The sequence below is a fragment of the Myotis daubentonii genome, chromosome X, assembly GCF_963259705.1.
Source record: "Myotis daubentonii chromosome X, mMyoDau2.1, whole genome shotgun sequence".
In the NCBI taxonomy this organism is placed as follows: Eukaryota; Metazoa; Chordata; class Mammalia; order Chiroptera; family Vespertilionidae; genus Myotis; species Myotis daubentonii.
In genome coordinates, this window is record NC_081861.1 from 31,137,662 (window position 1) to 31,202,839 (window position 65,178).

The window sequence follows — 65,178 nt, forward strand, 5'->3', positions numbered from 1 at the left end:
TGATCGGCTGCCTCCTGCAAGCCCCCTACTAGGGACTGAGCACACAACCTGCATTTTTTGTTTTTATTATTGCAATAAATAATTTCATTTTCTTATAAAACCTCACGTGACAAATTATCTTCAGAGCTTAGAATGAGATAACACTTTTTCTCTAGTATAACAAAATAAATAAATAAATAAATAGATAAATAAATAAATAAATAAATAAATATTTAGTAAGTATTCTTGATCTACACAGCAATCTCAAGGAAGTAGGTAAATATTTCCAACTGTATAAATGCTGAAAGGGATGCAATGCAAAGTGATTTACTCAAAGTCACAATGCTCATACCTTCCAAGTTGTCACCCATAGTGTCAGTGGCAAAACTGATAACAGAATAGAGATCTTAGAGTGTCTCCCATTTCAGTTCTTTATAGTACCCCACCAACATGCATGCCATCACTCTAACACAGACATTTTCTAACATCTGGAAAGTACTCCAAAGTAGCTCCTGTAGAGCTAACACTTAAACATGATGAAGTGAGTCCTCATGATAAGATGTGCAACTAATACACTATTGCAATGATTGGGATAGTTCACTCAGGTTCCTTAGGATATTTTAAGAATTACAAACACTGCTATTATAATTTTAGGGTCACCAAAATTACTTTCTAAAATAACTTTTGAAACTAAAACAAATTACTAGGAAAATTACTTTCACACAGACAAAGGGACAAACTTCTGAAAGAGAAGCGAAAGAAGTTCAATAGCTCTTATCTATTTCATTCCCTGAAAAAACATGTTGAGTATTAACTTCACAAGGTGAATATAACAAATGAAAAAGGGGAAGAAATAGAAACCCATCCAATTCTTGAATCATGGATTGAGTTTTGGAAGACAGTTTGATCTTCTACTCCAGAGGTCCTCAAACTTTTTAAACAGGGGGCTGCCAGTTCACTGTCCCGCAGACATTCCACACATGCGCACTGTGGGCCCTGAATCAGTTGGCTGCTAAGCAGGACAGGCAGCGGCGGTAAAAACACCCGGCGGGCCAGATAAATGTTTTCGCGGGCCGCATGTGGCCCGCGGGCTGTAGTTTGAGGACGCCTGTTCTACTCTGTTTTGCTGATTCTCTCTTGGCATTTCCTATCTTCTGATTAACTGTATTGTACCTTCCCATTTCCACTGGAATCTCTTTCCTTCTCTGGAATTCATCCATATGTTGTCTTCTAGGAATTTCGTATAAGTGAGAGACCTGAAATAGGCTATTAAGGTATTTTTGGCGTTCATCCTTGACCTTTTTGTAAGCCCTTTCTTCTTGTTCCGCTTTAACTGAATAGTACTTCACTTGATTTTCAAGACGCCTTTTCTCTTGGAGTAGCATTCTAAGTAATTTCACTAAATATCTTGTTGACAATTCCATGTAGACTTCAATAGTACCTTGTATATCTGAAGGATCTCCACTGAGTTTTCCCAATTTCTCTTTCAGAGTAACTATTTGCTCTCTCAGTTGATAATTCACTTCAAGTTGTGTCTCATAAAGCATTTTCCATTCAATGTTTTTAATGAAGTTGGCTTTCTGTTCCGCTATGTTACGTGTTAGTTCATTTATTGAGAGTTTTACGAGTCTTTCTTATGGATTTCTTCCAATAACTCCAGTTTCAGTTGTTCAATGCTCATACCTTCAAAGTTGTCACCCATAGTGTCAGGTCAGAGACCTCTCCACGCCCTTCTCATCAGCACATCTTAGAGCAGAAGACCTGAAGGCTCACCCAAAGCTGAGAAGAAAGTGTTGTCGTGAGCTGTTACCATGGTGAACTGAATTCTAGAATTCTTGGCTGCAGTCCCCCCAGCCCAGCACCTTGCACATGTCATAACACTGCCTTCTTGTCTCCATTGATTCTTTCTTTCTTAACTTTTTTTTAAAAAAAATACATTTTTATTGATTTCAGAGAGATAGGGAGAGTGAAAGAGAATCATTGATTGGCTGCTTCCTGCACACCCCCACTGGGGATTGAGCCCGCAACCTGGGCATGTGCGCAGTACATAGTTATTACAATATTATTGACTATATTCCCTATGCTATGCTTTACATTCCTGTGATTATTTTGCAACTATCAACTTGGACTTCTTAATCCTTTCACCTTTTTTACTCAGTCCTCAATCCCCCTCCCCTCTGACAACCATCAGTCTGTTTTCTGTATCTCTGAGTTTGTTTCTGTTTTGTTTGTTTTTTTTAAAAATATATTTTATTGATTTTTTACAGAGAGAAAGGGAGAGAGATAGAGAGTCAGAAACATCGATGAGAGAGAAACATCGATCAGCTGCCTCCTGCACATCTCCCACTGGGGATGTGCCCGCAACCCAGGTACATGCCCTTGACCGGAATCGAACCTGGGACCTTTCAGTCCGCAGGCCGACGCTCTATCCACTGAGCCAAACCGGTTTCGGCTTGTTTGTTTGTTTATATTGTTATTTATATTCCAAATATAAGTGAAATCATATGGTATTTGTCTTTCTTTGACTGGCTTATTTACTGATCAGAATGTCCTCTAGGTCCAACCATGCTGTCCCGAATGGTAAGATTTTATTCTTTTCTATGGCCAGTAATATTCCACTGTACTTATGTACCACAAGTTTTTTGATCCACTCATCTATTGATGGGCACCTGTTGCTTCCTTTTGTCTCCATTGTTTCTGATGACAAGGCAGCTGTTAATATTATTGTGGTTCCTTTGCATATATATAATTTTTCTCCTGCTGTTTTCAAGTTTTTCTCTTTGGCTTTGAACAACTTGATTAATATCTATCTAGCTGTGAATATCTTTGTGTTTGTCCTACTTGGAATTCATTGAGCTTCTTGGATGTGTAGCTTAAAGTTTTCCATCAAATTTGAGAAATTTTACCCATTATTTCTTCAAATACTTATGTCATTGCCCGCCCCCCCCCCCTTTCTGGAAATCCCATTAAGCATATGTGGTGTGTTTGATGGTGTCTCACAGGCCTTTGAGATTATTCAGTTTTCTTCATTCTTTTTTACTGTTGAGCCCCTTGAGTAAATTTTTTTCATTTGCTATACCCTTTACAGAATTTCCATTTTTTTCTATAATTTATATCTTTTTATTAATATTCTCTATGTGATGAGTCATTGTCATTATACATTTCTTTAATTCTTTTTTTTAAAATTCTTTATTGTTAAAAGTTTTACATATGCCTCTTTTTTTCTCCCCATTGACCTCTCCCTGCCTGCTCCCACTGCCCCCGCTTTAATTCTTTAAACATGGTGTCCTTTAGTTTTTCAAACATATTTATAATAGCTTATTTGAAATCTTTACTAGGCCCTCCCAGAAACAATGTATATAAGCTGCTTTTTCCTCTGTATGGACTATGTCTTGTTTCTTTGTTTTTAAATATTTATTTTAATCAGGGGTCCTCAAACTACGGCCCGTGGGCCACATGCAAATACAAACATTGTATTTGTTCCCGTTTTGTTTTTTTACTTCAAAATAAGATATGTGCAGTGTGCATAGGAATTTGTTCATAGTTTTTTTTTTTTAAACTATAGTCTGGCCCTTCAACGATCTGAGGGACAGTGAACTGGCCCCCTATTTAAAAAGTTTGAGGACCCCTGATTTTAATGATGTGCTTGGACTAATTATGTAGTGTCTATTTAACCCGCAGTGTGTGACAACTGGAATCTCTGCTCAGTTTTTTTTTTTAAGTTCTTGTTGTTAAACTTAAGCCTAGTTACCTAGGTTCAGCCTTGGGTCATCATAGCAGGCACCATACATAGTTATTACAATATTATTGACTGTATTCCCTATGCTGTACATTTATTTCTCCTTTGAACCCTGGGTTATTTGGAGTATATTATATAATTTTCAAGTAGAGATTTCCTGTTACATTTTTTTGTTATTGATTTCTAGCTTAATTCTACTGTGGTCAGATAATATGATTTCAGTCCTTTGAAATTTAAGACTTGCTTTAGAGACCATAGAATGATACATGTTGATGAATGTTTCATTTGCATTTGAGTAGACTATGTATTGTTCAATTGTTGTGTATAATGTTCTATATTTATCAGGCCAACTTTGTTGTCCTTCAAGTCTTCTATATGCTTAATGGTTTTCTATCTGCCTTTTCTACCAATTACTGGGAGACATGTATAGAAATCTATCAACTTGATTGTAACTTCTTAAAAATTTATTGATGAAAGACAAAGAGAGACAGAGAAAGTGTTGTTCCACTTATTTTTGCATTAATTGGTTGACTCTTATATGTGCTCTGACTGGAGATCAAACCTGCAACCTTGACCTATCAGGACAGTGCTCTAACCAAGTGAGCTACCCGGTCAGGGTGATTGTAAATTTCTTTATTCTCTTACTTTTGTCACTTTTTATGTGTATATTTTCTATGATATCAGGTATTTGCAATTTTAAGATTGTTATAATTTCCTGTTGAATCAAATCTTTTATAATTGTGAAAAGGCCCTGTGCATCTCTATACTGAAGATTCCCTTAAAGTCTATTCTGTCTGATATTATATAGTTATCCTGATTTACTTTGGTTATTGTTTGCATGATATGTCATTTTTGCCATTTGTTTATTTTTAACCATTTTATATCCTTACATTTAAAATGTCTCGCCCGACTGGTGTAGCTCAGTGGTTGAGCGTTGACCTATGAACCAGGAGGTCACGGTTCGATTCCAGGTCAGGTCACATGCCTGGGTTTTGGGCTTAATCCCCAATGTGGGGCCTGCAAGATTGATGTTTCTCTCTCTCTCTCCCTCTCCCTTCCTCTCTGAAATAATAAAGTAAAATAAAGTGTGTCTTTTCCATCTTTGTTAAAGTAGACAGGTTGTCAGGAATTATCAACTTCCAGAGTCCTGAGGATCCAAATAATTTATTAAATGACTGGTCTCAGAAATTGAACTCATTGATGTCTCTAGGTAACAAAACTGCACATCTCATAGCCAAAGAGGAGATGGTACATAATCTACAATATGGCTCTCGATGTCCTTAATGCTTTCAGAAAAGAGTTAAAAATGGAAGTAATTAATAAAAGGACTTATGGTGTATGTCAGAGCCAGCAGGAGCACTGCTGCTCTGAGTTGTTCTGAATTCTTCCTGACTACGCCAGGGCTGGTTCCTGCTTGAACCCTACCCATTGCATTGTTGGGAGCTTAGTCCAAGTTCCTCCTTTATCCCCTGCTCACTAGTTACAGGTGTAGGGTCTGAGTCCCCCTGCCTGGGGTGGAACTCATTGGACGCCGGGTCTCAGACGGAAAAGCCATGAGAAGCTGTGGGTGTATAAGAATGAGTCTTTACTGCAGAAGCCAGTGGCCATATAGCCATCAGACAAGATAATTCTTCACAGCAAAATCCATACAGGCAGGCAGCCGGACACCGTCTGGTGAATACATATCTTTTCTACAAAGCAGCATTAGTCTGTACCCACAGCTATTATCTGAGCAGCCGCATGCTGCCCCCTAGACTCACCGCCTCACATAGCAGTATCTAAGCTTCTGTCTCCCCTGCCCAGCACACACTGGCTGGTCTCTGTAGCCTCATACAGTGAGATTCATTCCCCCCCCACCCCCCCCACACTGGCTGGTTAACATGGTAGCCACATCTGAGCTCTCCGATTGGTCTTAGTCTTACATTGTAGCAGCTCTCAGCTCCATCTGAGCTTTCCTCTCTCCTGCACACATAGAGGCTACATTCTCTGTGTCTACTGCCTCTGCTTCTCTGAGCTCTCTCTGCCCAGCTGCTCTCTCATCAGTAACCTGTATATTACGCCAGGGATAAAGAAGGCTAGTTGCCAACAGTGACATCAATTCTTTGGGTTACAGAAGGGCACAAGGTACCATGTATCCTTGCACCCGCTCATGGTATCTTGGCCTTGGGCACTCCAATTAGGCTCATGCTCAGAGTGGCCTTGGCCATTCTGGTGTATTGACAACAAGGCCTCTGTGCTCCCATTGGCCTTGACTATCCAGGGACCCTGGCGTGGTTCCCACAGTGTAGATGTTGGTATTTTTCCTATTCTCAGCTAATTTTTCTAAAATTTAAAAGATAGTGAATGTGTTTGGGGCCCCTTTCGACCTTTTAATTCCTTGATTTCATTGTTAACTTTTTATTTGCAATTTTTATAAAAATGTAATACCTGTCTATTGCCTGAGTACTCAAAAAATTGTGTCAAAATTTACCCAAATGTTTTTCTATCATTTGAAACTTTTTTTTAGCTATTGTTTGCTTTCATTCAGCTAACAACCACAATTATAATAAAAGCAGTATATTCACCTTTTAAAAAATGTGTCTCTTGCAAGCAGTATATAGTTTATTTTTTTCATATAGTTGGACTGTTTCATTAACTGAAAAATTAATTCAGTTATGGTTTTTTTAAAATATATTTTATTGATTTTTTACAGAGAGGAAGGAAGAGGGATAGAGTTAGAAACATCGATGAGAGAGAAACATCGATCAGCTGCCTCCTGCACGCCCCCCACTGGTGATGTGCCCGCAACCAAGGTACATGCCCTTGATCGGAATCGAACCTGGGACCCTTCAGTCCGCAGGCCGATGCTCTATCCACTGAGTCAAACCTGTTAGGGCTAATTCAGTTATGTTTAATGTAATTATTGACACATGTATGTTTATATGTGCCATCTTTTTGTTTGTTTCCTATTTGTCATATCTATTCTTCATTTTCCTTTTCCCCTTTGTTGTCTAATTTTGGATTTATGAAGTTTGTTTTATTTTTTAATGGAATATTATGAACACAAGTGAAGCTACAGCTCCTGACCTGACCTGGCAGGTCCCTGTGATATGTTCTGTGATATGACAAATAGCAGAGAAACGTATAGAATAACAATCCCATCCTCCCCCTTTCTGTGTATAAATCATGGTAATGCATGCGATGATGTGTAAGGCTTGGATGTGTAAGGACAGTCAAGCTGACTGCTCCATAGGATACCTGGGCAGGTAGTTAAAACAACACAACAACCTGGCCGGCGTGGCTCAGTGATTGAGTGTCGACCTATGAACCAGGAAGTCACGGTTTGATTCCCTGTCAGGGCACATGCCCGGGTTGTGGGCTCTATACCCAGTGAGGGGCGTGCAGGAGGCAGCTGATCAATGGTTCTCTCTCATCATTGATGTTTCTCTCTCTCTCTCCCTCTCCGTTCCTCTCTGAAATCAATAAAAATATGTTTTAAAATAACAAAAAACAGCAACACAACAGCAAAATGCAAATGTACACCTGAAACTAATACAAAAAAAAATTGAATGTAAACTTTAATTGAAAGAAATTATAAATGCAAATGTGCTTGTGGTCTATTGTGAAGTGAAACAGCATATTTTTTTCCTCTAATATTCCTACAAATATGTGAAAATTGTCTTTCTTTTTAAAAATTTTATCTTTCAAGCACAGTTTACATTCAATATTATTTTGTATTAGTTTAAGGTGTACAACATAGTGGTTAGACAATCTCATATTTTACAAAATGGTTTTCCCAATATTTCAAGTACCCATCTGGCACCTTACATAGTAATTACAATATTATTGACTATATTTCCTATGTTGTACTTAATGTTTTTCAGTTTATTTTTATTGTTGACAGTATTACAGATATCCCCTATTTTGCCCCTCTTCCCCCCCTCCACCCAGCCCCCACCCCAACCCAAGCCTTCACCACACTATTGTCTGTGTCCATGGGCCATGCATATATGAATAGAAGCTCTTTGGTTAATCTCTTCCCATTCCCCTCCCCCCTCCCCTCTAAGATCTGTCAGACTGTTCCATGCATCCATGTCTCTGGACCTATTTTGTTTGTCAGTTTATTTTGTTCACTAGATTGCACATATGAGTGAGATCATGTGATATCTGTATTTTTCTGACTGGCTTATTTCACCTAGCATAATGGTCTCCAGGTCCATCCATGCTGTTGCAAAGGGTCAGACATCCCTGGAACTGTTTTGTGGCTGCCATTTTGTAGTTCTTAATCCCTTCACTTTTTTACCCAGCCTCCCAACCCCCCGCTCCTCTGGTAACCATACATCTGCTCACTTTATCTATGAGTCCCTTATGAAGTTTGTTTTAAATAAGCTTTTTATTTTGGAATATTGTTAGATTTACGGAAAAGTTTCAAAGATCAAACAGAGAGTTTCCATATACCCAGTTTCAATTTCCCTTAATTTCACTTTACTTTAATGCTATTAGTTGTTGACATTAAGCAACCAGCATTGCCACATCATTATTAACTAAACTTCAGATTTTATTCAGGTGTCACTAGTTTTTCCATTAATGTTCTTTTTCTGCTTCAGGATCCAATCTACAGTACCACATTGCATTTAATTGTCCTGTCTCCTTATAATCCTCTGATTTGTCCCATTTCCTGTCTTTGACTTTAACAGTTTTGAGCACAGTTTGACAGGTATTTTGTAGAATGTCCTTCAATTTGAGTTTATTTGCTGTTTTCCTCATGATTAGATTAGGTTAATGGGTTTTGAGAAATAATACCACAGAGATGAAGTGCTTTTCTCAACTCATCATTTTAGAGGTTTCATGCTATAAACATGACTTATTACTGGTCATATAAACCTTGATTAAGGTGATGTTTTCCAGTTTACTCCACTGTAAAGTTGCTTTTTTTCCCTTCCCAAGCTTTATTCTTTGGAAGTGAGTTACTAAATATGATGCACTTTTTATTATTCTATTTTCCATTTTTTAGTTTACTAGTTAACATATTCTTTTATTATTCTTTTAGTTGTTAACCTAAAAACTACCACCTCTTTTCTTGACTAAAACCTACCTGCAATTAATACTTTTACTACTTCTTAATGTAAGGATCTATCAACACTTTAACTCAATTTATTCCCTTGTAAATTGAGCTGTTGCCATGTGCAGTTAATGTCATGAATTTTAATTCATCATGTTTTTAAACCCCATGAGACATTTTAAAAAATCTTTAAAGAATCTCAAACCTACAGAAATGTTTAAGTACAATACAAAGAACTTTTTCCTGAACCTTTTATGAATAAGTCACTGATGTGATGCCCTATCATTTTAAAACATTTTCATGTCTATTTCCTAAAAAAAGCAAAGGGAATTCTCTTGCAAAACTACAATATAGCCCTAACCGGTTTGGCACAGTGGATAGAGCGTCGGCCTGTGGATTGAAAGGTCCCAGGTTCAATTCCGGTCAAGGGCATGTACCTTGGTTGCGGGCAACATCCCCAATAGGAGGTGTGCAGGAGGCAGCTGATCAATGTTTCTCTCTCATCAATGTTTCTAACTCTCTATCCCTCTCCCTTCCTCTCTGTAAAAAAATCAATAAAATATATTTTAAAAAAACCAAAACTGCAATATAACCATCAAATCATAACATTAACATCGGTAAGTTGCTATTATCCAATACTCAGATTCCATTCAAATTTTGTCCATTTTGCCAATAATGTCCTTTACAGCCAAATAATTAAATTCAGAACCAAGTACTGCATTTGTTTGTCATGTCTATTTAGTGTCCTCCAATATGCAATCGTTTCTCTGTTTTTTATTGACTTCCATGATTTTGACACTTGAAGATTATAATCTAGTTTTTTTTTTAAATAAAATGTCCTACAACTTAGGTTTACTTGATGTTTCCTCACAATTATATTCAGTTTATAAGCTTTTGGCAGGATGGCAACAGAAGTGATGCTTTGTTCTTTTATTGAATTAAGGTGGTGTCTTCTAGGCTTCTTCACTGTAAGGTTATTCTTTTTCCCTTTGCAATTAATAAGTATTTTGTGAGGAGGTATATCTGAATACGTACTTTGTGGAGAGATATATTTGAAACTCTATCATCTATCTATCTATCTATCTATCTATCTATCTATCTATCTATCTATCTATCATCTATCTATCTCTATCCCCAGTTTCTCATCAAACTTCTCATTCATTCATGTCAGTATGGACTCATGACTTCCTACTGTATTTAATGAGTGTTAAGCTATTACTATCATTTACTGTGATGCTAAAATTTAGCTAGTGGGAGCTCTTTGACGCTGGCTTCTGTGTTCTTTTGACATTTCCCCATTATTCTTTGAGCCTTTCTTTACTTGTCAGGACAAAAAGAAATTTCAAACTCAGTTTATACTTTCTTTGCCCCAGTCCCAGAATTAGCCTTTTATCCAAGGAGCTCTGGTTCCTTTTAGTGGAGAATAGTATTTTAGAAACCAAGATGTGGGTGCTAGACATGTTCAATGTCAATAGGGTTGTTATGGACTGAATGTTTGTGTCCCCACAAAATTCATAGGTGAAAGCCCTACTCTCCAATGTGATGTTATTTGGAAATGAGGTATTTGGGAGATAATTAGATTTAGATGAGGACATGAAGATGGGGCCCCCATTATGGGATGAGTGCCCTTATAAGAAGAGGAAAAGACTAGAGCTCTCTCCACTATATGAGGATACAGTGAGAAGGTAGTTATCTGTAAATCAGAAAGAGATCTCTTATCAAACCTAACCATGCTGGCACCTTGATCTAAGATTCCTAGCCTTCAGAACCAGGAGAAAAAATTTCTGTGGTTTAAGCCACCCACTCTATGGCATTTTGTTGTAGCCGCCTGAGCTAAGTCAAGGGTATTGCTGTTTCCAGGCCCTCTAAATGGATTAACAGTGAGAAACCTGGCTCCCATTTTTCTTAATATAATCCTCTTATATGTAAACTTCTGTAGTTGTAATTTTCCATTATGTCATTTAATTTTAAACACATATTATGATTATTTTTTAAAGAACTTTTAAAAAAATGCTGTGCATTTAGATATTTTTATTGATTTTAGAGAGGAAGGAAGAGGGAGAAAGATGAGAGAGAATCATTGATCAGCTGCCTCCTGCATGCCCCCTACTGGGGACTGAACCCCGACATGTGACCTTGACCGGAATTGAACCTGGGACCCTTCAGTCAGCAGGCCAACTCTTTAGCCACTAAGCCAAACCAGTTAGAGCTAATTACGATTATTTTAAAGACTATATCTTAGAGCTCTAATATCTGGATCTTCTGTGGGTCTATATCTATTGCCTATTTTTCTCTTGATTTCTAGTCAATGGTTGTCATTTTGCATGCATCATTATTAGTGTTGGATGCCATATAAAAGATGAAGAGATAATTTGAGATATTTGTTGATGATATCTTCCTCCAGGGAGAATTTATTATTATCTTTTTTTTTTTTTTTTACTCTTGACAAGCACTCAAGATAAGAATAGATCACCTTAATCTGATTAGAAATTGAGACTGGCTTCATTATTTTTGTTTTGTTTTGTTAATCCTCACCCCGAGGATATTTTTTCCATTGATTTTTCTTTTTCTTTTTGTTATCCTCACGCAATTGTTCTTTTTCCATTGATTTTTAGATACAGTGGAAGGGATCTGAGACACAGCGATTGGCTGCCTCCTGCACAGGCCCCAACCAGGGCCAGGGATTGAGCCTACAACCAAGTTACATCCCCTTGACTGGAATCTAACCTAGGACCATTCAGTCCATGGGCCAATGCTCCAGCCACTGAGCAAAACCGGCTAGGACTGGGCTTTATTCTTTATGAGATCTAGTCTGTTTCCCATTCTCTCTTCTTCTAGGTTATGGCCCTTCAGACGAAATTCTGTGGTTTTTACCAGGGCTCCTCTTCCTTTGTGGACACTCAACATCATTTCCCCCCTCTCAGTTCCATGAGATTTCTGAAAGCTCGACTTAGTTTCTCAGCCACTATTTTCTGCTCAGGTTCCTAGCTTCTTGATCAACAGCTTTCAAACTGGCAAATGCCTTAAAAGCAAAATGGCTGCCAGATGTCTGCTTTAGCTCTCTCTAGATTCTCCACAATCTTTGCCTCTCAATTTCTTCCTACTTAAGTGGCCCTTCAATGAGACAAAAACATTTTACAAATATTTCTATTGATTTTAGAGAGAGAGGATGGGAGAGGGAGAGAGCGATAGAAACATGGATGAGAGAGAAACATCCATTTGGCTGCCTTATGCACAGCCCCTATTGGGGATTGAGCCCACAACCCGGGCATGTGCCCTGACTGGGAATGGAACCAGTGACCTCTTGGTGCATGGGACAACTCTCAACCAACTGAGCCACATCTGCCGGACTAAACTTTTTTTTTTTAATGTGTTGATCAGCTTGTATACTTGTTCTCAATGGAATGGTTACTCTGAATGAAGGTTGTCTGCCATTGACAGAAGCAGAAATTGATACATATGCATAAGAGATTACTTTGGCTATTGTGTGGAGAGTTAAGAGGGGGCAAGAATTGAAATAGAGAGACAAGATAGGAAGCTTGATAAGATGATGGTTTGCATAAGTCTGAAAATAGAGATGTGGAGAAAAGAATATAGGTTGGGAGGTGGGGTGAGAAGAGGTAGAGGAAAATATAGGACTCTAATTCCTCCATCTTACAAGGTGGGCAGTTAGGTGAAACTATCCATGGTTGATCAAACAGGAAATATAAGTTTGTTAATATTATTTAAAATGAAAAAGATAACCAGTAGAAAAAATAAAAATAATGTTAAAACTATATTGGAAGGTTGGCTTGCACGAGGCCCTGGGTTCATTCCCCAGCACCTCCACAAAAAAACAGAAATAAAAACAAAAACAAACAAACAAGAAAACTATATTGGAAAGGATGAATGGGAGGCAGGAGTGGTGGAAGTGAACTTAATCATCATCTCTCATGGTATTATTTAATAGATAATGTCAAAGAAGAAATATAGAATAGGGAACAATTTGAAGAGTTTTAGGAGCTAAAGTTTGCAGCACTTGAAGATTCATTTAATTTAGTGAATAAGGGAGAAGGATGAGGTGAAGCTGATTTGCGGATTTCTAGCTTGAGTGATTGGGTAGATGTGGTATTACAACTGAGGTAAAGAATATGGAAGAGTATCTAGTTCAAGAGAGAAAATGTTAGATTCATTTTTAGTTATATATAGTACATTGTGGTTGAGATGTATAGTAGGTACGCACATGTAGGCAAAGCTTCTTACCACAATAACATAATAAAAGACATCAAAAAAATAGAACCATAGGGGGAAATGTGGCCATTTGAAAATTTAAAATGAGCTATTTAAGAACTCTAGGGTTGTCCAACTGGCATGGTTCAGAGCTTGAGCATTGACCTATGAACCAGGAGGTCACAGTTCAATTCCCAGTCAGGCACATGCCCTGGTTGCAAGCTCATGTGATGTGCAGGACGAGGCAGCCAACCAATGCTTCTCCCTCACCATTGATGTTTCTATCTCTTCCTCTCTAAAATTAATAAAAACATATATTTTAAAAAATAAAAAAAACCTCGGGTTAAAATGGAAATGAAACAAATTACAAATTGTTTATAAATAAACTAGAGGCAGAGGAAAACCAAGATGGCGGCATAGGTAAACACCGGAAATTGCTGCCTCGCACAACCACTTCAAAAATACAACAAAAAGACAAAACGAACATCATCCAGAACCACAGGAAGGCTGGCTGAGTGGAAATTATACAACTAGAAGGAAAGAGAAAAGCACACTGAGACTCAGAGGAGGTGCAGAAGTAAAGTGCAGAAGTACGGAGGTGCACGCAGAAAGGGCTGGCAACTGAAGACTCGGTTGTCTTTTTCAATCGGGAGGGAGTCTCAAGCTCCTGACTGCTCTGAACTCCAGCTCTGGACGAGTCTCTGGGGATCCAGACTCATACGGGGAGAAACTGGACTGTCTGGCATCAGACAGAACTCGAGGGCGGCTTTCTCTCAGAGGTGCTTGCAGCGATTACCACGGGACACTGAGACCCTGGACCTCTTAGGGCAGGGCTGAGGATCAGCCATAGCTGTTGCTCTGCCCTGTTGATTCCCTGAGACCCGTCCCACCCAAGCTGTGAGCAGAGGCTTTTGCATACGAATGGCCTGGCCCTTTGCAATCTGAAATTACCTAACAATCTGCAGCTGGGTCAGAGAGACCCAGAACTTCCAAAAGAAGGCCCAAGGCCCCACAGCAGCTTGCATTGCTTCACAGCTGAGCCTCACCTAGGCACCTCCAAACCCAAAACAAAGAAAAGGAATCTGCAGATCTCTCCATAGCTCCTTCTGGGTAACCTCAGACAGAGGCTACATTAGCACCTCCTTAGAGATCCAAGAGCCAGTGTACCCAGTGGTCAGAGTGGGACCATCCAGATTACAACTCCTCAGATCCATAAGGGACACACTCAGGGGGCAGACTCAGTGAGCACCAAAGCCCCACTGAAGCAAGTCTTGCCCCAGAAGGGTGTCTCCAGCACAGAAGTTCTCCCACCGTAGACACAGCTGATTCTCACAGCCAATTGGCCTGAAGGTCAATTCCTCCCAGTGATACCTACAACAATCAAGGCTTAACTATAACAAGACTGTGCACAAAGCCCAGAAAGGAGTGCACCAAGAATGTCTACCTCAGGTAATTGAGGAGGCTGAGCCACAAGGCCCTATAGGACACCTAGCACAGAAAGCCACTCTATCAACACAGGGAAGCATAAAAAATGTGGAGACAAAGAAACAGGTCACAAATGACAGAAATGGAGGAAAGCAAACTACAGGATACAGAGTTCAAAACCACACTTATAAGGTTTTTCAAGAATTTTCTAGAAACTGCCAATAAACTCAGTGAGACCCTCAAGAAATCTAGTGAGATCCTCGAGGATATGAAAAAGGACCAACTAGAAATTAAGCATACACCAACTGAAATAAAGAATATTATACAGAGTTCCATCAGCAGACTAGAGGATAGCAAGAATCAAGTCAAAGATTTGAAATACGAAGAAGCAAAAAACACCAAACCGGAAAAGAAAAAAGAATCCAAAAATATGAAGATAGTGTAAGCAGTCTCTGGGACAACTTCAAGTGTACCAACATCTGAATTATAGGGGTGCCAGAAGAAGAGAGAGAGCAAGATATTGAAAACCTATTTGAAGAAATAATGACAGAAAACTTCCCCTACCTGGTGAAAGAAATAGACTTACAAGTCCAGGAAGTGCAGAGAACCCCAAACAAAAGGAATCCAAAGAGGACCACACCAAGACACATCATAATTAAAATGCCAAGAGCAAAAGACAAGAGAGAATCTTAAAAGCAGCAAGAGAAAAACAGTCAGTTACCTACAAGGGAGTACCCATACAACTGTCAGCTGATTTCTCAACAGAAACTATGCAGGCCAGAAGGGAGTGGCAAGAAATATTCAAAGTGATGAATACCAAGAACCTACAACCAAGATTAGTCTACCCAGCAAAGCTATCATTCAGAATGGAAGGTCAGATAAAGAGCTTCACAGATAAGAAAAAGCTAAAGGAGTTCATCACCACCAAACCAGTATTATATGAAATGTTGAAAGGTATCCTTTAAGAAGAAGAAAAAGGTAAAGATACAAATTATGAAAAACAAATACACATCTATCAACAAGTGAATCTAAAAATCAAGTGAATAAATAATCTGATGAACAGAATAAACTGGTGATTATAATAGAATCAGGGGCATAGAAAGGGAATGGACTGACTATTATCAGGGGAGGGGGGAAGGGGTGTGGGGGGTGCGGGAAGAGTCTGGACAAAAATCGTACACCTATGGATGAGGACGGGGGGGGGGGTAAGGGCAGAGGGTAGGGTGGGAACCAGGTGGAGGGGAGAAAAAGAGGAGCAACTGCAATAATCGGAACAGTAAGGATTTAATTAAAAAATATATTAAAAAAACTAGAGGCCCGGTGTACAAAAGTTTGTGCACTTGGGTGGGTGGGGGGGTCCCTCAGCCCAGCCTGTGCCCTCTCGCAGTCTGGGACCCCTCGGGGGATGACCACTTTCTGGCTTAGGCCCACTTTCCGGGGGATTGGGCTTTAGATGGCAGTCAGACATCCCTCTGGCAGCCCGGGAGCCCTCGGGGGATGTCCACTGCCAGCAGGGAGCAGACTTAAGCTGCAGTTGGACATCCTTAGTGCTGCTGAGGAAGCAGGAGAGGCTCCCACCACCACAGCTGTACTAGCAGCAGTCAGCCTGGCTTGTGCCTGAGCAGAGCTCCCCCTGTGGGAGTGCATTGACCACCAGGGGGCAACTCCTGAATTGAGTGTCTGCCCCCTGGTGGTCAGTGTGTGTCATAGTGACCAGTCATTCCTAGTCATTCTGCTGTTAGGGTCAGTTTGCGTATGACCCTTTAATTATATAGAATAGAGGCCTGGTGCATGGGTGGGGGCTGGCTGGTTTGCCCTGAAGGGTGTCCAGGATCAGGGTGGGGGTCCCACTGGGGTGCCTGGCCAGTCTGGGTGAGGGGCTGAGGGCCGTTTTCAAGCTGGCCAAGCCCCACCAGTGACGGAAGCTCCCAGCCTCTCCTTTTTTCTTTCTTTCTTTCTTTCTTTTTTTTATTCTGGGCTTTATTTACCTTCTATAATTGAAACTTTGTAGCCTTGAGTGGAGCTCAGAGCCAGCCAGGGTGGGCAGGAGGGAAGCCTCCTGCTCACTCCAGCTCCGTGGCCACGGCCAACTGAAAGCATGTATCTGGGGTTTATTATCTTCTATAATTGAGACTTTGTTGCTCTGAGTGGAGCTCAGAGCCGGCTGTGGCAGGTGGGAAGCTTGGCTTCCTCCATCATTGGGACAACCAAGCCTCCTGCCTGCTCCAGCTGCCATCTTGGTTGGGTTAATTTGCATATAGTCACTCTGATTGAATGGTGGGCATGGCTTAAGGCATAGAAAAGGTACTGTCAGTTTGCATGTTTATCTTTTATTAGTGTAGATAATAATTAAAGCAATAAATGGAAAAAAACCTATGTTGATGTTGTTATATATAAATATCTTCACTTAGTAAACATCTGTTATAGACTGAATGAATGTTTGTGTCCCCCACAAATTTGTATGCTGAATCCTAACCCCCAAGGTTATGATGTTAGTCAATGTTTCTTTGGAAGGTTCTTAGATTATGAGGGTGAAGCCTTCATGAATAAGATTAGTGCCTTTATAAAAGAGACTCCAGATAATTCCCTTGCTCTTTCTGCCATGTGAGGACACATTGAAAAGATGTTAGCTATCTAGGAAGCAGTTTCTCTCCAGACACCAAGTATGGTGGCACCATGATCTTGGGCTTCCCAGCTCCCAGACCTGTGAGAAATAAATGTTTATTGTTTATAAGCCTCTAGTTTATGGTATTTTGTTATAGCAGCATGAACTGATTAAGATAGCCTCATTGATAACTATAGTTAGAATTCTGGTGCATGGAGTGAGCAAATGAAAAGAACCTTAACCCTTCTGTGGTGCTAAGTGAGGCCTGTGTTTGTCTACCAGTGCCATACATTTCATTTTGACAATTCACTTACAACCCCCAGCAACACTCCCTTCACTAATACTCTGATATAAATTGGCTTCATCATAAATTGGTATAAGAGAACTTGGAAATGTTGATATGTTCAAACTATGGTATCCCAATGTTTCCATAGTAACTAATGTACACCCAGGGTAGAAAGATGGAGAATAAATGAGAATAGCATTTTAACAAAATAAGTGAGGTGTGAAGAGACTTTAGACATGTGATTATCTCTTGTTTAGGAGTATGAAGATATTCATCTACTTAATGATGGGGTTATAAAAGTTGTTACAATGAAACTTGTCAGTAGCCATTTATATTCCATTTTCTCTATAATCATCACCATCAAAAGCATTTATTTTTTAAATATGTTTTTATTGATTTTAGAGAGAGAGGAAGGGAGAAGTATAGAGAGATAGAAACATCAATGAGAGAGAAACATGGATTGGCTGCCTCCTGCATGCCCCTACTGGGGATTAAGCCAAAACCTGGGCATGTGCCCTCAATAGGAATCAAACTGGTGACCTCTTGGTTCATGGGTCAATGCTCAGCCACTGGCCGGGCACCATCAAAATCATTTAAATGCTTCTTTGGCCAATACTACTGTAGAATGAGTTAAAGGGACATAGTTGCCATGCTCCTGTAAGCCTGCAATCAGGATGGGACAGGTTAGGCCAATGCTCATATTCTAGCCTGCCAGGCAGAGCAAATCACTTTGCCCTAATGATTATTGGGAGGAGTTAGAATTCAAAGAAGCTTACTCAATCCCGTGCAATTTGTTTGCTTTGATGCAAGACTTTACTAGAAACTGAACACTCTGCTTGTTAAAGACAGCCAGTATAGGGTGCTGCTTCTCCTCCTTTCTTATTCCATCAGCCTATTTCCCCCATTCCTCCATAACATTCTATTCTTCCTCCTCCAAATGCATTCTGTGCCCCATCCCCACCAATTCCAAAACAACCTGTTCACTTCACCTCTTGGCTAGTTTTAAAGGTATGTATATATTTGTAGGTAGATACATGCTCCCCACCTATATCTCTGATAACATGCTAATTTACCAAAATACAAAACAGTCTATTTTAGTTTTGAACCAGTTGTTATAGACTAAGTTGTGCCCCCTAATTCATATGTTGAAGCCCTGACCCCCCATTGTGACTGTACTTGGAGATAAGGCCTATTTGGAGGTAATAAAGGTAAAGTGAGGTCATAAGAGTGGTGCCCTAATCTGTTAGGATTGGTATCCTTAAAAGAAGAAGAAGAGACACTAGAGATCTTACTCTCTGTATGTTATGTGAGGATGCAGCAAGAAGGCAGTTGTTTGCAAGTAAGGAAGAGAGCTTGTACCAGGAACAGATTTGCCCACACCTTGAACTGGAACTTCTAGCTTCCAGAACTGTGAGAAAACACATTTTTTGTTGTTTAAGCCACTCAGTCTATGGTATTTTGTTATGGCAGCTAGAGTAGATGAATATATCAGTGTATATGCATAACCAATTAAGCTGTTATGAGTTAGGAACAGATTTCGGGGGGGGGGATGGGGAGATGACTTTTTATTTTAGAATAAGAGTTTAAATTTCTACAAAAAATATAATAGCCAATAGGATATTATTTAATCCAAAACAGAAACACAAGAGGAACAGAGGTATACCGATTAGCTCTAGGTTGGTAGATAGCCTCGTTTAGCTGATTCAGCTTAGTCTGATTCCTTTCTCATTTAGAAAAGGGGTTAAGAAACACTTAAAAAAACCACACAAATCACCTTTTGAAAATTAGTCTTCAGTTTACCTTCTGTGCAAATGAATTCAGGGATTAGAAGCAAGATGTGATGGGAGGTGCCAGCAGAGTGAGGTTCATCAGTGGGAATGAAAGTCAATTCTCTGGAGTTGCCAGGGGAAGGTGCATTAGAATGTTGACCATCTACCTTGGATGGCTAGGTCTGGTAGACATGATCAAGTTTAGAAAGGCCTTAGAGGTCAGATAAAAAAGGAGTATATCTTCACCCTAGCTGGTTTGGTTCAGTGGATAGAGCATCTGCCTATGAACTGAAGGGTCCTGGGTTTGATTCTGGTCAAGGGCACATGCCCGGGTCATGGCCTCCATCCCCAGTAGGGGGCGTGCAGGAGGCAGATGATCAATAATTCTCTCTCATCATTGATGCTTCTCTCTCTCCCTCTCCCTTCCTCTCTGAAATCAATAAAAAATATTTTTTAAAAAGGAGTATATCTTCATACTAGAGGCTCAGTTTGGACAAGGGACATTTCCATGTTTTGTTTTGTTTTTTATTTGTGATATTCAGTATTATAGTCACTGGGGTAATAGGGAAATTTTGTGGAAATGGAGTTCTCAATAAAGCATTCTTTTATCACAAGAGATTTAGTCTCCATTATTGTTATTACATACAAATTCAAACAATGCAGGGAACTATTTATTCCTCGGTAGAATAATCTTCTTTTGTCATCTATAACAAAGAAAGCTTAAACCTCCTGGTCAATTAATTATATATCTTATTAAAATGTAGCTAAAATTTTGTCACTGCATATTTCAGACCTCCAGTTACCCTTAAAATTGTTGTGCATTGAGGTACAGTGGGGCCTTGACTTACGAGTGTCCCGACTAATGAGTTTTGCTGGGGTCCAGCCCCGGGGGTCCAGAGGTTCCCAAAGGTGTGGACAGAGTCGGGAAGAATGTTTTACACGGAGATAGCGTTCTTTAGTCTCCGTGGACCTTCCTGTGCCTGGCTCAGGCCACAGAGAAAGATCCCGAGGCAAGCTGAGCCTTTATTTTTATAATCAGAGGTAAGCAAGGTGGTGGTTACCAAAGTTACACTGTTCTTGTGAGTTTCACTTGTTTTTGCTCTTGTTGCACTTCCCTCAGCCCATTAGCTTCCCAGATAAGATCTAGGGAGTGTCATAAGGTCAAGCCTAATTATGCTTAAGAGGACTGTGCCTTCTAAGTTGGGACTTGTTTGAGACTTTGCCAACAGGTCAGTCCGAGGCTTAACCCTATAGAGACTCCCCACAGAGTTTTTCAAGATACGTCTCTCAGCCGTTTTTTTTTTTTCTCAGTGTGGGATTCAGAGGCTAACAGATTGCCAGAATAACTGAGTTTTGAACTTATGAAACATGATAATTTTACGTTCATTTGTAGCTGAGTAGAAGTTTGGCTTGAGATGTAAATACAGTAGTTTTGTACTGATATAAAACTTAATATTTTTTTGTGTAGCTAATATATTCACATGGAGCAAAATTCCAGATATAAAAGGGTATACACTAAAAATTAGGTCTCTCCCACTCCCTTATCTCCAAGTTCTCCACTTACCACCCCTGAAGGCAAGCACTATTATCAGTCTCTTGTGTTTCCTTATAGATATATTCCACAGTGAATTGATTCTGGAATAGGATCTTCTCCCCTTCCCTAGCAGGCTCTCAGTATCTGGCAGCATCAAAATATTGTTCTGTGAGGCAAAACTAGTGCTCTGAGCAGTAACATGGAGCAGTGACAACCCTTGCTCCTTCTCACACCCCTCCTTGGAAACCATATTCCCCAAATTGATCACCAGATACTTGTCCAAAACTTCTAACTGGACATAACACTAACATAGACACATTTACCATGCATACACAACAACCGAAACACCTAACAGATGCAATCATTAAATATTTACTTAGTTGTGCCCTGCTGCTGTGGCTCAGTGGTTGGCATCAACCCAGGAATCAGGAGGTCATGCATTCAATTTCTGGTCAGTGCACATGCCCAGGTTGAGGAATTGACCCCCAGTAGGGGGTATGCATGAGACAGCCAATCAATGATTCTCTCTCATCATTGATGTTTCTATCTCTCCCTCTCCCTGCCACTCTAAAATCAATACAAATGTATAAAAATATACTTAGTTGTGTATGTAAAAAAGTAGGTGCTTTTGGTAGGTTGTAAAGCAAGGAGGGGGTTCTGTTTCTATGTTAGATGGAATCAGTGAGAAATTGTTTTCTCTTTTCCAAGGAGTTGGCGATTTAATCAGAGAGGTGCTGTGTAAATGATTGAAGGGAGAAACCCTGGCTCGAAGGTGCAGAAAAGGCATTGCAGGCCTCTCTTCCTTGGTTTGCAGATGGCCACCCTCTTGCTGTCTCTCCACGTGATTGTCCCACTGTGTATAAGCACCCCTAACATCTCTTCATCTTCTTAGGACACAGGTCATACTGGATTGGGGCCCCATCCCAAAGGCCTAATTTTAACTTAATCACCTCCTTTAAAGGCCTTATCTCCAAATTTGGTTACATTCTGAGGTACTGGCAGTTGGGACTTCAACATATGAATTTTTTGGGAAAAGCAATTCATCCCAAAATGAACACATACTGTTGTCAGTCACTGGGGATACAGCAGTGAACAAAACATGAAAATCCCCTTTGTTATTGACTTTACATTCTAGTGGGGAGAGCAATAATAGCATGGTAATTAGCTCAGCCGGCATGGCTCAGTGGTTGAGCGTTGACCTATGAGAACCTGGAGGTCATGGTTCGATTCCTGATCAGGGCACATGCCCAGGTTGTGAGCTCAGTCCCCAGTGGGGGGTGTGCAGGAGGCAGCTGGTCAATGATTCTCTCTCATCACTGATGTTTCTATCTCTCTTTCCCTTCCTCTCTGAAATCAATAAAAATATATTTTAACAAATAATTAAAATATATAGTATGTTAAAAGACAGTAAGTGTTATGGAGAAAAATAAAGTAGAGAAAGGAGAAAGGAAGTTCTGGTTGGGGGCTTGCAATTTCAAATAGTGTAGCCAGGGCAAACTTCTCTGAGAAGAGGACTTTTGAATAAGGACCTGAACGAGGTGTTAGCAAGCGGTGCAGATATCTAGGGAGAGAGAGATCATTCTAGGCAGAAAGAATAGTTGGTACAAAGAGCTTGTGGGAGAACATGTCCAGTTTGTTCCAGGAACAGCAAGGAGACCCCTGTGGCTCATGCAGAGTGAGCGTGAGGATGGGGTAGCAGTGGTGAGGGGGTAATTAGCTATTAGAATATGGAATGAGGGGGTAGTGGGGTGGATGATTGTATCAGGTCTAGTAAGTCATTGTAATGACTTTGGCTTTTGTTCTGAGTGAGATGGTGTGTTAGAAAAAGCTCATTCTTCCCTGTTGTGTTTCTCTTTTCCTCTCCCACAACTACCACACTCACAACATTTTTGATACCAGATGTGTGAGGAATTTTCTCTACAATAAGCGGTTTTCTGTGACACCAACTGAGTGTCCTACACTTTCACTCAATTCTGACACTATCAGCCTGGAGATAGCATCAGTCCCAACAGATTAAGAGCTCATCTCACCAGTCTGCTCTTACCCCACTTTAGATGCCAATGGAAAATCCAGGCTGTCATTTGTGCTTCTGACTGATCGGCTATAAATCTGAGCTTCCCATGACCCCCTCCTCGGCTTTGATTAAGTTTATAGAGCGGCTCACAGAACTCAGGGAGCCCTTTCTGGTTTGGTTCAGTGGATAGCGTGTCGGCCCATGGACAGAGGGGTCCCGGGTTTGATACCAGTCAAGGGCACATGCGCTGGTTCCAGGCTTGATCCCCAGTAGGGGGCATGCAGGGGGCAGCCTTTCAATGATTCTCATCACTGATGGTTCTATCTCTCACTCTCTCTCCCTTCCTCTCTGAAATAAATAAAAAATATTTTTTGGGGGGGGGCATTTAAAAAAATAAGTTTTTATTGATTTCAGAGAGGAAGGGAGAGAGAGAGAGATAGAAACATCAGTGATGAGAGGGGCCTCCTGCATGCCCCCTACTTGGGATTGAGCCCAAAACCCGGGCATATGCCCAGACCAGAATTGAACTGCCATCTCCTGGTTTAGGGGCTGATGCAAAAAAAAAAAAAAAAAAAAAAAAAAAAAAAAAAAAGGACACATATGTAAAATCCTTTGTAATAAAAAATATTTTTTAAAAAAACACACTTGCTTTAAAAAAAAAATCAGTCAAACAAACAAACAGAAATCTCAGAGAAACATTTACTTACTTAGGTTTACCAATTTATTAAACGTTATGATAAAGGATACAGATGAACAGCCAGATGAAGGGATACAGATACATAGGGTGAGATCTGAAGCTTCTGTCCCTGTGGTGTTGGGATGTGTCACCCACCAGGTACATGGTGTATTCTGCAATCTAAAAGCTCCTTGAACACCATACTTTTGGGATTTTTATGGAAGCTTCATCACCTAGGCATGATCAATTATTAACTCTATTTACAGTCCTCCCTTTTCAAGAGAATGGGGGTGGTGGTGGAAATTTCAGCTTCTAATTCCATGACTTGGTTTTTCAGGTGAACAGCCCTCATCCAGGAGCCACACAGAGTCGCCTCATTAGAATAAAAGATGCTCCACCCAACCAGTATGACTCAGTGGTTGAGCATTAACCTATGGACCAGGAGGTCACGGTTCGATTACCACTCAGGACACATGCCCAGGTTTCAGGCTCCATCCCCAATGGGGGGCATGCAGGAGGCAGCTGATCAGTGAGTCTCATCATTGATGTTTCTCTCTCTCTCTCTCTCTCTCTCTCTCTCTCTCTCTCTCTCTCTTCATCTCTGAAATCAATAAAAATATATTTAAAAAATAAATAAAAGATGCTCTTATCACACAGGGGACTTACAAGGGTTTCAGGAACCCTGTGTCAGGAACTGGGTCAAAGAAAAAGTATTAGAAAAAACGATGCTCCTATTGTTCTTATCATTTAGAAATTTACAAGGGTTTTAGAAACTCTGCTCCAGGAACTGTGGGCAGAGATATATTATTTCACAGATGGGAAGCCATTGGACAAGTCATGGGTGGCAAGGTGTGAGTTAACATTTAAAATAATCTTTCTAACTGCCGTGTTAATAGACCAAATGGGGCAAAAGTGGGAGCAGGGAGACCAGTACGGGGAGTGTTGTAATACTCCACTTTCTCTAAATGATATGCCTATACTGCACTTCCTCAGTTTACCAGCTCTAGACATTTTCTAGTGACTTCCCACTCTAATAGATGGGGATTTAGCTCACTTACACTGCATCACCATTCTCTTTATTTCCCATTATTTAGTTCCCCTCCCCATAGATAACCATTTCTATCTGTATCCTTTTGTTCTTATGTATTTTTTATTATCTTCTTGACTTTTATTATCTTTGTTCTTATGCCTTGGTAGAGGAAGGTAGAAGGAGAGATAGAAGCATCAATGATGAGAGAATCATTGATTGGCTGGCTCCTGCATGCCCCATACCAGGGACCACCGACCCCACAACCTGAGCATGTGCCCTGACTAGAAATTGAACTGTAACCTCTTGGTTCATAGCTCGACCCATGCCAACTGGGCATCGAGCATTTTTAAACAAGCTCACCAGAATGTATGCCATCACACTGTGGAAGCTTGTACCTTTATTCCAGGGGTGTTTCTAATGCTCACTGAGGCTGTGCCTCCCCTTGAAAGAAGCCAACCCTAATTTGGATGCATAAAGTCTGGAGTTTTATTGAAAAGAGAGGAGAAAACAGAAAAGAAACTCAATTTATAGTCACAATTTAGTTGTATGTGTATTCATACTTTTGGGATTATATAAAGTGATGTAATTACATAGAAGGAAGTCTTATGGAATGCTTGTCCATAGAAATTTTCCTTATTTTTCTTTTAGTGGTGAACACAAATAACAGATTGTATTAAAACAAGCCTGACCTACACAGCCACTTAATCCCAGAGGGAATGTGACCTAGAACAGGGAGGAACACAGCTCAGGAATGTGTTGCCATGACACATCGATTCCAAGATCCCCTAGGCTTCACCTGCACCTGAGATATGGACAAAGTATGTCTGGGTTTATTTTTGACTGCTCCACAGTCAGGAGGATGGCAGCTGGGCTGACCATGGGCGTCTGGAGTACACAGGCTCAGGAATCCAGGGCTGTGGGAGTTCCTCTCCCTTCCATACCAAGTGTGTACAATATCAGCACCTTCCAGGATTCAAAGGGGGGAGAATTGGAGACAATGGCACCCATCACATGGTTTATCAGAAAGAAACTGATGGCCCAGCTGGTGTGGCTCAGTAGTTGAGCGTTGACCTATGAACCAGGAGGTTATGGTTCAATTTCCGGTCGGGGCACATGCCTGGGTTGCAGGCTTGACTCTTTCATCATTGATGCTTCTATCTCTCTCTCCCTCTCTCATATATATATATATATATGTATATATGTATATGTATATGTATATGTATATATATGTGTATATATGTATATAATCATATATATATATATATCTATCTATATATATATATATATATATATATATATATATATATATATATATAACTCTAACCAGCATGAATGCTAAGGAACAATAGAAGCTTTATAAAAACATACTTTCTCCTACAAATTAATTATAACACATTTCTGTCATAAAAAATTACCTAGTGATTTTTTAATCCTTTTAAATGTTTCTTGGAAGGGTGTATGAAAGTGGTAAATGTAATTATCATTAGGTAGCTTTTTGCTTCATATCATGTGGGAAACAAATAGTGTAAAGGAGAAATAGTTCTTGACATGGTTCTTCAACTAACACAAAAAACTGCTTTGGGAAGACCTTTGGCAGTGTCTTCCGTATTAATTACAAACACCCTCACCCTAGAGAAACTTTATTCAAGCTCAGGTAAGGAGAGGCCACCTTCAGCCCTTTCTCATATTTCACCTTATATTTGGAAGCCCAGAGCCATACTAGTGGAAACAGACCAGTGCTTCTTAAAGTCCCTCGTATAATATCAATGCTATGATTCTGGACTGTTTCCCCCACTCCAATCTTGAACTTCTAAAGGATGTGATTCACTGGGATCAGTAGCAGTGACTCATTGTGGCAATAACTGCAGAGGAAGGGGCAGAAAAAAAGAATGAATGTGTTTGATGGGTGGGGATTCTGCCTTGGATCCTGGCTTCCCCCTCTCCAATTATCATGAACTCTCCAAAACGAGTAGTAATTTCCAACCTTTTTGACAATCTTTACTTCATTACCTACCTATGCTCTTGTCAGTTGATTTTCTCTAACTTCCGTGCAGTCAATTATATGTAGTAGGTACTGCAAAAATAATTCTATGTTCTTGAGGACAGTTATCTCTTTCAAGTTCCTTTTTATATTTGTTTGCTTTATACCGCAAGAGTAAAATGCCAGTCGCGGTTGCTTTCGTGCAAGTAGGACAGCAGAGGCCCAGTTTGGGTTGAGCACCCGGATCTGAGAGCCAGTGCTGCTTCAGCGTCTCACGGTGTGTGTGGGGGAGGCTGGTCCCCAGTCCTCCCTTGTCCTATCCCAACTATCCTTCACCTCCGTCTCTGTGTAACTATATTAATCGAAGGCGACACTTGACGTACAGGCGATTGGACCCCAAAAGGAAGCTTGCAGCGCTTGGCTGGTGGGCACGAAGCCAGGAGATGGGTGGGGAAGTGGGGCGGAGACACTGTTGAGTGGCGTTCGGGGTAGCCAATAGTATTTCGGGGCAGCAGTGGCAGGGGCGGAGACACTGAGGTCTATCAGCCAATGGAGGGCGAGCAACTACTGGAGCGACCTGGTGACGTGAGGAGCGTTCCATTCGGCCAGCAGTAGGCGGCTGCCACAGCTGTTTTAGGGCCCCCATCATAGGGGCTCCTTGTCTGGAGGAGGCAGCCTCCGGGCTTGGGAGGAGAAGTCGCTGCCATCTCGGGCGGCCGACGCGGTCCCCTGGGACAGTCCACTTCCTGCCCTCAGTCTCGGGCCGAGTTTGGGCTCCCAGGTTCAGGTAACAAGGGGTGGGGGTTGGGGTCTCCTGGGCTTGGCCGCATGGTGGGCTGCCAACCCCTCCGCTGCGTCGGGACGCGCGGACCTGGGCATTGCCCGGCTCAGGGTGCCAGCGGTGGAGCCTCCAGCCGAGGTGACTGCACGTGGCGGAGCGTGTGTGAGTGTGTACTAGCGTGTGGAGGTGGCGCGCGTCCTGAGCTGCCAGGGGCGGTGGTCCGCTGCGTGGCGGAGGCAGGGCGGGCCTCCCGAGGCCGCGCCCGCTGCGTGTCCCGGACTCGGGCCTTGGCCCCGGGCGGGTGGGCGGTCGCTGGTTCTGGACGGATTTTGATCTTTGTTCTCCCTGGCCTGGCTCCCTTTCCTGGTCTCTTCTCCTGCTGGGCCGGGCTATTGGGAGATTGTTTTCCAGGTTAGTTTTACACAAAGGAAGTGTTTCTGCACCTTAGTGCTCCCTCCCCTTTCCCAAGCCCTCTACCTTCTGATTGCCAGGCATATCGCCTAGTCTCTGTTTGGACCCTTGCCCTCTCCAGCTGGGGGATGATTTCAAGTTGGCTGTTTCTCATCAGTCAGTCGGGCTGCAGGCTTCCGCCTCAGTCGTGCCAGCGTGGGGCATGTGGTGTCAGTAAGTAGAGGCCACAGCACCACACCTGAGAGGATGAGAAGGGTGGCAGTGGCTGAGAAAGGTTGGGCTTGGGGATTCCGGATGCTAAGTACTTATGAAATATCCCAGAAAACACCTTTATGACATTTTAATTGCTGCCTTCTTCCTCCCCCTCCAACCCTTTCAAGACCTCTCCTGTTTTAGTCAGCCTTCCACCTATAGATGTGTGATGTGGTTTCATTAAGATTCCCACAAATGTTAGGCTTGACCCCCCAACATTGGTTCATTTCCCGAACTCAGGAAGTTACCAAGGGTTTGATTAGGGGAAATCTGTTTTGAGTAAGTACCTGGATGTGTGTCCAGAGTGTCCAGAACCTCCTAGCTCTGCCAGAGGATGACTTGTTCCCTGGTGTGATTCATATTTGAGTGGCTAATTGAAGAAAGAAGGTGAAGAAGTGGAGGAGGAGAGGGAATTGCTCCTTAAGGAAATAAACTATTATTTTTAGTCCTTTTAATGATGGCTATAGAACAATGTGGTGTAGTGGAAAGTGCCCTGGATTAAAAGTCTGCGGACAAGTATTTTTACTTAGCTTTGCAGTTGTGTGACTCTGGATAAGTTATTTTCTCTATGTGGTTTTTACTTTACTCATTTTAAACCAATTAATTGGAGCTATCACCTATAAAAACCTTTCTAGCTCCAAGGTTCTATGATGGACAAACCACCAGTATTATATTTTGGAACCATGGGGTTTCTTTAAGAAGATATACTAGCCCTCTTCTTCTTTTTGTCTGGAGAACCTGTAAACTTTTCTCCATTTAGAGGACAAACATAGATTGGAAATAAACTTTTCCCACTTCCTCACCCCCACCCTTTCAGGCTTGTCTTCTGCTTCTGGGGAAGGAGGATTGAACTGCATTTTCATGTTCCTGCCTCATTTTTTTTTTTTTGGTCTTTTTTCTTAGGGTTAGAAGTTGGACTTTTGATGATGTTTGACCCAGCGGCAGCAATAGCAGGCAACGCGATTTTAAAGTTGAGCTCAGCTTCTGTTTTTTCCATCTTGTAATCACAAAAAGCATCTGGACCAGGAATTCCAATCATGTCTGTGATGGTGGTGAGAAAGAAGGTGACACGGAAGTGGGAGAAACTCCCAGGCAGGAACACCTTCTGCTGCGATGGCCGTGTCATGATGGCCCGGCAAAAGGGCATCTTCTACTTGACCCTTTTCCTCATCCTGGGGACATGTACACTCTTCTTTGCCTTCGAGTAAGTTTCCATTGAGTAGAGTCACCTGACAATGATTACTTTGAATTTAGGGGAAGAACCTTCTTTCTGGGAAGTTTGTGGGTGGTCCTTGGATGGTTGTCACTGTCCTCTTGAGCAGTGTCTATAGATCATGTCAACTGAATTCATTGCTTTATGCTCATAGCAGAGTATGTGTTGTGTAAAAAGACCCAGACCTTTGATACCAATATTATAGCACTGACTTGGGGCTACTCCTGACACCCTTGGGAAATAAAATAACTTGTTTTTAATACTTACCTCCCCTTTTCAGTGGTCTCCTTAGGTTCTTAGCGACAGGCTGCCTCTTCCCCACTCCTCCCAAGCCCAGGGGCACCCCTTGTGGTCATAACTCCACCCCACCATAGTCACCTATTCTGTTATTCTGGGTCCTATGTACTTTAGGGATTAGCGCTCAGCTAGCTATTAAATTGAAAAGGCAACTGAATTGGGAACCTGCAGATTGGTTCCAGCCTCATCTATGCTACAGACTAGCTGTGTGTGTGGCACATATGTGCTTATTAACTGTGAGCTGTTCTTTTATTCACTTAAAATCATGCAACATAACCCTCTATTTTGTGTGTGCTTGATACCAGTCCTGGAGTTATTTTTTTTCTGTGATATAATAGCCAATCCTAGAGCCACTGTTCTGTGTAGGGCACCTGCTAGGGAGGTGGCTAGTTGAATTCTAGGATGCTGTGACATCGCTGTTGGTTGTTCTGAGAATGCTATGCACTCTGGGGATGGGAGCAATGCTAATTGGTCTGGGGTTATTATGAGGAGAGCCTTGAGGAGCCAAGAAGTGTGTGTAGATTGTGAGCCACACCTAACTTGAGCCTGCACTCATGTACATGTAGTTCATGTACATGAGTGACCTGGAACTGGAGTTTTCAAGCTGCAGCATAGCCATGGCAGGGAAGAGAGGGCTCTTTGGCCAGCTTTTGTGGGTAATTAAAATGAGCTTTGGTCTCTTGGGGCTCATTTTTGTCTTTCTTCTGTAAGAGCTTCAGGCTTTTCCAGTGCATCAAGAGTGATTTTTTTTGAGCTGCTTTGCTAAACTTCTTGATGGTTGCAGCTGGCTTGAGTAACAGCAGGGGGAGGAAGGGGACCCAGTTTATAACAGGGCTAGGAAAGTAAGGTCAGAAGAGCTCTTTGTCAAAGGCACTTTTGCTGCTGTTGCTGTGGACTTTGTGAAGTATTTGGCAGAGTCAGGCAGTTTGGTCATGGCTTCTTAGCTGCTTTCCAGTCTGAGTCTCATAGCTGAGTGTGTGTGTGTGTGTGTGTGTGTGTGTGTGTGTATGTGTGTGTGTACTTGTGTGAGGTACAAGTGAGTATGTGCAGTCAGGCAGGCATATGCATAACGTCAAAATAATCCCCCCCAACCCCCGCCTCTCTTGACCCATCTCTTCAAGTTTTCTTTCTTTCTTTTTTTTTTTGTTAATCCTCACCCAAGGATATTTTTTCCATTGATTTTTAGAGAGTGGAAAGGGGGAGTAGAGACAGAGAGAGGAACATTGATGTGAGAGAGACACATCTATTGTTTGCCTCCCGCATGGCCCTAGTCGGGGCCAGGGATAGAGCCTGCAACTGAGGTACGTGCTCTTGAGCAGAATCGAACCCGAGACATTTCAGTCCATGGGTCGACGCTCTATCCACTGAGCCAAACCGGCCAGGGCTCTCCAAGTTTTCTTTGCTTTATTCCTGCCTTGCTTCTTTCTGGAAGTGCAGAGCTGAACTCTGGTCTCTATTATCCTCCCTGTCTTGTGCTTCATCCCTGTGAAATCATTAGCTCTTTTTGCCCCTACTCCCACCCCCTTTGCCTTGGGGTTAATTTGTTGTGATTGAAACCATGAGATTTGTTTCCTGACCTTGAGTGAGCTGATAATTCTGGGCTCAGAAACCTCTGGTTTGACTGGCTGGGGGGATTTGAAATTTGGAGCTATTGGTGTTTGGTCCTTTTTGTATCTGGGATCCAGACAGAGTCTGATTTGGGTCTGTACCACTTAGACCCAAAGGCTTCTGAAGAAAACTGCCTGTTGGATAATTAGCCAAGTTACAGTTTGACAGAGGCAGGTTGTATTTTCTGCCAAATGACTTTTCCCCCCAAATTATTTCTCACACTTTGTCCTCAGATATGAAGGGTGAGGTTGTTTGTAAACTGCTCAGAGTTCCAGATGTCTGTGCAATAGAGTAAATATTTTTTAGGGCAGGGCTGGGGAAGGGAGAAGGGGGGAGGAGAAGGAAGTAAATATATTAGCTGAGGAATGGAATGGGGAAGTATAACTCTGACCAAAGGGGAGAGGAGGACCCTGGTGATGAATCCTTTTCACTGAGAATGGTGGAATCTGTGTTTGTGAATGTGTGTGTGTGTGTGTGTGTGTGTGTGTGTGTGTGTGTGTGTGTGATATATATAGACATACAGACACGCAGATACTCTACATGCTGACTGCTTGTGCCTTGCCAATGACAGACTATACAAAGGAAACCAGCATGCCTCTGAATAATGGAGTCACTTTCTGGTCAACCTTTTTCTTTGAAGTCTGTAATTTACTACCAAGCACACAGTGGGGGATAGGGTCTGGGGGGTAACATATGGGCTCCTTCGATAGTATTAGAACTTAGGGAGACCTCAGAAAGTCAGCTGATCAAGCTAGGTGAGGGTGACAAAGGGCTGGTTATTTTCATCAGTTTGTCCAGAAGCATAGACATCACTTCCTCTGGCTGCTGCATTTTTGCCTTGGGGAAGAGAGCCCAGATCCTGATGTGTATCTGGATCTGCATTTTAGTAATAGGGTCTTGCTTGCAGCAGGTGCTTAGGAACAAGTGTGAGTTGATTTATAGCTGCCTGTGGCACAGCCCTGGGTCAGCCAGATGGCTTGAGAAATCTGGTCAGGCATATGTGTGCCCCTTGATGAAAAACGTGCAGTGCTAGTAGTGCCAATGGAAATAGTTTTATTTTTGGATTTTGCCTTTACATGTTTAGACTTCTCAAAGGAGGGACCTGTACTTTTTAGTGGACAGACATTAGGTTGAAGACATAGAATGAAAAGAGATTGTTCATTCAGTAGCTAGTTAGCTTTGTATTGTTCAGAGTGTTTCTAAAGAAGCCAGGTGATCATCTCTCAGGGCTGCTGTCACAGAGTGGGTTTTTGCCCGGAATGGGAAATTGGGCTAGATTGTCTATAAGCCTCTCGCAACTCTGAGAATCTGAAATTCTGTAGAACTTTTGTGTCTGTCTGTAAGAGTCAAATATAGAAAAGGAGAGGCTAGAAGATTACAGGTAGGTAGTGTATTTAAATATGTTTATGTATTCAAGTATAATTGTATCCATGGTAAATGTATTTGAATTTAAAGCAGAATGAAAATTGTACAGCGCTTAAAAAAAGGATTTCCTGATTTATTCTCAGGGTGAGCTATCTAGGCAATGTGAGTGAGTCTGCCAGTTTCAGCTTTGAGCACATGAACCCTTCTCCGTCCTTTCTGCCCAAACTCTGTCTCTCTTGTGTGATGAACACATAGCCACTAACATGGCTAGGAATGTCAGAACGCTATAGCAGAATGACACTGACAACCTGTGAGCTTTCCAGCTACTGAAAGGCGATTGTGGTATTTAGTTAATCTCCATTTCATGATAAAGCTTGGAGAAAGGACTGAGTGCACTGTTTTTTGGGATTGGCTTCCTAACTGCCTTTTAAAAAAATATTTTAATTGATTTCAGAGATGAAAGGAGAGGGAGAGAGAGATAGAAACATCAATGATGAGAGAGAATCATTGATCGCTGCTTCCTGCACACCCCACACTAGGGATCAAGCCTGAAACCCGGGCATGTGCCCTGACCAGGAATTGAACTGTGACCTCCTGGTTCATAGGTCGACGCTCAACAACTGAGCCACACCAGCTGGTCCCTAGCTGCCTCTTTTAACTTTGTAACCAGATTGCTAGTGGGGTCAAGGTCCCAAGACGTCTCTTGTGGCAAGAATAATTGTATGACTCTTGACCACTGAAGTAGAAGCAGTTTGCTGCTATGATTAGTGCGTATGCCTCACTTTGCTATAAATTAGCGGTTCTCAACCTGTGGGTCGAGACCCCTTTGGGGGTCGAACGACCCTTTCACAGGGGTCGCCTAAGACCATCGGAAAACACATATATAATTACATATTGTTTTTGTGATTAATCACTATGCTTTATTTATTTATTTTTTAAATATATTTTATTGATTTTTCACAGAGAGGAAGGGAGAGAGAGAGAGAGTTAGAAACATCGACGAGAGAGAAACATCGATCAGCTGCCTCCTGCACATCCCCCACCAGGGATGTGCCCGCAACCCAGGTACATGCCCTTGACCGGAATCGAACCCGGGACCTCTCAGTCCGCAGGCTGACGCTCTATCCACTGAGCCAAACCGGTTTCGGCAACTATGCTTTAATTATGTTCAATTTGTAACAATGAAATTGGGGGTCACCACAACACGAGGAACTGTATTAAAGGGTTGCAGCATTAGGAAGGTTGAGAACCACTGCTGTAAATGGAAGAAATCATATCAAGGCTATCAAATCTTATTGGACTGATCCACATGGGTGCTTGTGATATATAGAGGAGTCACTGAATTGGATGAACTGAAAAATGCTTTGTAGCACTGCCTAGTCCCACTTTTAGCCTCTTACAACTCTACCTCTCTTTCAAGTCTTTGAATCTTCCTTTATGAAATCTTTCTAGTAATTTCTGCAATCATGGGACTAATTGTACATGCCACTCATTTAACACATAATCATATGACATTTCTTACATTTCTGATTTCTATGGTCATTGCACTTTGAGCTCTTTCAATGTCAGGGACTATTTCCGGTGTCTTTGTGGCCCCGACAGTGTCGGTGGTCAATAAATGTTGCAGAATGAATACATCCTGGATGCAATGTACCAGTCTTAACTTACAGAATCCTATATAATAAAACCCTAATATGCAAATTGACCTAACAGCAGAATGACGGTTGCACTGACCACCAGGGGGCAGATGCTCAATGCAGGAGCTGCCCCTGGTGGTCAGTGTGCTCCCACAGGGGGAGCGCTGCTTAGCCAGAAGCCAGGCTCATGGCTAGCGAGCGCAGCAGCAGTGGCAGTGGTGGGAGCCTCTTCTGCTCCACTGCAGGCAGGCAGTAAGGAGTGAGGGATCCTGGACTGAGAGAGTCCTGGACTGCGGGAGGGATGTCCGCCTGCCGGCTTAGGCCAGATCCCCCCGAGGGGTCCCAGACTGCGAGAGGGTGCAGGCCGGGCTGAGGGACCCCCCTCCCAGTGCACAAATCTTGTGCACCGGGGCTCTAGTCATAGAATAATAGAGCTGGAAAGGACTTTGGAGACTATGCCCATTCTTTTGCAGGTGAGGAAACAAGGCCCACAGAAGTGAGATTTCTTCATCAAGATCGGTTGGCCAGCCACTGCCTTTATATAACATTACCTTTCATCTCATTGTTAGCTTTTGAATATGGAGTCCTGAAGATGTTCAGATTGCTAAAGCTGTACATAGGGCCGAATGCTAGACCAGCATATTCTGGGTTCTTGGTAGCTAATGTTTGTTACCTAGTGGCATCAAGGCTATTTGGGCTTCCCCAGCTCATGCTCCTAGAAAATGAAGGCATCTTTGTGGAACACTGATAGCATGCTGGCATGGTATTCTGATAGACTTGCAAGAAGAACAGGGAAGCCCATCTCTAAGGTGAACCTAGAAAGTAAGTTTAGTGAGTTATGAGGGATTATCACCTCTGTGGCCAGGATGAGGAGGGCTCAGAGCAAAATTCATACTTTGCTACTCTGTGGGTGAACCTGATAAAAGGGGCACCATGTCCTTGAGGGCAGATGGAAGAGAAAAGGCAAAAACACAAAGGTACCAGGTTTGAGGAGACACAGCACTATGCAGACTAAAGCCAAACCCTCATGTGACAGAATATGTGTGCTTATAGTGCAAGGTCTGGGTTCCTGAAGTTCATTAGGTAAGATTGTGAAGAGGAAAGAGTGACTGCTTCATGATCTCTAACCAACATAGCCTTCTATAGAGAATTGTGCTGTAGGGGTTCAGTCTTGTGCTTCATCTAGCCCAAGATTCTGTCTGTGACTTGGCCAATCAAATGAAAGTTTTAGAAAGGAGTAGTTGCCTCTTGATACCAATCTGTTGCAGTACTTAGCTAAGCTCAACTTTCCTATTGAGCACATTCCTGGAGAAGGATTGAGTTATGTTTCCTGAACAATTCTTTGTGGTTCTATCATTCAGAATTTTTCTGAATATTTCAGCCTCAATTACCTTTAGTGGTAATGAGTTTCATGTTATCAATCTTTATTGTATGCATCTCCCATCTTTTCAGAATGAGTCTTTAAAACATTTTTTATTTATTGATTTTAGAGAGAGAAAGAAACATTGATTTGTTGTTCTACTTATTTTTGCATTCATTGGTTGATTCTTGTATGTGCCCTGACCGGGGATCAAACCTGCAACTTTGGCATACAGGGATGACTAACCAACTGAGCTACCTGGCCAGGGCAGAATGAGTCTTAATTGAGTTTAGTGAACTTCTGTTTTGGGGAAAGCAAGCACAAAGCACAGGGATATCCCCCATGATGCTGACATCGGTTGAGGTGTTTATTGAAGGAGAGAGAAGACCTCCTAAATCTTTCTCCTCAAAAGTATTGTGCTTAAGGAGGCACCTTATGCTTCTTGCAAGAAGCTAGGATATTCAGGGGTAATTAGCGGGATACTTCTAGAATGGAGCAATGAGAAGACAAGTACCTCATAATGGTGATTAGATAAGGCTAGTTGATGAAGGGTCTCGGAATACTGGCCTGTGGAGTTTGGGCTTAATGTAATAGGCAGCAGGAAATTGTTCTAAGTTCTTGAGCAGGAGTATGTTATAATTGAATTTTGTTATGTGTTATATTTAAAATTTGTTATAATTGAAATGTGAAATTTTTTATAACTGAAATTTGGCAACTTCTTAGCAGGTTTGGATAGAAACTTTGGTCCTCCTTAAGTTAGAGGTTGGTTCATTACCTTAAAAATGAAAATGTTGCCCTCGCTGGTTTGGCTCAGTAGACAGAGCGTCTGCCTGCAGATTTAAAGGTCCCGGATTTGATTCTGGTCATGGGTATGTACCTTGTTTGCAGGCTCCTCCCAGGCCGTGGCCCTGGTCAGGGGTGTGTAGGAGGCAACCAATCGATGTGTTTCTCTCACATCGATATTTCTCTCTGTCTTTCCCTCTCTCTTCCATTCTCTCTACAAATCAACGGAAAAATATCCTAGAGGATTTAAAAGGAAGAAAGAGAAGAAAAAAGAAAAGAAGAGAAAAAAGAAAAGAAAGAAAATGTCCCTGTTTGGTTCATTTTCACCATTGCTACTGGAGCAAAACAGTGTTATGCATTTTCCTCTGACTTTTACATAGCAGTAAATCTGGAGGCTGGTTTTAAATTGTGTTTTTAGTATCTAAGGAAACTTTTTCCTCTCAGTAGACTCTGTCATCAGAAGAAACTTGAACCAGTCTTATGGGTGTTTCTACATGTTTATTGTGTTTAAGAGGACAGACAGCCATCCATATCAGAGAAGCTTATAGCAAAGGCTTATTTCTATTAGGTGGGACCAAGGGCCATTGTGGGACTCTCTCTAATCTTTGAGTGCTTCCTGCTGTTGCCAGCACAGCTCTTCCTTAAAGCCACCCTTAACAGCTGTTATGGGAGCAGTTTCAAGCAGCTATTCTTAACACATCATCATTGGTCTTATCTTATTCTTTAGCTGTTTCATATGTTAGTTATGTTTTCTCCAACAAAATAACTCCTATTTCTCTTGTTCTTCATTTGTTAGACCCATAAAAACTTGTTGGTTGACTGAGTGTACTGATCAAAGAACAACAACAAAAAACATAGCAAGAAAGTTATTGGGCAGACTTGGAAGCAGAGTATTATATAGAAAATCAGTCCACATTACCAGTCTGTAAGGCAGAGCCTTGCCATGGAATCTGTCTGGTTTTTTACTAGCTCCACTCATGAACCTCTTTTGAGTTTCCTCAAATGAATTGAAGTCTGTGTCATTATCATTGTCCCTCCAATGAACTAGCATGCTAGGAATGGGGGATGGTACATGATACACCAGCCCAGCCTGGCACTGCTGGCTATTGCTGGTCAGTACCACCATGTGGTCTGTGGGACATGTCGGAGTCCAGTCATCTAAACCAGCTATGGAAGCCTGAGGCCAGTTAAGAATTTGGTAGAGGAGGACCTATCATAACGATGCCTCTTCAGGTGGCAGAAATGAAGACTTAGTGGGGACAGGGTTGTATATATGAAATTTACAAGGGAGAAAAGCAACTTCCAACTCCCTGGGAAGGGGATGGCCTCTTGGTATTTTGAAGACAAAGGGGAGTTCTGTTTGCAGGAGTGTATGGATATCATTATTCCAAGATACAATATCAATGGAAACTACTAGGGAGTTTTAAAAACAGTTAGCTTATGTGAATGACAGATCCAGTCTTTCATTAAGATAAATTAGCGATATATGAGGATACTCTTGACTTTTGAGGTTGATATTGGGAATTACTCCCAAATCTTCCCATAGCTTATTCCTGTCAGAGACAGACCTCCAGTTTACTGCAATGATGGGACTAACCGGGGGGATATTTTGTATCATAACTATTAAAGACAGGCACGATGGGTTGTAGTTCACAAGATTCTTAGCTGCTGGCTCTCTAAGCTTCCCCTTACTCAGAGTAGAAAGGCCTGCTAGTCCCACATCTGCCTTCCCAGCCACACCCACTCACTAGTGACAACGAGCTGCCAGTAGCCTCATCTCTGGAGAACAATACAATGGGCCTGTTGTGTACTTGTTGACATACAGAGTGGATTGTTTTAGCAGGTGCAGAAGATAGGCTGTGTGGAGATTACAGAGACCTTTATCTGTGATGGTGTAGCGTAATTCAAATCTAAGTTGTTCTTTGTCTGATTGACAAGCAGGTGTTGGAAGGGGACTTAGTTCAGCTTGGGCGAGTCCTTCTGTGCATGGATGCAACATTAATTTGTGTGTGCGTGCATGTGTGTGTGTATCTGTATATGTGTGTTTGTTCTACTCTCTCCGTATTTTTTCCTTATAATAAAGCAATTTATATTCCCTTTGGTGTCCAATGAGATGGCTCTGATTTTTTCTAAGGCTTTTGATTGGAGACTATACACCAAGGCAGTGCGAGTCCTGGAGACATTACTTCTGTTACTTACTGTTTCAATAATGATCTTAGGAAGATGGCTGATTTCTGTTAGCGTGGTGATTTCACTTGGTTTGTTCATGAACTGGAGTTTTGTGTTTTTACTGTGGCCTTTGGGTCTCTGATAAGTAGAGGGGACTTTCATTTCTGAATTTACTTCTTGATTATCTGTGACAGTGAAGGGGAACAATGAAGAAGAGGGTACTTAATTACCCTGAACTCAGTTAGCCATATCCTTCATTTCTCTAAACATTTTCCCCTACCCTTGGCCTTTAGGAGAAGGAAGTCAACCATACAATAGCAAACTATGACCAAGGATTTTCTTAAAAAAAACAAATAAGCAGGCAAGCATACAAAAAGCCACACAAATCATTTTGCAAGTTCACTATATGTGTTCAGCTTCATGACAAACAGCTCAGCCTACAGTATAGTTGGCTTGCACACCCATGGAGTCATGTGTGCGGCAAGAAAGCAGGGAGGATCTCCTGGGGACTGTTCCAAAACTGTGGTGAATGTACAACCCGGGGTTAAACATTTAGAGTGGACAGCAGCTTACTTGATCCCCATGCCAATGAAGTAAGCCTTTTTCCTTAGCTTACTTTCTCCACTCTCCCTCTGGCCCTTGCTTATTCAGTCATAGTCTGCCTCCAAGAGAAGATCTCTGTGTTGAAGGAGAAAATGTGCCAGGAGGAGGAGAATAAAAATAGGTCAGTGGTAACTCTCATCACACATTCCCATTTATTTGGTTGGAAATTTACTTTGACTCAACAAGTATTTGTTGATAGCTTCTTTATTCACATACTTGGATTAGGCTCTGGGAGATATAGAACTGTGATGATAATGTTAATAGCTGGCATTTACTTAGCATTTACTGTGTGTCAAGTGCAGTTCTAAGCACTTTATTTATATTCATGCATCTGATCCACACAATGACCCCATGAAGTTCTATTATTATCTTCATTTCACAGATAAAGAGACTGAAAGAAACTAAGACACCCAGCTAGGACCTGGTAGAGCCAGAATTCAAACCCAAGCATTCCTGTTCCAAAAAGAGAAGATTCTTGCTCCTATGAAGTTCAGTTGGGGGAGATGAGGTCAACATAGTAAAAAACAGAAAACAGTACAAGGCTCTGGCAGTGAGGATGACGTGGACAGATTAGTGCAGCTTCGGTTAAGCCTTTTGGAGGAGACAAGACCTTTTTACATCCCAAATTCTTCATTTATCAAATGGGTATAATGGACTCTACCTCATAGATTTAGTGTGAGAATTGGATGATATCATGCATATAAAGAGCTTAGTGCCATGCCTGGCATATGGTGAGTGCTCAGTAAATTATGATTGTGATGATGACAATGATGGCATTGATGTCTCTGGGACCTGACAGATGAGTAGGGTTGAGATATCCAGAGAGGAAGAGGTATGGCCTTCTAGGTGAATTATGAAGAAAGTGGGAAGCAAACATGATGTTGGGAAGGGGTGCTCAGGAGAAATAATTTTCTTATTTCCTTATGGTCACTAGTTACCTACTAGCTGAGCTAATTGAGGAGAGAAGAGGAATGGATGTTGCAAAGTCAGTCAGCAGCCCTGAAGCTTTAAAAAAATATTTTCATTGATTTCAGAGAGGAAGGGAAAGGGAGAGAGAAATGGAAACATCAATGATAGGAGAGAATCATTGATTGGCTGCCTCCTGCATGCCCCACACTGGGGATTGGGCCCACAACCGGGGCACGTGCCCTGATCAGGAATTGAACCATGACCTCCTGGTTCATAAGTTGATGCTCAACCACCGAGCCATGCTGAAGCTTTTTATTGGCCTTGAAGCATGCTGAACATGCTCTGTGTCTGACACTTGGACCTTTCTTCATGACTAGTCCTGATCTTTCTTCCTCTTCCTGGAGTTTAGGCCTAATGCCATATGGGTGCATAGGAAAAGCTCAAGACATTCCCAGAGTGAGAGCAACCTGTGATGCTTGCAGTTCCAGGCTCGGTGGCTTCCCTGATCTTAACAGTTGTGAGCCTTCCCTAAGGCACAGAGGAAATGTGACTCCCAGCAGGCTGACAAGGAGGGCCTGGGCTTGGGGGTAGGAGAGGTCCCTTGAGACTGTCTTCTGTATGTTATAGATGGCATCAATCAGTTAAGTATTTGTTGAGCTCCCGTTATGTACGGAACCACTGTTAGGAGTTTTGGGTGTTTCAAGTGAAGTAAAAAGCATGGTCCCTGCCCTCAAGGTATTGCTTGTTTTGTTGACATACTGGTAACAATCCGTGGTCCATATAGGATTAGGTATAACTAAATGTTCAATTGCGTGCTTTCTCCAGATGCCGTTACTTGGCTGTCCAGCTATCTCCTGCCATCCCTGTGTTTGCTGCCATGCTCTTCCTTTTCTCCATGGCTACACTGTTGAGGACCAGCTTCAGTGACCCTGGAGTGATCCCTCGAGCCCTACCAGATGAAGCAGCTTTCATAGAAATGGAGATAGGTGGGTTTTCTAACCAGCTGGCAAGATGCTGTGCTTTAATTAGTAAGGGAATGGCATCAGAATAGTGGTTGCAGATTAACAATCATTTCTAGGCTTTTCCCTCTGAGATCATGCCCACCCTGTGCATTTGCTAAGGCAGCTGAAGCAAGGTTTGAAAGTCATGCTTCCTTTTTTATTCTTGTGTTGGGTTGCTTTTCGGGAGGGATTTGTTACCAAGGTCTGCTGCACTGTTCCCAAGAGGATGGTTATTTATTTATTTTTTTACTCTTTGGGCATCATCAACTCATTTGATTTTTTCATGAAAGCTATAAACCTTCTCTTAGTAAAAATATCCTTACATACATGCACATACATACAATTTTGTATGTAATTTCAAGGATTCATAGAACTTTTGAAGCACATTCATGGGTCCATGACCAAGAATTCCTGCTTTAGGAGAACACACAAGGTGAGAGGGGTCAACTATGGTGCCAGGAACCATTGAGAATCCTAGAAATGATAAGGAAGCAGTTACAGTTTCATTACAGAGCAGTCTGCAGCTAAGGGTAGGACTCTCTGGGATAGAGATAGAGTATTACACTACCTAGGAGCCAGGGTGGCTTCAGGAATTGAAGCAGGACATCCCAGGGCTAGAGAGGATAGATATTCTGGGAACTCACACTGGGAAAGAAGGCCACGATGCCAGTACTAGAGGAACTGGGAGCCCACCAGACCCAACAGCAGTGCCTGCCTAAATTGTTCTCAATTCCAGTACCCAAGTAGCTTGAGTCAGCATACAAGCCAAATAGAGTAGAAGAAAGGGACCCCGGACTTAAAAGACTAAAAGCTACATCAGTTGAGCACCAGTCTGTGATTAGCCTTTAGTTCTTTTAGGGTGTGTGTTTGCTTGTTTTTTTTTTTTAATTTTAACATTATTTTATTTAATTCAAAACACAAACCTGTCGGGGTTCTAATAGGTATTACATTTATTTATTTATTTATTTATTTATTTATTTATATTGATTTCAGAGAGGAAGGGAGAGAGTGAGAGATAGAAATATCAGTGATGAGAGAGAATCATTGATCGGCTCCTCCTGCACGCCTGCTACCAGGGATCGAGGTCGCAACTTGGGCATGTGCCCTTTACTGAATTGAACCTGGGACCCTTCAGTCCATAGGCCGATGCTCCATCCACTGAGCCAAACCTGTTAGGGCTACAGTTATGTATTATTTTTGAGTGAATTTACATTAAAAATATATTTGTATTGATTTTGAAGAGGGAGAGGGAGAGGGAGAGAGAGATGGAATATCAATGATGAGAGAATCATTGATCGGCTGCTTCCTGCACGCCCCCTACTGGGGATGGAGCCCATAACCTGGGCATGTGCCCTTGACTGGAATCGAACCTGGAACCCTTCAGTCCGCAGGCTCTTTCCACTGAGACAAACTGGCTAGGGCAGCTGTGGGCAAACTATGGCCCGCGGGCCGGATCCGGCCCATTTGAAATGAATAAAACTAAAAAAAAAAAAAAAAAGACCGTACCCTTTTATGTAATGATGTTTACTTTGAATTTATATTAGTTCACACAAACACTCCATCCATGCTTTTGTTCCGGCCCTCCGGTCCAGTTTAAGAACCCATTGTGGCCCTCGAGTCAAAAAGTTTGCCCACCCCTGGGCTAGGGTGAGAATTTACATTTTTATATTATCTGCTTATCCAAAAAATAGTGTCTTTTATATTTTCAGATTGAATTTTATGTCCATTAATAATTACATATATATAAAATTAATTTCAGAGAGGAAGGGAGAGGAAAAGAGAGATAGAAACATTAATGATGAGAGAGAATCATTGATCTGCTGCCTCCTGCATGCCCCACACTGGGAATTGAGCCCGCAACCTGGGCATGTGTCCCAACTGGGAATCAGACTATGATCTCCTGGTTCATAGGTTGACCCTCCACCCCTGAGCCATGCTGGCCGGGCTAAAAAAATTATTGACTTGTCTTTGTGCATGTCACCACAGGTTCCTTAGCAAGGTTAGCTCTGTTTTGCCAGATCACTGGGTTTGGGGGCCAAGCACGAGACATCATATTTGTGACCTCTGCATTTAACATGCTTCTCTCGATGGAAGAGTGCATTCTTGAGTTCATACCCATGGATATGTTTATTTTTATGCTAACAAGTTTTTGTCAACTTACATTCAGTTTTCAGCCCTGTACAGCAGGTCCTTGAATAACATAGTTTCATTATAACATGGATGAGATACCGTAGGAACTTAACTCTTGTTTATATTAATTAGCCTATGGTAAAATTGGTTTCATTATATGTCATTTCATTTAAAGTCACAGAACCTATCGAAGATGCTAAGTGAGAACTTACTGTACTGGGTATGCTATGGGTGAGGAGAAACGAGAGAAGAAGGCGGGTGATTCCCTTGCATCATAGCACTTCATAGGGAGGATGAGCCATGAACTCTGTCTTCCAGGTGCCTTCATGTAAAGCACATACAAAGGAATATTAAGGTGGCAGGTGCCATGCTGGTACTCATATCCTCTAATGAACAGCCATCCCCATCCTTGTAAGACTTGTGAAACACTGTTATTGTTTGATTTCACAGCATCCACCCCACTCTGCAAAAAAGGGAAAAATGTTCCATATGGCAGATATTTTTAAAATCAAAGTGAATTAAAAAATATTATGTTTTTAGAATTACCCTGCATAGGGAGAGTGCAATAAGACAGGCACTCTCATATGCTGCAGATGGGCGGCGTGCAAATCTATCAATTTGGGAAGCAGTTTGGCAATAGTAATATGGGCTTTAAGGGTTCATACCCTTTGACCAGTAATTCCACTTCTGTCCGGGTTTAGCTAAAGGAAATAGACAGATTTACACAAATTACTGTAGAAGGATTTTTAGGGCATCATTTTTCGTTTTCTTTTTTCTTTTTCATCTTAATATGGCACTAGCTATTTTAATGCTGGCAACTTCATATATTACTGCTCAGACTTCAACATGCTTTTCTTTTTTCTTTATGTTTTAGAAATTAATTTTAACACATGAATGTATTCTTGAGGAAGGATGGAGGGGGTTGGGATCAGAGTGTGGTGTTCAAGGGGATTTAGCTTTATTTGTAATATTATAACTTTGAATGTAGCATAATTTTTTAAAATTTATCCTTATTGTTGAAAGTATTACAGATGTCCCCCTTCCCCCCCATTGACCCCATCTTGCCCCTTCTTCCCCCCTGCCCCACTCCAGTCCCCTTCCCAGGCCTTCATCGCACTATTGTCTGTGTCCACGGGTGATGCATATATGCATATAAGTTCTTTGGTTAATCTCTTCCCACCCTCCTCTCCCCTTCCCTCTGAAATACACATCTATTTGCATGCAGCAGAATTTAAATAGTAAAAAACCAGAGGCAACTTAAATGCCCAACAATATGGAATGAGTAAATAAATAATAGTACATGAATATGATGGAATATTATATTGCCAATAATAATGTTTTCAGAAAAAAATAATAATAGAAAAATGTTTATTGTATAATCTTAAGTGAAAAACACAGGGTCTAACATTGCATTTATAACATGATCTCAAATTTTAAAAAAATCATAAATGTTTATCTGCTAAGGGAAGATAAAGGGAAAAACACTAAAATGCATGAATATCCTTGAGCTGCAAAAATATCTTTATTGTTTTATATTTTCTATTTTTCCAAAATTTTTACAATAAACATGTATTACTCTTATTTTAAAATAATTGTTTTTCTAAGTATTAGCCTTTTTTCCTGCATATATTTTATTTTTGCAAGATATTGTGAATTTTTTCCTGTCATCATTTGCTTGTCTACACCATTTTAAAAGGCTGCATAATATTCCATCCTATGCATGTATCATAATTTACTTAACCAACCTCCTATTATGACATTGAAGTTATTTCAGATTTTCACTATAAAAGGGACTCCATGACAAATATCCTTATGTCAATATCTTTTATACAACTCTTTGTAATTTTGATAAGTTCCTAGAAGTAGAATTCCTGGGTCAAAAATAAACACATTTAAAATTTTGATAGCCACTGCTACATTATTTACTTGTAATGCATAAAAATACCTTTTCCCCATCCTTGCCAACACTAAGTATTTTTTAATCCTCACCCAAGGATATTTTTCCATTGATTTTTAGGGAGAGAGAGCGGGGAGAGAAAGAGAGAGCGACAAACATTGATGTGAGAGAAACACATCAATTGGTTGCCTCCTGCACGTGCTCTGAGGGGTCTGGGAATCGAACCTGCAATTCAGGTACATGCCCTTGACTAGGAATCTAACCCATGACACTTCAGTGTGACGGCGGACACTCGCAGAACTTAGAAACATCGGCCAGGGCATCACTAGGCATTTTAAAAATATATATATTTTTATTGATTTCAGAGAGGAAGGGAGAGGGGGTGGGCGATAGAAATATCAATGATGAGAATCATTGATTGGCTGCCTCCTGCACACCCCACACTGGGGATTAAGGCTACAACCCAGGCATGTGCCCTTAACTGGAATTGAACCTGGTACCCAGTCCACAGGCCGATGCTCTATCCATTGAGCTAAACCAGCTAGGGCTCACTAGGTATTTTTATTCTTTTAAATATGTGTTAATATAGTAGGTGGAAGTGGTATCTTTGTTAATTCTTATTTCTTTGATTATGAGCGAAGTTGGATGTTTTCATTTCCTGTTTTTAGCCATTTTATTTCTTCTTTTATGAATATTTTTCTTTGTAATCAGCCAAAAACTTGAAAACACAATTTTTCACATGCACACAAAAGAATTGCATGGCACTCAGTGGAATCTGATGTTGAGAATCTACTCTGGAAATGTTAGTATGAAGAAGACAGTGGGCCTAAGGAACCTTTGAATACTCACTCCCATTGCTTTTAGACAACTAGTGAGACCTTTGGGTTCAAACAATGGCTGGCAGTGATGTTAACAGTCTTTACTGATCTACAGAAGCTACCAATGGTGCGGTGCCCCAGGGCCAACGACCACCCCCTCGTATCAAGAATTTCCAGATTAACAACCAGATTGTAAAGCTGAAATACTGTTATACGTGCAAGATCTTCCGGCCTCCCCGGGCCTCCCATTGCAGCATCTGTGACAACTGTGTGGGTGAGTAAAATCATTAGGGCATTGTCTGGGGGGGGGAAGGTTGAGTTGAAGAAGAAGGTCAGGGTATTTTTTCTTGAAAAAATTAGTAGGGGTAGATGGGAAAGCTAGAATTAGATAGGAAACAAGCATCTGAACAACTGTAAATCAACTGTACTTCTGTAGATCAAATTGGAATTTAAATATCTGCCAGTCTAAAAAAAAACAAAACAACCTTTTTGGTAAATGGGGAAATAAATGACCCGTTGGGTTTTTGTTTTATTAATCCTCACCCAAGGATATTTTTTCCATTGATTTTTAGATAGAGTGGAAGGGATGGGGAGAGACAGGGAGAGAGAAACATTGATGTGAGAAAGACACATCAATTGATTGGCTTCTGCACATGCCCTGAACGTGCTGAGGATTGAGCCTGCAACCGAGGTACACGCCTTTGACCGTCATCCAACCCGGGACCCTTCAGTCTTGGGCCGACACTCTATCCACTGAGCCAAACCGGCTAAGGCAAATGACCTGTTTTTCAAATCTATATTTTCTTTACTGGATCTGTTTCAAGTGGAACCCACCTTGCATAGGGTTCGAGGAGAGTCTACTGGAGGGCAGCATTGGGGAAGGAAGGACTTTGTAAGAAGTAGTATTCCCAAGAAGAAAGTTGTTAGCATTTATTGAGTTCCTACTATATACTAGGCCCTAGTAACTAGGCTCTATGTGAAGTGTTTTCCCTTTCTCTCATTTAAGGCTTGTAAGAATCCCAGGAGATAGGTATTATCCCCATTTTACAGATGAGGAAATAGGTGAAGCACCTTTATGTGGGTTCATATAATTAGTAAGAGATGAAGCTGGAACAGGTATGATTCCCAAACTCTCATTTTTTTTCTTTCTCTGCTGCTGTTACAAGGGTTTTGGGTGTATGTGTGTGCATAATGTATCTGTGCTTTTAGCCACATGTATGTGGTTTAGTTGTAATCACTGCCTACTGTGTACTGAGCCCTGGGAAAGATCAGAAACAGTCAGTAAATGTGTCTATCAATAGGCATATATGATCAATTCCTTATATTATTACTAGGCTTACTTCCCGCGTTCTTTATATATGCCATAGAATAGGCCTGGGTACATTGTTTTCTTCTTATTAGCCAGTTCTTTAGACAAAGCTTGAAAATATATCTTACTTTATAGGGTAAAAAGCTACATGTAGGTAGGATTTTTAGAAATTTGAACCCATTTTAGTTTATTTATTTATTTTTTAAAAAATATATTTTTATTGATTTCAGAGAGGAAGGGAGAGGGAGAGATAGAAACATCAATTATGAGAATCATCAGTCAGCACACTCCACACTGGAGACCAAGCTGCAATTTGGTCCTGTACCTTGACCAGGAATCAAACCATGACTTCCTGGTTCATAGGTTGAGGCTCAACCACTGGGCCACACTGGCCAAGCAAATTGAAACCCATTTTAAATGGGCCAGGAAACTTAATGTTTCATGAATGTCTGATGTGAAGGTTTTCATAAAGAATTCCCTCTCCTTATTAATATTATTTTTTTAAATATATTTTATTGATTTTTTACAGAGAGGAAGGGAGAGGGATAGAGAGTTAGAATCATCAATGAGAGAGAAACACCGATCAGCTGCCTCCTGCACACCCCCCACTGGGGATGTGCCCGCAACCAAGGTACATGCTCTTTACTGGAATCGAACCTGGGACCCTTTAGTCCACAGGCCGATGCTCTATCCACTGAGTCAAACCGGTCAGGGTAATATTCTTAAATATAAAGAACTCATACAAATTGATTTTTTAAAATCCTCATCTGAGGATATTTTTTCCATTGATATTTTTAGAGAGAGTGGAAGGGAGAGAGAGAGAAACATCAACGTGAGAGTGATACATAGATTGATTGCCCCCTGCACATGCTGACCGGGACTGGGGATCAAACCGCAACTGAGGTATGTGCCCTTGACCAGGGATCAAACCCGAGACCATTCGGAATGTGTGCTGATGCTCTAACCACTGAACAAACAGTCCAGGGCACAAATTGATTTTTAAAAAAGAACCACTAACATTTCAGTAGAAATATGGACAGTTTACAAAACAAAAGATACAATTAGCTAGTTAACATGAAAAAAATTATCCCTACTAAATATCAAAGAAATAAAAATTAAAGCAGGACCTTTTAAAATCTAGATAATAAGCAAGGAAAACCTGATAATGTTTAGTGCTGCATTCATAGGAGTGTAAATTGGAACAAACTTTTTGGAAAGCAACCTAATAAGATTGATAAAAACCTTAAGACATTTATACCCTTTGATGTCAATGATTACCTTTGTAGAAATTCCTAAGAAAATAATCAAGAATGTGGTAAAAGATTTAGGTGTGGAAATATGTACCTCAGGATTAATATAATAATGAAAATTTGAATTTTCAACCAGTAAATAACCAGTAGATAAATGGTTGAATAAATTGTGGAACATTCATATAGGGGACTTTTATGGGAAAACTTTATGCCAGAAAGTGAAATGAAATAAAACAGAAGACAGGCTATATGTATCAGTTAGACATTTAAAAAATATGAATATGTGTAAAGAGATATGAAAGGAAATACTCCAGAATGCTCTTAGTTTGTTATCTATAGGTTGTGGGATTATGAGTGATGATGTTTCCTTGTATTGCTTATATTATAAGAAAAAAAGTGATTTAAAGTACAGTAAAAATATATCTGTATAAACCTGCATTTCCAGTGTTTTTATATGATAGGTTTGTTTAGACTGCAGTGGTTCTCAACCTTCTGGCCCTTTAAATACAGTTCCTCATGTTGTGACCCAACCATAAAATTATTTTCGTTGCTACTTCATAACTGTAATGTTGCTACTGTTATGAATCGTAATGATATGCAGGATGGTCTTAGGCGACCCCTGTGAAAGGGTCATTCGACTGCCAAAGGGGTCGCGACCCACAGGTTGAGAACCGCTGGTTTAGAGTCAGACTTGAACATGTCATTCTTTTCTACATTTTTCTTCTCTTTTCTGAAAAGATATATTGTAGCCCTTTAACTGGGAGAGGTATCATTCTTACAGTCTTACTATTTTTGTCAGTATACAGTTCATTGTCCTTTAAAAATGATATGTATTATTCTTTGTGCCTTTTTGGTTCATTAAATAATACATGTTCATTGTAGAAAATACAGGGAGTACAGAAAGTGTAAATAAAATCTAATCCCAAACTCACTCTCCATTTTGCTGTATTTCTTTCCAGCCTCACTCTTGTTTGTGAAATTAGATCACACATGATTGAGTTTTTATTCCTACCTTTGTCATTTAACATTATATCTTAAGCATTTTTTACATCTTTAGTACATGTCTTTTGAATATTTTAGTTTAATGACTGTATATAATCCATCACATGGCTATAGTCTAGTTTTTTAAGGCAGTTTCTTATCATTAGATATTATTCATGATTCCATTTTATTCATTATTGTAATATTGTAATCAAAATTATTTAATATACAGATATGGTACAGTTAGAACCTTCATACATTTTTGGTGGGAATGTAAAATGGTTCACCCACTGTGGAAAAGTTTGCCAGTTCCTCAAAAAGTTAAGATATGGTCCAGCAATTCCACTCTTGGGTATATACTTGCATTAGTCTGCTTGGGCTGCCATAACAAAATACACAGGCTGGGTGACTTAAATAACAGAAATTAATTCTGACATTTAGAAGTCCAAGATCAAGGTATTGGCAGGGTTGATTTCTGGTGAGGTTTCCCTATCTGTCTTACAGGTGGTCACCTTCTTTTTTAAAAGTAATTTTTTAAAAAAATATGTTTTTTATTGATTTTAGAGAGGAAGGGAAAGGGGGAAAGAGGAGAGAAACATCATATGAGAGAGAATCACTGATTGGCTGTCTCCTGCAAGCCCCACACTGAGGATTGAGCCTGCAACTCAGGCATGTGCCCTGACTGGCAATCTAACTGATGACTTCTTGGCGCATGGGACGTTGCTGAGGTCACTTTGTTTTTACATTTAACTCTTTAATTCATCTGGAATTCATTTTGATAAATAGTGTGAAGGGGAAAATTTTAAGTTTTCCACCAAATAGCCAATTGTCTCAGTGTTTTTTATGGAAAAGTACTTCCGTTCACCACTGATTTTGTAATGTTGCTTTTATTAGACAGTAAATTCTTACACATTCTAGAGTCTGTTTCTGGCTATGCCACACCATTTTAAGTATTATAATTTTATAGTCTTTTACTAACTGGAGGTTAAGAAAAACCACACTACTCATTTTTCAAAAATTGCTTAGCTATTTTCACCTATTTATTCTTCCTAACTTAGAAGGCCCACCTACTAAGATTTTTCTTTGGAAAAGCAAAGTCTCTGCTGTTAACTGGCAGTGGGACTTAACCTCTCAGTTCCTTAGTTTTCTCTGCAGTAAAATGGGGAAAAGAATATCTTCTTTTGCTCAACTTCTAGGGCCGGGGTAGGCAACGCCTGGCACGCGTGCCAAACATGGCATGCCAGTAACTTTTGCTGGCACGCGAAACCCTTTCTTATAATCTTCCATTTACAATTTTTTTCTTAATATCGACTTTTTTATTTTTCAGATAAATTTAGTGTAGGTGCATCTTAGATAAATAAATAATTTTACATAACAAGTTATCTTAAAGACCATAGACATGGATTGACGAGAGAGGGGAAGAGCAATTTCTATGCCTCTGCCTTAACTCTCCCTGCCTTCCTAGATCCGACCAGTGTTTTGGTTTCAGCCTCAGATGCAACAGGTTTTCATTGACAAGACAACCGCCTCACCTACTTATTTAAAATTTCACTCTATAAAAATGAAACCTTCTCTCTCGCTTTGCCCACCAGTACTAACGAAAGGGGAATAAATTTCTGTTTCTCTTGGCAGCAAAGTCCCACTGATAATATCAAATGGAGTGATAAAGTTTTCTGTCGGACTATCAGTGTACATGTATACATTAAAAAATAAATGTATTTTTCATCATCATATACTGAGTTTTTGTCGCTCGAATGAATTTTATTATTTCTTCAAGGTTCTTCACATACATACACCTTAAGAGGTATCAAGTAGGCGTAACATGTTCTCAAAAAATTAGGGTTGGCACGCAGAAGAATTTTGAGTCAGAGATTTTGCTGGTTTTGGCATGCACTCACAAAAAGGTTGCCCACCCCTGTTCTAGGGTGATTGTGGGGATCAAATGAGATGGCTATGAAAACATTGTGAGCCCTAACTGGTTTGGCTCAGTGGATAGAGCGTTGGCCTGCGGACTGAAGGGTCCCAGGTTCGATTCTGGTCAAGGGCATGTATCTTGGTTGCGGGCACATTCTCTGTGGGGAGTGTGCAAGAGACAGCTGAATCAATGTTTCTCTCTCATCGATGTTTCTAACTCTCTATCCCTCTCCCTTCTCTGTAAAAAATCAATAAAATATATTAAAAAAAAAACATTGTGAAAAAGTGAAAAATGGAAACCAGTTTTTTACAATTAAAATAGGCAATGATCTGTGGGTCTTTGAATTAGTTATTCAGATGTGAATGGTGGGGTTGCACTGTGTTTTGGAGGCTTTGACACTAGATTCTCTTTTTCCCACAGAGCGCTTCGACCATCACTGCCCCTGGGTGGGGAATTGTGTTGGAAAGAGGAACTACCGCTACTTCTACCTCTTCATCCTTTCTCTCTCCCTCCTCACCATCTATGTCTTCGCCTTCAATATCGTCTATGTGGCCCTCAGTGAGTATGCAGGGCAGTGCCTGTTGTTGGAGTGGGGGTGGGATGGGAGAAGACTTGAGGACAGCTTAGGGGACTGGTTGCATTTCCTGGTGGGACTTTACCATTGTGAAGGCACCTTAGGACCAGCTAGAAATAAGCACTACTGTCTGCTCTTGAGTAGGGCTCCAAACCTCAGCTCACATCAATCAGTATTTACTGAGTGAGTTGGCCTTCTCACTGGCCTCTGCTGGGGACCATGGCCATAATAACTGGTTTGTACCCAGAGTACTGGGCATTTCTGAGGTGATCCCAAAGGTTGGGGATGTATTTTGGCTGTCGGCATCCTCTCTTCTTCTGCTTTATAATATCTGCCCTATGCCACGTGGTAGAAGGGGTTATATCTGAGAAATGCCTTTTAGTAGCTTCTGGTTTACTTTGGGAGATAGAAAATACACACCTATGTGTGTGCATGTGTACAAACACATACACACACATAAATCAGCAGATAACAAATAAGAGCAGAGGGGATGTGGAATTAAAGGAGTGGTCTTAATCAAAACAACTTCCTGGCAAGGGATGAGTTCTCAGATGGATTTTGAACAAAGGAGAACACGGATTGGTGAGGAGAGAGGATTTTTAGGAGTGTTTCTTATTTATTTTATCTATGAATGAATATCCCCCTCCATGCCCATAGTGAGGGCTAAGGAAAAGGGAGGGGAGCCAGATGCTTGGCTTCTGCCTGATTCTTTAGACCATTTCCAGGTCCTGCATTGGAGATGTGAACCCTTTGGTCAGGAGACTACCTCTTTGGGGGTGTGAGTGCCTTGTCTGGGCGAGGGCTTATTTCTTGCCAGCTTGTAACAAGGGGTAGGGAGGAGGAAGTGAGTAAGTACAGTATTAGGATAAATGTGCATTTTTAAAAAATTAAAGCCACTAATTTTTTTTTCTCTACTACTACTCCCAATTTCATAGAATCCTTGAAAATTGGCTTCCTGGAGACGTTGAAAGAAACTCCTGGAACATATCCTCCCTGGCAGTATGTCCCTGTGAATCCTTTTTAAATTACTTTCCAGCATGCTTTCTCTCTGCAGTTCTCCCATCATCGCATTTTTCAGACAACAGAGAGTGCCAAATTCTGGAAAACAACGTAGTCTTAGTGGTAGCAATCAGAATGGAAGATGACCAAGACTTAAAGGGTGGCGTTTGCTTTACCCCCTTCTCTACTGCCTCCCTTTCAGTTCCTTCTGATCACACACTCACCCCTGCCTCTGAGTGGGCTATCTATGCCTCAATATATCTCTTATGTCACTTGCTGGAAGTCCACCTTCCTGTTACAGCTAATGTTTACTTTGTAGAGCAGTTGCATTTCTGAAAAGGAAATTCAGATGGGATTTCTATAAATCACATCCTGTTTTTTTCCACCAATTTTTCATATATAAAGTTTTATTTTTGGATGGATTTTCCATTAGCAGTGATGGCCAGCATTGTTTAGTTTTGGCCCCCTCCTAAACATCCCCTTCAAAAAGCTAATGATCTAAAAACAGAGGAACACTTAAATGTGCTAGAGATATTAGAGAGTTACTCATAGTGCACAGACAGGAGTCCTTTACCTGTCATAAGGGATGTACCCAGTGAGTTTAGAATTCATCTGTTATGTATGGATACTTGGCAATTTGTGACGTGTTCAGAGAGGTAAAGACTGGTGCCATGAGAAGGGTGAAGCATTGAGTCTGCTGGTGTGGCTTCAACATTCCTTAACATCACCTCACTGTTCTAGAAGTACTCATTTGTTTCTTCACACTCTGGTCCGTCGTGGGACTAACTGGATTTCACACTTTCCTTGTGGCTCTCAACCAGACAACCAATGAAGACGTGAGTCAACCTTCCCATCTTCTCATCACATATTCTTTTTTTAAATGTATATTTATTTATTGATTTCAGAGAAGAAGGGAGAGGGAGCGAGACATAGAAACATCAATGATGAGAGAGAATCATTGATTGGTTGCCTCCTGCATGCCCGCCCCCTCCACTGGGTATCGAGCCTGCAACCCGGGCATGTGCCCTTGATTGGAATCGAACCTGGGACCCTTCAGTCTGCAGGCCGATGCTCTATCCACTGAGCCAAACTGGCTAGGGCTCATCACATATTCTTCTTTTTCTAAAGCCTATTCTCTTGTTACCTGCTAGAGAACTGAGTCTCCAGGGCCTGGGAGGTTGAGGCAGGCAGAAACCTAGCGTGGGAGACTGTTAAATCTGAAGTGTGGAGAAGAAAGCAGACTGTTTTGTTTGGAACTGAATGCCTGTAGAGAATTAAGAGGAAGAGGTTGAATGGTTGGAGAGGTACAAGGTCCTTAGCTATTCATAGGTCTTTAAAGACTAATTGGTGCTTCTGGATTAGGGATGTACAAGGACAGGTGCACGGAATAAATCCTTGCTTTTTAAAAGTTACCAATTAACCCATGTTCATTGCAGAAAATCAGAAAATACAGATGAACAAAAATATCAAATAAGTCCCTGTAACTTTACCTTCCATACATTACCACTGTTAATGGTATGATTTATAGTCTACAGTTGTCTAGACTTGTTCCTGTTTGTTTATGTGACTATATATTTTGAATTTTTAAATGAAAATATATACATATTGTTTAGTTATCTGCTTTTTTTTCACTCTATTGTGGATATTTTCCCATGGCTATGCATTGTATTTCTTTTTTTTCTATTGTGGTAAGATATTCATTATATAACATGTACCATCTTAACTATTTTAAGTGTATAATTCAGTGGCATTAAGTACATTCATCTTGTTGTGCAACTATTACTATTACCCATCTCCAGAACTTTTTCATCTTCCCATGCTACATGTATTTCTTCAACATAAATTTTAATGTAAGCCTTGGCTTTTATCTTGCAGATCAAAGGCTCATGGACAGGGAAGAATCGAGTCCAGAATCCCTACAGCCATGGCAACATTGTGAAGAACTGCTGTGAAGTGCTGTGTGGCCCCTTGCCCCCCAGGTACTCAGGGGACTAGAAGGTCCTGGGACTCTTGGGTTGAGCAACTCAAGCCAATCCTGTTGCCTGGTATGATGCCTCCTTCTGAATGTGACCTTTTGGTGTCAAATAGGACTTCCCAGGGATAGGACACCCAGGGATTGTCCCTTGGTGCCATATCTACATGGACCATAGACCACAGGATGATTATTTTAAAGAGATGACCTTTCATTCTTATTTCATTTGTTTCTTGCCCTGGTTAATGTAGTATGCTCTGGTTGTGGAAGAGAAAGTGAGTGGAAGATAGGAGGCATGTGCTAGGATCAGGCTAGACTGCCAAAGGGCAGGTTTATGTTTTCCAGTCCACACAGCAAGGTTCAGAGGGTGGGTGGCTGGAGGGGGGAATGGGAAGTGCTTTATTAACTGTCCTGTCTCCTTCAGTGTGCTGGATCGAAGAGGTATTTTACCACTGGAGGAAAGCGGAAGTCGACCTCCTAGCACTCAAGAGACCAGTAGTAGCCTCTTGCCACAGAGCCCAGTAAGTGTTCCCGACTTCAAGACATTAAGGGTAAGCTGGTGATGGAGAGTGTAGGCTAAATTTACACCTTAGAGATACAGTTAGGCAATTTCGTGTTCAATAGCCCCAGCTTCCCTGTCTCTGCTTTTGCCCTGACATTGCCTCAGATCTTTGTGCCCATGTGGTATAGATTAGGATCTACTCATTTCTTCGACATTCTACTGTGCTAGACGCAGGATACACTAGTGAACAAGGCAAACCATGTCCCTGCTCTCAAGGAGCTCACTGTCCAGTGAGACGAATGCTTTCTGTAAAGTAGATAATTGTTCTCTACTTTGCTTTTCCTATATGTTGAAGTTTCTGTTTTGAATTATAGCAAACCCATTTTTATATATTATCATCATCATTTTGGATGTAATGTTTCTGATAAGTCTGGTCTTAAATCCTAACAATTTCGATTAGTAATTCTCAGTTGAATGTGGGGAAAGGTGATATTTTAGAATCACTTTGGGGGCATTTTCAGACCACATATATCATCTAAAAATGTCACCACCCCACACTCTTTGGTTTAGAATCACTGTTTTGGAGAGCCAAGTGTTAGGGCAGAAACAAGATTGAGACCCACTGAGTCAGGTCTTATTATACAAGTACGTTATAACATTTTCTTGTGAAGGAGAGGGGCCTCTGTAACGATCTGTGGTCTCTTATTATTATTATTATTATTATTATTAATAATAATAATAATAATGGAAGCATCTCTCCTAACAGTTAAGAATAGAATTCAAAGAAACATCAGTTGTACTCTGCTGAGAAGACAAGGATAGTCTGGTCTTGGTTCTGAGTTCGGTGCCGGTGGTTGCATATCTGTAACATCAGTGTGGTTGATGGGTTCAGAGGAAGAGCTCAGTGTCTACTGATTATCTCCATTTGGATTTTGAAGATGAGCTTATTTTAAAAAATATATTTTTATTCATTTCAGAGAAGACGAGAGAGGGAGAGAGAGATAGAAACATCAATGATGAGAGAGAGCCACTGATTGGCTGCTCCTGCACGCCCCACATGGGGGATCGAGCCCACAACCCAGGCATGTGCCATGACCAGGAATCGAACCGTGACCTCCTGGTTCATAGGTCGATGCTCAACCGCTGAGCTACACTGGCTGGGCAAGGATGGGCTTTGTATTGAATTTGTTATCTTTCCCTTCTTAGGCCCTAACAGAACATCTGAGCTCAAATGAGATGCCGGAGGACAGCACTCCTGAAGAGATGCCACCCCCGGAACCTCCAGAGCCACCACAGGAGGTGGCTGAAGCTGACAAGTAGCCCATCTATGGAAGAGACTTTTGTTTGTGTTTAATTAGGGCTGTGAGAGATTTAAGGGGAGAAGATAAGCCTGAGACAGAGAACAAGTAAGCTATTTTTCTTTGGTCTTTATTCAGCCAATTGCACACTGGCATTTTCTTGCTGCAAATTTTTTTTTTCCTGGACTCAAGGCAGTCACAGAAGATGTCAGTAACCTCTGGTAACTGGACAAATGGGTCTCTTGGGCCCCTGCACTGGTTTTCCATGGAGTCTCCTTGGACTCCCCTTTCTTCCCTCCAGATCTTAGCTCTCCTGCTTGGTGTGGTTGGTCCATTTGTGGGGTTAAAGGTTCTTGAGACTGGCTCAGATCATCTCCAGCTGCTGCATGGCAAGAGTCCAGAGGTGATCACAGAGAACTCTGGCTAGGGAATCCTAACTGGATTCTTGAGGCTTCCTAATTGAAGAGGATGGAGAGTGGGGTTAGAGGATTCTCCTGGCTACAAAGTGCCAACATTGCCCACAAATCCTTTCAGGAACGGGGCAGGTAGCTTCCACTTGTTGTATTTATTCATGTAGTTTCTCCTTTGTCCCCCATCCACTTTCTAACCCCCAAGCCCCACTCTTTTCCAATTAGAGATATGTAAGTAGTTGCAGTATAGATAACAATTTACATGTCTTATAGATTACCCGGAAACTTTTTAATACCCGTGCCATTCTCATTGAGAATTCATGAGATGCCAACAGCATCATCCCTTGCACTCTCTGTCTCTTATCTCCTCCTTTCTCACTAGTCCCATTTAATTTGTTTTCCTTCTGACTCTTGCTCTTTTAGGAGCAGGAATGGCAGTAATAAAAGTGTGCACTTTGGCGATTCCTCTCCTCAGAATAAGCCTGAGTGCTCACTGAAACACTACACCCCCCAGACTCCCTGTGTGAGGCCTGCAGAGGCCCTGAATGCACAAATGGGGAAACCAAGGCACAGAGAGGATCTCTCCTCTCCTCCTTCCCCTCCCCTCCTCTCCTTCTCCTACATTCCCTCAAAAAAGAAAAAGTAAAAAAAGACAGCTAGTACTTCCAGTAGGCCTCAGCTGAGTGAGGAGGGAAAGCCCAGCACTGCTGCCCTCCCGAGTGACCCACTCCAAGGCCTTGGCCCATCTCGGGCTTGATAACCACACCAGGGGCTTCCGCCAGCCTCGCTCTTCCAGCACTTCCACCGGCAGAGTCCCAGAGCCACTTCACCCCTGGGTGCGGGCTGTGACCGCCCCCCCACCCCCCAGTCAGCTCTGCTCAGGACCTGCTCTATTTCAGGGAAGAAGATTTATGTATTATATGTGGCTATATTTCCTAAAGCACCTGTGTTTTTCTCTTTCTAAGCCAGGGTCCTGTCTGGATGACTTACGGGGAGGGGGACCTGTAAATCAGAACTTTTAATCTATTTGAAAGTGATTAAACTGTGTCTAATGCAAACTGCCTGCCTCCTCCTTCCCCTTTCCATTTCAAGAATCATCATGGGGGCGTGAGTGTCTTTGTGTGGTAGGGTGGGATTGGGGTGGGGGTAGAAGGGGTTGCTAGTTCCATTTTCTGGGGGACCCTTCAGTGGGAGAGATAGCTCCCAAACTCTCCATTGATTTCTACTACATTCTGGGCCAAAGCTCACCTTATTCTGGACTCTAAAGAAAGGGCTTTCAAGGCATTATACAATGTTAGCAAGATGGGGAGGGTTGGGGGTATATTCACTTAAGAGAGCAAGTTCTTTATTGAGATGTTGTGTTAATGCAGATGAATGCCGTTAATTGTAAATGAGTCTTGGTTACTAAAGGAGGCACATCAGCACCTCTCTTGGGAAATACTTCGTTAGTGATCTTTTACAAGTGATGGTATATATTTCATTTTAAGTGGTCTATAATCAAGACTCCTTGCCAATTCCTATCTTACTCTTTCCAGTTAATCAGAATGAATGAAATTTGGCTGCTTCCAGATTTTTCTCTATGTCTTTCTATTTTCCTTATACCAGGATTTGAGTTGAGAGGGAGGGAGGGAGGGAGGGAGGGAGAGAGACAGAGAGAGGGAGAGAGAGAGAGAGAGAGAGAGAGAGAGAGAGAGAGAGAGAGAGAGAGACTCGGGCTCTTCTCTTCTCTGCCTCTACTTTACGAATCTCTTTCTGGCTCTCTCAGTCCTTATAGTTAGTTCAAAAAAACGCCAACTCTGGAGAGTTTGGAAGCTATTAGATTTTTTCCAGTTAACTTACCACTCAGATGAATCTCTTTTTAGTCAGTTCTGAGCCCATCCTGTCTCAGCCCATCTTCTCTCCCGGATTAGGACGGATTTCTCTCCTCCCTTAACTTACCTCAACCACTCTTCTGCTGACCCTTATGTCAGTCAGAGGAGCTTTCTCTTTCTAAGGTGAAGGGTCAACATGGAAATCTCCTATCTCTTGTATAAAATAATATATTTTAGCTTTCTGCTTTTTCATGCTTCCTGCCCTCTTTCTTTACCTATATAAATCTTCTGTATTTAAGACCTTGGCCTGAAGATCTATTCCATTCGTACCATGCACCATCTGGGACTGTCCTTCGTTTGAGTTCTGATCAGAGGGGAGATTGAAGAATTGGTTTTTTTAAATGGCTTGCATTATTTCCCTCTCTTCCCTTCTTTTGCATTCCTTCAGTTTCCTATGCACCCCACTTCCCCATGTGAGGATGGTTGGTCCAGGTCCAAAAGCTTTGGGGGTTGGTGGGGTTTGGCTATTTGGGGCCATTTCTTCATGTCCATTTGGCTCTGGGGCCCTCCTTGCCCTAGCAGAAGGCATACGCTCTCCCTTTGCTTGTTTCCCCAGGGGCAAGTGGTGGGCTCTAATTCTATAGCAGCTAAATTCCATTCTTCCTGTGCTAACCTACCTGCCTTTATCCCAAGGGCCCTTTTCCTATTGACCAAATTGCTTTACCTTTTTGGGGAAAGAAAAAGTATTTTGTTTTTAAATCTATTTTCTAACTTAAATGCAATTTAATATGTAAATCTCTGCATTTGTGTGTGAACCTACAAATATGTATGTGTGGTGGTTTTTTCACTCTCTGGTATTTCTTAATAAAGAACCCTTTCTTTTCGGGGAAAGCCAATTAATGAAGAAGACTTGAATGGTTTTAGAAATACAGGGATGTGTGCTTCTTTGTGCTTCTGTCTCATTTCTTTACTTGTGCCTAGCATGAGTGGCTGGCCCCCTCCCCCACCTTTTGACCCTCTTCCTTTGAGAGGGCTTTCAGCCTAGTGGGGCAGAGAGAGGAGCCTGTCTAGTGTCTGGTACCCCTCTGGGACCACTTGGATTGGCTCAAGTGGTAACCTAGCAACCCCATCCCTCTCTCTGTGGCCTGGCCCTGTTAGTCCTTTTTTTCCAGCTCAGTTTATTTTATACTCCTGAGGCTGGGGCCAGGCTAGGGAGAATCACCAAGGGATCACAGTAAATAGTTTTTAAAAAATGATGATTTGTTCTTGTGCTTTGGTGCTATTAAAGAAGAGCAATGTTTCTAATAATTCAAAAAACATTTGTGTCAGTTTTGAGAATACATTTTATCCATCGCTTGCTGTTCTTAGGTGATAGGTTTTAGAAATAGTATCAAAGGCTAAAATTATGACTCTCATTACCTTTAAAAGATGCAAGCCCAACTTGCAAAAAAGATCGTCATTGTAAATTTCATGTTTCAAATAAATATGAAAGGAGAATGGGAACTAAAAATCTGTATCTGTAAACTTTCGAATGGCATATAGAACATCAATGGAAGTGGAAAAACCTGGTGTAATTAACTGGGCCGAATTATTTTACAAATAAACACAAAACATGTTTTTACAGTTTTAATATATACAGTGAATTTCCAGGAATGCAACCATTGTGTAAATTCAGGGAAGATAGTACTTTATTTTGTTCAAAACTTTAATAACATTTGTCACTTTTGAAAATTGTGTCACCAATAGCAATGCCATTATGGATTTTTAAGTTGCCATTATAATGTACCTGTATTCATCTTCCTTTGTAGCAGTTGAATCCACAGTGAATCTACATATATAAGTGCAAGCATCTGACTTCAAGTATAGTATTGCCCAGGCATTTACATATTGAAATACATATTATTTTATTATAAACTACTTTCCCTTTATTTCTCCTTTATATTATAGTTAGTGTATTATACTGCTCTTCTGGAAATTATGTGTATATGCAGGTTATAATAACTATGAAATTTCTTTCAGGGTGGCAAAGGGTTTATTACAAAACATTGTATATATCCAGGGAGGTTTGGAGCTGACAGGGTTGAGAACCATTGGACTCTCAAATGTCCTGTTCTACTTCTAAATATTTGGAAAACTTAGAAAATAAACAAATCTCTTCCTCCCTTCATACCTGTAATGTGCTTTTTAATTTTAAAAGTAACTCATGTCCATTATTGACAATTGAGAAAGTATAACCAAGTAAGAAGATTTTAAAAAATCATCCATAACCTCATTACTAAGGTATAATAATCATTGTCAGTGTTTTGGTGTATTTCTTTGTAGTCCTTTTTGTGCATGTATACTTTTAAACGTAACTGGAATTCAACTGTGAATATAGTTTTGCAATCCTGCTTTTTTAAATTAGCATTTTTCATATCATTAGAAATTATTTCTTCATGACTCCATAATATGTACATAACTCTTCCCCTATTGTCAAGACATTTAAGAGTTTCCCATTTGTCATTATTATAAATAATGCCACGATGAGCTTTTTAAAAAAATCTGTGAACATATCTGTGATTATTTCCTTAGGATAGATTCCGAGGAGTGAAATTACTGAGTCAAAGGGAGTGTTCTTTGAAAGACTTTTGGCAAATATGGCCAAATTGCTTCACACAAAGGCTGTCCCAGTTTGTCCTGCCAAGTAGTGTCTCAGAGAGCTTGCTTCATGTCTCATTTAAACATTTAAACACATCTCATTTAAACACTCCATAATTTTATCATTGTAAACTGGTATCTCAGTATCACTTGATTTCTATTTCTTTTGTTAATAATGAGTTTAAACATTCTTCCACATCTACCTTTGCCTTCTTTCTTGCCATTTTTATTCTGTGACTTAGCTGTCCAAATCCCGTGTTTATTTTCCTTCTGGTATTAGGGAATTTGCTACTCAGTTCATAAATTGTGAGTTTGATAGCTCACACTCCACCATGGGCCAGGAAATGAGGGGGCCATGATTTAGAAGTGGTTTTATAACTCTGGAACCTGGAGTGGAATTACTTCCCTGACATTCCATGCCTTTTCATTTCTTTTTAAAATATATTTTTTATTACTTTCAGAGAGGAAGGGGGAGGGAGAGAGAGCGATAGAAACATCAATGATGAGAGAGAATCATTGATCAGCTCCCCCACTGGGGATTGAGCCTGCAACCCGGGCATGTGCCCTCACCAGGAATCAAACCGTGACCTCCTGGTTCATAGGTCGACGCGCAACCACTGAGCCACCTCAGCCTGGCTCTTTTTGTTGTTGTTAATCCTCACCTGAGGATATTTTCTTCCGTTGATTTTAGAGAGAGTGGAAGAAAGGGAGGGAAGGAAAGAGAGAGAGAGAGAGAGAGAGAGAGAGAGAGAGAGAGAGAGATGAGAGAGAAACATTAATTGGTTGCCTCCTTGACTGGGAATTGAACTTTCAGTTCATAGGCCGACACTCAACCAATGAGAAACACTGGCCAGGGCCCCCTTCACTTTCTTCAAGCCTGCTGCCCCTGTCCATTTACAGCTACGTGGCTCTTCCAACATGACCAAAAGCATTGTACTTTTTTACTCAGATTCAGACATGATGATTATTTGCCATAAAATCCAGCATCTGTTGGATGATATCCCTGAAAGGAACATACTGATCATGTAGCGGTGCCACTTGCACTCTCTCTCTCTCTCATCAAATTAAGTACGGATTTACCACAGGTCACATAGACAGCTACTGGTAGAGCTAAGACCAGAACCCCAGGTGCCCGGAATCCCTGTCAGAGAGCTTTCTGGCGTAACCCAGGTACAGACAGATAAAGGGTTTTGAGTAACTCCAAGTGTCTCTTGACTGAAATGAGCCTTTCTTTCATTTACCATTCAATAAATACTTGTTGAAAACTGACCATGTGTTAGGGTTAACTTTAGGAGAAATTGCACTGCTGATCCCATTCTCTTGTGAGTTGAGAACCAGCAATGATTTTTAGAAGTTTTTTGGTGCCATTTTGGAATCATTTGACCAATGGTCTCTCCATTTTAGGCATACAGAGGGCTTACTATAAATAGTCGAGCTGATATGGGGGTGGTTGTTGGGCTTTGTGTTAAACTTAAATCTCTTAACTTTCTCCCCACACCCCTGCACTTAGGTTGAACTGATGGTGGGGTTTCTTTAGCACAGGAAGTCAGGAAGTTGCCTTGTCGGTTCCCACAGTCAAGTTGGCTGTCCCTTTGTGAGGGCCACTGCCTGGGCTCTTTCTGACGCTATCCCTGGCAGGTCCCAGAGGCAATGGTATACAAATGCTATATTGGTAACTGTGAAGTTATAGGAAAAGGTGAAGCCTACATATCAAATGCTATAGAATTCCTTTATTTAGGGCCTTCCTAGAGGAGGAGTCTTGGCTGGGTCTAGAGGAGAGGCAGTTCCTTCCCACTTGATTGTGTTGTTGGCTGAATAGTATAGAATGAGGCTGAAGTTGTGTGAGAAGCTAAGGTAGCCTCTATTGTGAAGGAGGTGGGAGAGCTACTTCTTTTCCCCAGCTCGGAAACCTCATACCTCATCCTGAATTTCCTGACTTGGCGGGGTGTAGGGGGGGGAAGGTGTTGGATCTCACTGAGACTATAGTGATCAGTGCCCTATTTTCCCTTTAAAAACCTCCTTTAACTTTGTTTTTTAAATATATTTTTTTATTGATTTCAGAGAGGAAGGGAGAAAGGGAGATTGAAAGAGAGGAATGTCAGTGATGAGAGAGAATCATTGATCAGCTGCCTCCTGCACGCCCAACACTGGCGATCAAGTCTGCAACCAGGCATATGCCCTGACCGGGAATGGAACCACGACCTCCTGGTTCATAGGTCAATGTTCAACCACTGAGCCACGCCGGCCAGGCTAGATCATTCTTATTTTCAGAAATGTGTATGTATGTAATTACTCAAAGCCAGGTAACTAGTAAGTGGTGGAGCCAGGATTTAAAGACACTATAGTTTAACTCCAAAGCCTTTGGTCTTTGTCACTACACTAACCTAGGGGTCCAAGGTGAGACTGGCCTTGAAGGGAGTGAAATGCAGGTACAGGGTATTGCGGATTTAGGGGATCCATTCACTGAATGTTGATTTTACGGATATTTCATATACACTACTTTACTCAATCTTCGTAACAACCCCTTGGTGCTAATATTGTTATTCCCACTTTATTGATGGGAAAAGTGAGACTCAAGGAGCTTAAGTGACTTGTCCAAGATGACCCAGCTAAGTGAGTGACAAAGCCAAGACTTGAACTCAAGTAGGCCCTAACTCAGGGGTGGGCAAACTTTTTGACTCGAGGGCCACAATGGGTTCTTAACCTGGACCGGAGGGCCGGAACAAAAGCATGGATGGAGTGTTTGTGTGAACTAATATAAATTCAAAGTAAACATCATTACATAAAAGGGTACGGTCTTTTTTTTCAATAGTTTTATTCATTTCAAACGGGCCGGATCCGGCCCGCGGGCCGTAGTTTGCCCACGGCTGCCCTAACTCCTAGCGGCTAAGCCTTACCTGTCCTAGAGGAGCTCCACTTGCTGTCCCCAGGCGCTGAAGGACTCGAGGGCAGAGGAAGAGCCCCACTGCCCTGTTTAAAAAATATATATTTTTATTGATTTCAGAGTGGAAAGGAATGGGAGAGAGAGAGAGAAACATCAGTGACGAGATGGCATCATTGACCAGCTGCCTCCTGCGTGCCCTACACTGGGGATCCAGCCTACAACCTGGGCATGTGCCCTGACCCGGAATCGAACCATGACCTCTTGGTTCATAGGTTGATGCTCAACCATGGGCCCCCACTGCCCCTCTTGAACCAGCCCACCCCCCATCCTTCCAAGGGGAGCTAGAGGCTACAGCTGCCTGGGCCTCTGACATTCCAGGCTGCGGGTAGGGGTATAGGGTCTCTGTCTGTGAAGACTCAGCCTCTTGGACCCCAGATCTTGGTTTGTAGGGCTCAGGGAGCCACTTTCCATCTTCTGGATGTTCATGGGGCTGGACAGGAGGGTCCCGCAGCCCTGCCTGGAGGAAGAGCATTGGACCCTGGGCTGTAGCCCCACCTGACACTGTCTTTTTGGCCCCTCAGGTCTTGGCCTTCAGTCTACATTTCCTTGTTGCCCCTCTTCACCTGCATTCATTAGAGTCCTTTCAGCCTGTATTCAGCCTATAGGCCCTATAGCTCCTCTAGACCCCTCCCCAGGGCAGAGGAGGAGTTCAAAACATACTTTTCTCAGCCTGACTTTTCTTTTTCTGATATTTTCCTTTCCCCAGCTTAGACTTAATAGATAGGTGCTACCCAGGGTTTTAAAAGGGTTAGGAATATCCTTGGTGTGCCTGTGGTTTTAAAATGCTTTGGGCATTATTCACTTCCACTCCCCATCTTTCCAGAAGCCTGAGCCTAAGGCAGCAGGATAATGACGTTGCTGCTACCCCAAATTGGAGGCCAGAAACTTGGATGTATTGATTTATTTAGTTTCCCCCAAATTAAAATATTTTTCCTTTTTAAATATATATAAAAATAATAGATAAAAAAGGAAACAATAGATACTTTTGAAATGGAAATAAAGCAAGAATGTAGAAAGTGAACACTTCCCTCCGTTACTCCACCAATCGCACCTG

At 41.4% G+C, this 65,178-nt stretch overlaps 1 protein-coding gene and 1 pseudogene across 1 annotated transcript; one reads left to right on the forward strand and one right to left on the reverse strand.

Annotated features, from left to right (window-relative positions):
* Positions 1 to 230: 230 nt before the first annotated feature.
* On the reverse strand, positions 231 to 1,864 carry LOC132224548 (coiled-coil domain-containing protein 169-like; annotated as a pseudogene).
* A 25,030-nt stretch (positions 1,865 to 26,894) lies between these two features.
* On the forward strand, positions 26,895 to 60,710 carry ZDHHC9 (zinc finger DHHC-type palmitoyltransferase 9). The gene is made up of 10 exons (XM_059679929.1): positions 26,895 to 27,075; positions 28,636 to 28,936; positions 40,502 to 40,662; positions 45,638 to 45,796; positions 51,398 to 51,535; positions 52,487 to 52,533; positions 53,282 to 53,386; positions 54,426 to 54,529; positions 54,947 to 55,043; positions 56,231 to 60,710. Exons 2-10 carry the CDS (start codon positions 28,770 to 28,772, stop codon positions 56,342 to 56,344), a joined length of 1,092 nt encoding a protein of 363 aa, XP_059535912.1. The 5' UTR covers positions 26,895 to 27,075; positions 28,636 to 28,769; the 3' UTR covers positions 56,345 to 60,710.
* The last annotated feature ends 4,468 nt before the right edge of the window (positions 60,711 to 65,178 follow it).

Coding starts and splice junctions, on each gene's coding strand:
- ZDHHC9 (XM_059679929.1), top strand. CDS start 28,770: ATGTCTGTGATGGTGGTGAGAAAGAAGGTGACACGGAAGTGGGAGAAA. Junction 52,534..53,281: donor CGTTGAAAGAAACTCCTGGA/ACATATCCTCCC, acceptor TAACATCACCTC/ACTGTTCTAGAAGTACTCAT. Junction 53,387..54,425: donor ACCAGACAACCAATGAAGAC/GTGAGTCAACCT, acceptor TTTATCTTGCAG/ATCAAAGGCTCATGGACAGG.